The sequence below is a fragment of the Trachinotus anak genome, unplaced genomic scaffold (assembly GCF_046630095.1).
Source record: "Trachinotus anak isolate AG129_WGS33_773 ecotype Australia unplaced genomic scaffold, CSIRO_AGI_Tana_v1 ptg000018l, whole genome shotgun sequence".
NCBI classification, from domain to species: Eukaryota; Metazoa; Chordata; class Actinopteri; order Carangiformes; family Carangidae; genus Trachinotus; species Trachinotus anak.
The window spans coordinates 14,275,227-14,336,174 of record NW_027273869.1 but is presented as its reverse complement, the minus strand read 5'-3'; the positions used below and the strand labels follow the sequence as shown (position 1 = coordinate 14,336,174).

The window sequence follows — 60,948 nt, the reverse complement described above, 5'->3', positions numbered from 1 at the left end:
ATGTGCTTGTTTTAGCCTCTCCAATGCAAGCATTTGCTATTTTTTGTTATTGCAAACTGACCATCTTTGGGTTTTTGACGGTTGATTGCACCAAACAAGACATTTGAAAACACCCAGAGTGAAGAATACATGCACAGAGATGCACAAACATGTCCACTTCCTCTCTGCCGTGTGTCTATTTTTATTTGTTTTTAGCAACAACAGATAAACAAAACAGAGGCCAAAGAGGCCCGTGGGGACATAGCCTCTCAATACTGGCATCTTATAAAGAATTCATGCAGTTTGCCAACAAAAACCACACATACAGTATCAGATGTCTAGTGTAAACACACATCTAATAATATTAGATGGTTGCTTCAGTCATAAGCACCTGCAACAATACAGGACTGAATTAGTCAAATTAAAGTCAGCTGCTGGGGAAAATCAGTGGAGGCACAGCCACAGTAGTGCAACACTCAATCACCGGCCATGTTGGTGACTTTGGTTAAAAATCTGACACATTTATCAGACCTTAAGCACTGTATAATAACTGGCACCGCAAGTCCTGCCAGCCTGTCTACATTAGCTTAGCAGACAAACCAGCAATAAAATGATAAGTGATTAATTAATTAATTACATAAAATTACCTTAAACCAGGTGTTTTCTCTCGGTCTTCCCCTGTGCAGAAGTGTCCAACATGATACGAAATCCCTTAGTTAGTTCATTCTTGAGGTCACTGGTCCCAATTTGGAGAAGCAGCGCTAGCTATGGCGCTAACTGTCACTTTAATTTGGTTAGCTTAGCTAGCTAGCATCAACACGACCTTCAGAGTATCAGCGACTGTACAGCTAACCTTCCTCCACGGCTTTCGAGTTGTCCTAAAAATATAATCCTCCTCCTCAGCACGTTTCTTCATTTGCTTCTTGTATTTTCTCAAGAAATAGGACAATTTCTTTAGCCTGCTTTGGCCAAACTGGGTTCAGTTAGCCCGCCGCTGGAGTTCACCCGGACTGGTGCTATGGTAACCGTGTCCAGGCAGCAGTGCCATCCTGCGGCGTTCACTACAACACCAGCTCTGTGTTCATCTGCGATTCATTTGGTACAAACGTTTCCAAAATTAGAAAACTCCATAATCATAGATTTGGTTTGTCAACTGGAATAAGTTTCTGGTGGGAAATAACTATTTATCTATTGGTTTAAAAGCACTTGAAATGTAAAATACTGAATATATAAAATAAAGAATACTGGAACCAGCCAACAAAATGTCCACCAGTGTTGAATGTAAACTCCCCACAGGTCCTTGAAAGCCACAGTGAAAATACAGAGGCCATGATCTGATTGGTTGCTACAGCCCTGATTAAGACAGATCCTACACTGTGTAGTAACAAATCTTCCAAAAACTGATGAATTAATTAAGCACCAATGAATCACACTAGACTTTTATCAGTCACTGCTTCAGCACATAACTAAACTGAGAACTGGATCTCTACGTTCTTAAAGTAGACACTGAGATTCAATGCTGAGCAGCAGTGAAAACACTGGACGAGGAGGGGGGACTGTTGTTTGTTGTCATTACACAGACAGGCATCATCACAGAAATAAAAATCACTAAACGCTGAGCAGGTAACCAAATCAAGACAGACACAGAACATACCAAAGTCATAGTGTGTGTGATTTAATAATTCATAAATTACACTCACATTGCACCACACTGTAAACAGTATCAATACATCCTGAGCAGATGTCGATATTTCAACAATTATGTTCGAGAGATACCTCCACACAGGAAGGAAATCAGGAAAAAGCACCAATGAGGAAGAGCACAGTGTGAAAATGAAAACAGCATTGTTCAGAAATGTTAAAACGCATCCTTACTTGTGCAATTATTATCCTTGTGTGCTCATTACTTCTACCGGAGTAGAACCGCTGCAATGAATAGGTGTGATAAATTACAGCATGCGGAGGGGACAAACTCACAGTGTCTGTATTGTAAGATCAAAGTAAGAATCCATTTTTAATTTTCTGAACAAAGCCACATTTGCTAAAGCTTCATGAAAGATTGTAACTCCTGCTTCAAAGTGCTCAGAACAGGAAGAAGGCTCAGTAGTCAGACAATGTGCAGATAAAAATGTGTAAAAAGTGGGATATAGGCTTAAAAAGAACCAGTAGAAAAAAAATGAACCTAATTAATAAAGCACAAAATGTGCCTTTTAACTTTAGCAAAGTAGAAATTTGATGATAAATTATAAATCACATACTGTGTGTTCTTTTTTTTTTTTTTTTTTTTTTTAATAGAAAATATTTACCTTTGATCAAAAGTACAAATATTTTGGATCTACAAAAAGAATTGTAGGCTTTCAAAAGATTTTGGACTCAATTTTAAATGCGTACAGATTAAAACTTAATCATACTATCAATTTTTAATGCTTATCAAAGTGCACCAGAAGTTCTATCTGTGCTGGCGGACTGGAATAGCGCAACCCATGCACAGAGAACATCCACACATCCTCCAACAAGTACAGTATTCCCATTCGAACTAAAGGCTGTAATGTCAATAAAAGGCTCAGAACTGTTTGTACTAACACAGACTCAGACCGGATGCTGATGATTTACCCACAAACACAAGTACAAAAAAACCCAAAAAACAAACGTTCAACATCACAGCACAGATGAGTCGGACGCACTTCATGACTTCAAACGGACATGCACGGTTACAATCAGTGGAGCGGGAAGCCCCTCACATCGCATGCAATAGTGTTCAACCCTAATGCATTATGGATTTGCTATTCACATTTGACTTAATGTATCACATGTCTTTAGCCTGTTGACATTTACCTCTTTATTCCGTATGACTGATGCAAAGACCTACTTGAGAAGACCTGATTGATAAGATTGCTGCTTTTTTTTTTTTTTTTTTTTTTTTTTAAAGTAAACATGATGTCTTCTGATGCAAGATTTCTTCTTTTTGGAAGAAAAAAATACATGCATTTGCATCTTTTGTCTTCACACACAGACACATGCACTGTGGCTTTCACGGTGCATCTACACTCCCAACAGCTGATTGTCGCTAAAGTAGTTTTCATTTAAAATCAGAGTCATTTGACCCCAGAGAACTGAAAGTGTTTTTAATGCTCTGCTGTGATGCTGTTGACTAGTGTCAGCCTAAATGTAGAGAGAGTGCAGTGAAAAGTAAACTTTGCATCTCAGAAGAGTGTGTGTGTGTGTGTGTGTGTGTGTGTGAGATTCTGGGATGGTGCAGCTTACAGCTGAACCATCCTCAACGCAACCAAACACATCGGCTTTAATACACAGATTGTGACCCTGTAGTTTTGAAAATGTAGTGTTTGGTTGAGTCGTGGTGTCTCGTTGGTCTTTGGACTGTTGTTGCAGCGATGTCATCACACCACCCTCTGGAGGACGTAGAGGATGCCGATGCTGTCGATGGTGACGAAGGTGGAGAAGTCGGATGACACGTGGATTCTCTTCAAAGCGCTTCCCGTCGGGTAGAAGGTCTGCAGGGCCTCGCCTTTCTCCACATCCCACCACTGCATATGTGACAAATAAAGAGAAACTGTTTTAAGCTCTTAAAGACATTACACTGTGGTGGAGCATCTGTGTCAAACTGGAGGCAAAATTGTGTTCAAACTCGGAGGTTGTCAGTGGAAACGGACAGACACAGAGAAACACTTTGTGACACGTCAGCTCTCCCAAAATTATGAGGTGACACTTTAGGAAATGTGCTCATTTACTTTCTTAGCAAAGTTTAAATGAGGAGAGTGATACCGCTCTCATGTCTGTATGGTAAGTATGTAGCCGGAGCCAGTGGCGGGTTAGCTTAGCTTAGCATAAACAGGGGGAAACAGCTAGCTCGGTTTTGTCCAAAGGTAACAAAGTCCACCTCTAAAGCTCATTAATTAACATTTTATATCTCATTTGATTTCAGAGAAAACCAGGTCACTGTGTGTGTGTGTCCCTGGTTTCCTGTTGCACTCTCATTGGATGCTGGTTGTCCCTGGTTTCAGGTTTGTGGCTGAGATTTTTTGGGGAATGAGAACTCATGATCGAGATGACCCAGCGTTAAAGTCATGAGTGCGAATTTCATGCCGACTTCAAAATGTCTCCGCGACAGGTAAATAATGGCAAAAGTCAAGTGTGGTGTGTCCGAGGCTTTATCTGAATCAGACCTCGAGACAAACAGAAAGAGAGACTGACAGCTTTATATTGGCTGCCACAAAGACCAGGATTAATTCAATACTATAATATTGCCACACTCAAACTCACGCACTCTCATAGGCTCATTCAAACACACACACACACACACACACACACACACACACACTCCTCCCTGCAGTTTTCCTGAGTGATTCCGTTTAATCTCGGTTTAAAGTTGACATTTTCCACTGAAGCCTCATCTCACTGGGATGATTCATCAAAGGCACATCAAGTCAATCATTTATAGTCCGACAAGAGTGTGTGTTTGTGTGTGCGCTTTCAACTTTGACAGTAGAAAATAATCAAATAAAAGATGACATGAGTCAAATTAATAGGTTGAAGCTTTTAGTGGCGTATGTTTTTTTGTTTACTTACTTTTGTGTGTGTGTGTGTGTGTGTGTGTGGGAAAGAAAAGCAGGCCAACTCAGTCTCTCGACAGACAGGCAGACAGACACGCTGTGGCAGAAAGGGTGGTGACAACAGATGTCAAGCTTATAGAACAATCCCAACACACACACACACACACACACACACACACACACACACACACAGAGTTCATTAATCACACAAACCCCTCAACAGCATTAAGGTGAGCTCATTTACATGTTCCTGATATGGCATCAAAACATAATGTACAGCTTCGGTTTCCCTCATTTTTTCCCCCAGATTGTCAAGCTGTACTGTAGATGTACTGCAGTGTGTGTGTCTATATATGTGTGTGTACACTGAAAAATGGCCAACTATATTTCTGTTGCTGCAGGGGGTTGGCCATACTGCCATACTTCTGCTGATTGGACTTCTTCCACTGCAACCAGCGCGCGCGCACACGCGCGCGCACACACACACACACACACACACACACACACACACACACACACACGTTTGCTTGCCTAAAATGCAGTGAGAAGGCGTCACAGTGACTTTCTCATCCTTGTCTCGACACATAATCACTACTCGGAAAAAGGCAGATGACAGAACCATATTAAACATTATTAAATTGTTGGGCTGTGAGAATTTAGCTTGAGAAAGTGTGTAGGATTCTGCTCCAGTGACAGTTTGGACGCAAGGAAAAAACGACGCTCTCCCTAAAAAAAGGGACAGAAACCGATGGATGTTTGAAACAATAATCTTTATTTCATACTTTGCTTTGATATCATTTTAAAACTAGGTTATACACACACAAGCAGATGAGAGGTGGCTCCTGAAACGCAGTGTGAGCAGCTCTGACAGCTAACCTGTGCTTCAGTGCTTCAGTTGTGTTAATCTTACAGCCTGACAGTCCCATTACCTTGTTTTGTTACTTTCTAAAAATAAGCCTTTCATTATTGTCACTCCATTTGCTTCTCCTCTCACTCACTGCTGATCCACAGTAAGCTTACACTGATCCCCCCCCCTCTCCTCAGGTCAGCAGTAACTGACTGCCAGTCTGCTGCTGGTAGCCCAACGGCCAGGTGGACAAGTATGAAACATCAGTTTTGTGGAGGTTTCTACAGGTGAAGGATCAGCTCAACGTGCGACAAAAAAGTTAAACCTGACCTAGTTACGCCCCCTTTTCCTGCTTTGACATCCTGACGCAGGTCAGATTCAACAATACAGCTGGATAAATGTCTTGTTTTAAAAAAGCCCTTTGGACGGAGGCCTGCTAACCTGTAGTTATTAATAATTCACCGTGTAAAGAGAAGTCATCGCTTCTCTCCTCGTACATGTGTCCCCCTCTGGCCCTTCACCCAGGAATCAGAGAGGAAAACATTTTACACAGCGACTGAAAATACTTGAATGAGTCGCTGTGAGAAAGCATTAAATTGAATGCTACTGATATAAAAGATGCTTTACACAATGTCTGTTGGTATAAACACTCTGCTTGTGTGTACAGCACCATGATGAACCTGCTTCATTAATTTGCCGCTGCCCTCAAGGCCAAATGTGACCTGAGCGTGAACATGACATTTAAACAAACTAATTAATTCTGCCTTTCTATACAGTATGTAAATGTGAACATATAGAGGGTGAATAAAAGGCCTAAACATTACACAGACATAAATCACTGTTTGGTATACAACATTATCCCCTGAGGGATTACTGGACTTTATGAGGATTTTGCTTCACACATAATGAGAAACAGATGCAAAACAGCTGCATGGTAAAATTCATGTTCACAAGAGCTGCAGCAGCGGTTTCAGCAGCTCATATTTTGTCTCCGCAAACTGAGGCAGCACACATACGCGCGCACGCACGCACGCACGCGCACACACACACACACACACACACACACACACACACACACACACACACACACACACACACACACACACACACACACACACACACACACAAAAATGTATTTACCATATCAGGATTTCCGCAATTACGATCGAACCCCTCCCCTCCCCCACGCTGAGATCACAGCTATTGATGAAACAAGTTGCTGCTGGAAGTTGGGCAAAACACACAGCAGGTACAACTGGTGATTATGAAACCAACTTCAGCCTGCAGTCCAACAGTGATTTTTCTTCCCCCCCCCTCACACATCAGCCCCTGATTGTGACTGATTGGGCTGTTTGTCTCGACTTTTTACCAACTATTTTTCTGCGACATTGCAACATGCTGTCATCAGTGGATCTCCTGCTGAGCTGAATCACAAAGACCCTGACACATCTTATGTGACGCGACTCAGCTCGACATCCGTTTAGATACAAGGTGACGGTTTAAAACAGGTGCCTCTGTCCTTAAGTATCTGGTATTTGCTGTGTATTATAGCACCACTGCAGCATAAAAGATGTAACAGCTGCTTAGCTGAGGCAATTAGACGGAAAATATGGGACGTGTAAAATAAAGCGTTACCAAATTGAGATTTCATGATCTGAAAAGGAACTATGGGCAGTTTTCATCTCATACCAGAGCAAAGAACATTTCAAGGTCACACAATGGTACCCACCTACCGCTTTGTCCAGGGATGTAAAGAGAGATGTGTGGCTGGAGGAAGGAAGATAGACAAGATAAAAGGTGCGGTCGATAGAGGTGGAGGGATGAAACGAGGATACACACAGAGCAGATATCAGAGGAGAGAATGAGACACTTGGTTAACGTGTAATTGCATCTGGATGGAAGGAAAGATGGCTGCCAAAGCGCTGACATTTCGCACAAAGAAATAGAAGACTCAGTTCCCTGCGCACACACACACACACATTTCCGTATAAATACACAAGTAAAGAGGCAAACAGACAAGGGAGAGCAGAAAGTAGAGTCAAAGAACAACAAGGCTGGATCCCACGACAAACAAGGGCAGCAGACGAATGATGAAAGTCCGTGACGAAACAGAAAATAAAAGGAGGAAAAACACTCCATAATGACAACTGGTTATAAAAAAAAAGGATTAGCAGAGAAATGCAATGTACAGAGAAAAGAGCAGGTGCAAAATAAATATTTAAAAGAGTCCGCTGGAGGAAGTGGGGGTGGGGGGCATGTTTGGACCGAAAGTGTGAAAATGTTGTTAGCTTCAGAGTGAGACTGGATTTTCTATGAAGGGGGGAAAAAAGGGCAGAAAATCACTATGTTGAATCATTTACACCAGAGGACGGTGATGCGACCAGACTGGATGGCATGCATATTTATGGATTTGCATGAGAGGGAGACAGAAATAAAAAGACAGAGAAATGGAGGAAAAAGTGAGAAAAGTGAGATTTCTTTGATTTTTCAAGAAAAAAAAAAAAGAAGGACAAAGACAGAAAACGAAGGTGCTGCATGTGAAGAAGGAGAAGGCGTACAAACGCCGACAGGGGCAGTAGACAAAGTGACACATACAGATAACAGATGCTGTAAATGGTAAAAAAAAAAAACACATTGCACATTTGTCATTACAACAGCTCCACATAAGATGAGTCTGTTTCCACAAGGGTTTGTGTCTTTTATGGGAATACGCAGCAGCGTTTTTAAACGCTAAATAACTATACAGTTTATGTGTACTTCTGAGTTGTTGGTGGGAGGACAATACCCCTGGGCGTGTTTACTGTGTGTATTTGTGGGACCATCTTGGATTTTCTTTGTGCTGGGCAGAAATATTTCCAAACATCCAGCGCAGCATCCTCTCTTCCCTCGGTGCTGAGGCTGCTGAAGTGAACTCGAAGAATGGCTGCTACGATGTTAGCATTACATGAACACTAATGGTAGGAGCGGACACAGGAAATATATTGAGAGAAGAAATGAATGAATTAGCATTAAAACGACACTCTTATATTAAGTGTGTAGGTTACACATTAATTGCTAATGTTATTTATTCTTATTCCTACGACAGCTAAAAGATTTCGCTCATTCAATGGATGCTAATCTCAGACTCTCTGAAGTGGTGAGCCGAAACTGTTTTCCAGTGACAGGTAAAAAGATGTGCAATGACAAGACCAGCAAGACCAACAAGGAATCTCTGAACACAATACAAAGTCAGCAGATGAAAAAACACGAGATAAAATACAACGAAACAGCAGCATAAAGCCCAGTGGTAACATAAGAGCTGATCAGATGTCAGAGACAGTGGCAGCAGACCCACCACAACGGGGAGGAACCAAAGCCAAGACGCAAAAACCACAAAAGTTCAATCACTGTTTCAATTCAACTCAGACTCTGGAGCAATGAAAGACAACAGCAGATGGAAGAATAGATCATTCAGTAGGGATGGGAGCCTTATGGATAAAACGCTATATCATGGCATATGGAATTTTTTTAAACCACAATTTTGATATATTTTAGGTTTTATTGAAAACAACTGTCTCAGGCTCATGAGAAAAGGTTTTGTGATTATGTTCAAGCGTCAGGAGCACAACTCCAGCTAACCATGAGCTCCTCTCAAGGGAGGTGCTGAGGACGGCCTCAGAGAGATTTCTTGATCATTTACTCTGGGATGTAAGTTAATCGTCTGGGAATTAATAGAGAAGTTGGGATAAACAATAATAATAAAATATGGGAAAAACAATCAGACAAAAACGTGGGTAGTGCAAAAGCATTAAATAAGTCCAGTGTTGCCATAACTCCGCCGGCCTTTTAGATATCAGATATCAAAGAGGTAGATAGATAAATACTTTATTAATACCTTGGAGAAATTCAAAAGAGATAAAGATAAAGATAAGAGATAGCTACTATGGTATAAACGAAATAGTCAAATCTTTAAGAGGAACAAATTTATCCATCCATCCATTTTCTATACCGCTTATCCAGGGGGCTGACATTGGGCAAGGTCGCCAGTCTATCGCAGGGAACAAATTTATATTGGCTTCAATTTTATTTTCTGTGTCTTTGCTTATGTTTGCCATGTTGAGATATTTATCAATGTCAAAAAAAATATATATATATATATTGATTTCATCACTAACGTCCAGCCCTGTGAGGGCAGATGACTTCTGAAACAATGAAGATGCTGACTGTTGTTTTTTTAACAATGCTGACGACACCGCGGAGCAGAAAGAGACCAGCGGTAGCAGTAGCAGAGCAGAGGATTCACATATGACGTCTGCTCTGACAGAAACTGGATGACACAAAACAAGGGGCCACTGAACCCTTATCTCTAAAGCCACGCCGTTCTGCGTGTTCAGATAAGCTCCCTGTCAGCATCACTCACACACAAACACACAAAATCACATCCGGGGAAGCCGGGATAGCTGCGGCATGAGTGCGAGTAACCCCAATTCATGTCATCGAACAGCAGAGGAGCACCAAATCTGCTCTGACAGGCCCTCACCATTAGCTGTGGTGAGGCTAAATAGGTCCGCTTATTCAGGCTACCTGATGGAAAGTCAGCACGGCTTACATAAGGGAAATACCTGCCCGTGTGTTCGTGTGAGGGCCAAGGGAGACGCTGAGGCGTGAGTGAGCGCACAGTTGCGTCTTTCAGAAGAGGTGGGAGGGAAGTAATTCATCTTCCTCTTACATAAATAGCTCAGTCCGGGGGGAACAGGAACGGTTTCTACACTGTAGAATCATAAAGACTCTACAGCCAGAGGGACGCGCACAATGGACGGAGGCAGGAGGGGAGGGAGATTAAAGAAAGAGGGGGACACCAGCTGGAGTAGATTCAGGCGATTTTGTAAGGCCACCTCCATTTCAGAGAGAAAAAGCAAGGGATTCAGTGTGTGTGTGTGTGTGTGTGAGACCAGGCCAAGACTCTTGCAGAGAGGGAAACAGTGTGACACTGAGGTTGAATTATTCATCCAAGGTTCCGTCCACTGAAATATTGATGCTCAGACAATCCTCTACACATCTCTGCCTCATTTTCTCTCACCCACATTCCTTTATTTCTATAGGCAACTATTTGTTCATTACAGTTGTGACCAGGGGAAAAAAAACAAAACAGGGAAAAAGAAATGAATCTGGATCGTAGAGAGCAGGAAATAGAGATATCACGTCCCTGGATTTGTTCTTTCTCTCTCTCTCTCTCTCTCTCTCTCTCACTCACACACACACACACACACACACACACACACACAGACATCAAATGAGAAAGTGAGAGGGGAAAAAATGAGTTAAAGGAGAAAAGAGGAGCTGGGGAGTAAGAAGAAGAGGCACAGAAGTATAAAAAGAGAAGAACGATCAGGAGAGTGTGAGAAACAGAGAAGAAAGTGACAAATAGAAGTGAAGTGCAGAGCAGGAGCTTAGTGTGACATTTGGCGAAATTAACTCTTTTGCAGATCAAAAGGAGGAGAACCGCTCTCAGACCAGTGAACCATGTGATCTCGAAGCAGTTTTAGTCAAACTGTAGTGATTCGGTTTCCACTCAGGACACCATCCGGAAAGAGAAACGCATGGCATGACATTATTAGTGGCATAAAAACACGAAAGATAACATTTATCCTAGCAGGATTGTGAGAAAGGGCATACTCATTTAATATTTCACCGTTATACTCTACAAGTTATTACCTTCCCTTCCAAAGTTTATAGTTGTCCACTTCTCCTGAATACCTCAAAATGCAGATTAAATACTCTGATCATTTGGAAAAAAAAGTTTTACCTCATGAAAAATCTGCCTGAATGAGCTAAAATTAGATTTTAGATATTATTTGTTAGAGTAGCTAAACATTTTGGAAATACACTTTTTCACCTTCTTGCTAAGAGTTAGATGAGAAAATCAGTACCACCCTTGTACCTGTGAAGGTAAATATGATCCAGTCATTACTGTATGTGCAACAACTGTTTCTTGGCTGGGATCAGTAACTTAGACTCTCCGCTGGTTGCCTAGCAACTGATCCTAGCCAAAAAAGTCAAACTCTTTTGATTTCTTTTAATGGTTAAATTTAAATTTACCTTTTATATTTAAATCATGGTAGATTAGAATAAGTTAATTCACACATTTTTACACACATTTATTTTTATTTGTGCATCATGTAAAAATGGATTTTGAGATTAATTTCTCAAATGGTTCAAAATAAAAACAAAAGTTGAAAATGAGTAAAACAAAGAGTTTATGACAAAAAGTGTCAAGAGGAAGGAGGCAGGAAAGACAAGAAGAGGAGCTAATGTAAGTACATTGACGTCTGTTGTGTATTTCCATGTATTTTACACCATCAACATCTCCCTCCACCTCCTCCAGCACTGATCTCCCATCACCACTCTCCCTTATTTCATCTGAGTGTGATTCACACACACACACACACACACACACACACACACACACACACACACACAGGCCCTGCTTCTCCAGCCACAGAGACAATTAACCCTGGCTTAATGAGCAACGCAGGGGAAACAACTGCCTCCCAGAGACAGATAAATATTTCACCAGCCTGTGTTTATACCCCAAGCCCGACAACAAGAGCACAGAAACCAGGCCACGTTCGTTCCAAGCTTGACACTTTCAAAAGTTCTGCTTTGTGTCGTGTGAGAAAGAGAGAGCAAACGCCGGAGCAGGGACTCGAGGACGCATGGAAACTATATCTCTGGGTGCATTTTGACCTCGTGAAGAAGAACATTTTAAAAAGAGAATTTTTTTTTTTATAATTGCTGGAAAAGGAAAAAGAGAAAACGGTGAAAAATAGAACAATGGATTATGAAAAAACATAAGATGCACTTTCAGGAGTCTGTTTTGCATCTTATGAGTGTGTGTAGTTATTTTTAGAGGTAGGTCTGCTGATATGCCGGAGCAGCACTGCGGGGTACTTACTTCTGAAACAGCATGAGGGAAGAAAAGCGCTGAATGAAATCAAAAGTGCAAACGCCTCCTGAACCAACGCGGTGGCCTGTTACACGTCCTCTCAGAGGACAGCGGTCATTTCTCACTTCCATCTCTGGACCGTGTTTGAAGAAAGTGGGGGTGCAGGGATGAAAAGTAAAAGCTGGGGGGTGCAGTTAGCCTGTTAACCAACATACAGTTGCAGTAATATCAAAGAGGGTGGTCTTTATAAATGCAGTAGTGCTTGAGGGAGATCAAATGAAACGTTAATGAACCCCGCGAGGAAAATCCGCAAAAAAAAAAAAAAAAAAAGCGTCCAGAAAGTTTTCCTCTAAGCACATTGAAAGAACAACAAAAAGAGAAAACACAAAAGTCAGCTAACGCCGCAGCTGCCACAAAAGTTGCAGCTATTAATGAAGCAGTAGTAAAGCATCCTAAAAATAAAAGACCAACTGGATACCAGACATGCGTCAAAAGCCTCCTACAGACCTTTTCTGTAACATTTAGATCCAAAGGGGTAAAAAAATAAATTAATTAATTAAAAAAAAAAATATATATATATATATGTAAAGCCCAATACTGTAACAAACTTAACTGTGACGTAGTGGTGAAAGATGAACAGAGTGCAAGTCCTACTTAGTCACAAAATTTGACAGTTTCACAGTCGAGCTGCCATGACCACTTGAGTCTGTGATTACAGGCTTTAAGTGTTTATGTACATATGTTGCTGCAGCTTAACTTATTGTGCAAACAGGATTTTAACTGTAAGTAAAAAAAAAAAAAAAAAAAAAAAGATTATTCTGTTTTCTAGGGGGAAAATAAATCAAATCACATGCATTAACTTGGGTAAATGGATATAGCAGCAGGTGTAGCTGTAAAGATGAAATGATTAGTCATTTAACTATTAGTTGATCAGCAACTATTTGAAGATTCTGTATAATTTTAGTCAAAAAAATATTGATGAATTGACTTTTTCCAAACAAAAATACCAAATATTTCATAGTTTCAGCTTCAAATTATAAGGATTCACAGCTTTTCTTTGTCATGTATATAATTTCAATATCCATAGATATTTATCTATAGACTGTTTATAGACTAAATTTGTGTGTTTACTCCCTACAACATCTATTACATCTATTGGTCTGTTTATCCTTCCTCTGTTTTTAGAGGATGTTTTCCATTGTCAAATCGAGGGTCTAAGCACAGAGGCTGCCCCATGCTGTTCATGGCCCAGACTTGTGATCTGAGGCTACATGAGTTACCCGACTTGGCGTTTATTTATCAGGATAAGAGTTGAGCAGCTGATAGTCACTGCTGGCAAAGGGACTGATTTACAGGCCTACTTTGTCACACCATCATCAACATGCTGGGTTTATATTGCTCTGATTAGAATCTGTAAAGAGGGCGGGAGTCCTAAATTTTGGAAGATGCAGCCTATGTGAAAAACCTGATGGCAAAATAACGCTAAGTATTTGAATTTCATCACATGGCATCGTCTGGCAGGTCATTAGCTCAGTTCCTTGTTTCTAATTTCAGCTTTTTCCTCAAACGTAGGCTGTCACGCTTCAAAATAAATCCGTCAATTAAAACAAACTGCATTTCCTGATGTTCCTTCTGTCTTCTTCGCTCTGACGCCGCAACACGAACCAACTCTGTGATACTTGGTTTCTGAAACACAAAATGTTTTTTGCGCACATAATCTGCTTTGTTGTTATTTCCAACCAAAAGAACCTGCAGATGCAAAAAGTTATATTTATGACTTCTGAAACAAACAGACCTCAGGCGGAGGCGCCTACAGAAACCAGAGTGAACACTTGGACTGACTGATGAGAGAAAAGCGCTAAGATCTGCTCTGCCATTCAGGGAAAATGGAGACACATTTACTTATGGCTTAGTCAATCTCATTATACAAGAATCTTGGCTGCTTGTTACCCCGTCCATCCGTCAGAGAGGTGATTGCATTTCCTCTCCCCTCTGCTCCCTGCGAACCAACCGTTTCCTCATGTTTGACAGATTTGCCGTCCATCAGCTGTCTCTCGGGGGAAGGTCAGCGCAACCTTCACTCCTCATTTCATCACGTCACGCTTCACTTTGAGTTCTGCTTAGAGTGATGACTGGCTCTAACAGTTCATTGGCCGCCGAGGCCTTGTTAGGAATTCGCTTAACAATGACGGCTCAGGCTGAGAAAGCAGGAGGGAGGCGGACTGACTGATGGGTGAAAGCAATCTCAAGTGGTCTGAGAGAGCTTCAGTCTGACCTACTGTACGAAGAAAATTAAAGCACACACAGCATCTCATGGACAAACACGGTGCACGAGGTTGCAAGTGTGAAAATCGAAAAAAGGTTTGCGAGTGTCACCTTTCAGCGAGGGAGGAAAGCTTTAAACGCGAGGTCGCCAAAGTGGACAGGTGAAGAAAATGACAGCAGAGAGAGAGAGAGAGAGAGAGAGAAACACAAATGAAGGTGTGAAAACGGAGAGATAACAACGGAGGAAAACTCAGGAAGAGGAGGTCTAGTGGGAGCTGAGAGGCAGAGGAACCCGGGAATGAAAGCGAGGGGAGTGTTAAGAAGGTGAGACAAGGTGAAATTGTGTTCCTCTCTTTCTCTTCCATCACAGGCTCGGCTGTTAAGTGATGTCTGACAACACTGGTGGCAGGGGAGGACTGTCACCTGAACACACTCCCGTCCGTCTGAGATACACTGGTCAGAAGAGTGTGTGTGTGTGTGTACACTACAAATGTCAGTGTTGAAGAACTGGTATCTCTACAGTGTCTTTCTCCTGCTGGGTTTGTGGCCGTCAGCATCTCTGTGGAGGAGCAGCCCCTTGAGCTCTACTAACACATGCATGAAGTCGTGTAAAGATAAAGATAAAGATAAAAAAAATACTTTATTAATCCTGAGGGATTAATAATGCTGCTGTCATGGCAACTGTCCTTCAGGCATCGTGTGTGCGCCCTCTAGTTGATGTTTTCTTGACCCTGGTTTAGTAAAGTGCACCATAAAAAAAGACTTACTCTACTTAAATACTCAGAGAGCTGCAGTTGTATCCAGGTGACTTCTATGTCTTCTGGATGGAGACTCTGTGCGCTCCACTGTTGTGAAGTTGATCAGCTTGTCCTAGCTTGTGAGGTCACGCCGGTCCCAACTGACGATACAAATAAAGCAGAGTGAAAACAGCCAGCGACGCATTCCACACGATGTTTGTGTTTTCGTGCTTTGAAATGAAGAATGACGCTCCCCCTCGGGGTCACACAGGAGCTAAAAGTAGTGATGCAGAAATCAGTATTTCCACAAGACTACATATATGTTTTCTCTACCATGTGACCCTGCGGATGCTCAACGCGGCGGCGTCACACATTTTTGCTGCGGTTGACAAAAATAAACATACCCAAGTGCACAACTCATAATCAAACCGCATTCATTTGGTCACAGTATTCATGTGTGTGTAATAATACTACAGATCTAATTCAACTCAACTCATTACAAGACCGTTCACTACTGAGCAGGGAAGTGGGGGCTCAAGGTTAACTATGGTTTGTATTTAGCAGCTTTTGTTCGTCTTAATTTTCCCCTCACCCTCAATTTTTTAATTTGTGGTAACCCACTGGTAACAACCTTTTTTTTTTAAAAATTCAACAGCAGTAGGGTGAGTCTGATCCCACTGAAAAAGGGAGGATTAACAGATCAGAACAGATCTGCCATCCCTGCAGATGAGATGGCACCTCAGTCTGGCTTTTGACAGCTGGCTTAGTGAAACAGAGCTGGGAGATATTGATTAAGGTTAAATTAAAGGAGTATTCCAGGACTCTGTTTAGTCATTAGATGCTTCCTAATCTGAGAAACTGCTCATGAAGACAGATCTGTGTCAGTATTAATAGAGAGGAATTTCTTTCAGTGCCTTTTTTTTTTTCCCCTGTGACGGCTTGGTGTGAATTATTCTGGGCTGCTGGGCGAGCGTGTGTGTTCTTGCAGTCAGGATGAGCCTTTTCACACCTGCCGCCTCCCTCTTGGATCATGGCGCTGTGACAGATCGACTCGCTGGTGTTTGATGGGTGTGTTTGTGTGTTCTTGTGTGGCGTGTGTGCGTCTGTCAAGGCCAGGTGTGAGACAGGTACAGCGTTTCCTGGCAAGACCCCAGGCAGAGGGAAGGAGGGACTGATGGGAGTCAGTGTAGGATGTAACAGCCTCTTTCAGAGGGCTGGACTCGCACCACTCCATCACACCCTGACGCACACTACACAGAAACGCACACATTTATCTACTCGCAAGCATATACGCTTCCCTAACGCACCAACAGGCACTTATGTTGTGTTTTTATTATGTAAAGTGAAACACTGGCGATAAGACGCGTAAGAAATGTTTAATTAAACACTCTACACAGGTAACTACGCACAACAGGGGATTGGACAAGCACATATACCCCCACACAATAGCCTGCTGCTTTTAATTACACTCACACCATTCACCCAACCATGCAGAGAGGGGGGGAGTGATAAAACAGGGAGAGAAAGAAAGGCAGAAACTAAGAAAAAAAAAAGCAGGCTGAGAGATGATTAAGGCAGAGACGAGTGAAAAAAAAACAAAACACCGGGACAAACAAGAACACATCATTTTACAACAGGAAGCCCAAGAGACAAGTAGAAATAGGTAAACAATAAGGACTCTGCACGCTGCAAGCTTAACGTTGCATCATATCAACCGAACGACTCAGCGAAGAACCATGGGAGACATCACCCCTCTGTCACTCCTCCTGCTCTTATCCAACCAATAACAACATCATCCTGTTTAGCAGCAGCAGCCACACACTGAGTCACTGCTGCGCACGAGGGCCCGTGATGCTCCGAGCGGCGCTCAGAGAGGATCTGATGAGACGAAAAACTCTCCGATGAATCACATCATGGATAAGGAAAAACACGCCTCCTCTGCGCCGCTCTGCTTGTTCTTATTCATATTCCGAGAAATTCTCTCCCAGGAGCTCCGTCACAGCAACGAGAGCCAGGGCACGCTTTACTTATCTGCTATAAAACTGTAGCACCTCTTCTGAGTTGTGCCTATTTGAGAGACAGGGCAGAATTTCAATGGCTCTAGATTATAATCAATGAAATTGTCATCGTAGTAAATACACAGACATTGCCTTAAAGGGGCTGTTTTTTTGTTTACGCATAATCCACATTAATCTCATCTCGCAGTTTTTACAAATAGCCCCTAAAACAGATTTGCGACAGCCTTCAAATTCTGTTTGTTCCCCTGCACATGAGAAAAACAATTTGCTGGAGCGTAGAGCTGTTTATTTGTTCAGTCTAATAAAGCTGGGCACGAATCCTCCATCACACGTTACGAGAAAATATTGAACACGGTAACTCTCGAGCCATTATACACAACGACACGTCGCATGATCTACACTTTTTGAGATGATTTAACATTTTAAAGAGGTATTCTTTTTTTGTTGTTTGTAAATGTGAATTAAATCTTTGCAAACAGGTGCCTGTTCACATCCAGCAGACACAGACGTTAGTGTTCATTTGGGGTTGAGTTTTGGTCGTCACCAACTCCTGAAGGAAATATCAAACTCTTCAGCCACTCACTGCCACGAAGTCTTCAACAACTAACTTTTGTCTCTTTGAGTCAATCCCAGTCGGTTTCAGTGTTTTATAAAAGTTATTTACTGAAGTTATTTAAATTCAGAGAAAATGTTATTTTATATAAGTCCTGGAAGCAGAAGCACAAGAATTTCAGGCCATGTGGTGAAGAAGATGAAGATGATGAAGAGCATTGTTCATATAATGAATCTGCTACATATGGTTAAAGATGTTATGTTTATTTTTTTATCTTCCTTTTCAACATGACCTGTTATTTTACTATCACGTTATGTGTTGGAATTAGATTTTTCTAACCTCCAACTTCTATGCTCCAAAAACAAAACAAAACAAAAAAAAGTTTGTACCACTCTGCAAAGCCATTGTTCAGAGCAGCCAAACTTCAATATCAGTCAGTCTACATCTATGATTCAAAGGCACATTTTACACAATCCCAATGATCCTCCATAATGAAATCTCTCCCTTACACCAGCTGAGGATAAATACAAACCAAATACCCTCATGAGGATGTTCAGATGATTGCCAAGCCTTTTTCCAAGACTGACAGAAAAATAATTACAGCGTTCCACAAATTTATTTTTTTATAGATGCGAGTAAATTATTTGTTTGACCACGCTGCTGTTCTTGGTTCCTATTTATATGGAAATGCCACTTCCTTTTCAGTGTCATATCTAGAACTCAGAAGCATGGGAGTGCTAAGGTATGAGAGACCGTCAACTTACTTCCTAACAGGTCTGTTTAGAGCGCAGTGTCTGAGCACAGTTGCCAAGTTTTATTTTCAAGACATTTGGTAATTGGAAAAGAGGCGAGCAAGGAGACACGCCCTGGCAATAATCATTAAAACTGATAGACAGCTAGATTATTATGGTGCTTCCTCACTCTGCAGGCTCCATTATCTGTCACAAGTGGTACACGCGCTGTCATGGTAATTACCGTGACAGACAGGGTGGCCTCTCGGAGCCGTCCGGCCGACACACAGTACGATTAATCAATCAAAGCTCCTCGACTCGGGGGGTTCATCCTTTAAGACAGCCATAATAATCCATCACTGCTCCCTACATCCACATGCTGATCCATCAAGTCAACATTGCTTTGCTGAGGGAGAGAGTGAGTAAAAAAAAAAAAAAAAAAAAAGTATATGAAATGGAGTAATGGAGTGATCTGGAAGCTGATTGCCACAATAATTATGACTGTCATGGTGGCGTAATGAAAGACGAAGCTGATGAGTGCTTCACTAGAGCAGGCGTGTCTATAACGCTTACTAAAAAACAAATTGAGGGCTCTGTTAGTGGACCTCAAAGGCTGTTAAGAGTTTGGGCAGAGTGGAAACGCTGGAATAAATACAAATCTATTTTAAAAACAAATGAACGCTATGAAAAAATGCACAGAAATGGAAGCAAAACGCAAAGAAAAAACTAAAGATACGTATAATTTTAACCCAGAACCAGCAGTGGAAAGAAATACCTAAACAATCCAGGAGGATCAACTCCCATCTATTTACTGTGGGTCTATCAACATCGCTTAAAACTTAAGGAATTGTTAAGTTAGCTCAAATTTATACTGACAAAATTTTAAATTTCATCAAATGTTCATACAGTTTTTTGTCATTTTTCATGTTTACAATCTTCTATTAGGAAACAACTAATAATAATTTAATATTTTGGGTAATATGCTCATTGGCTTTTTTGTTAGATGTGAAAATTGACGCTACTCTCATGTCTGTACCTTGACTATGAAGTTCAAGCCAGGAGGTGATTAGCTTATCTTAGCATATAGAGAGGAAGTCACTGCACCCAGTCAGGAAATGGATACAGCATGATACTCCCTTAAAACCACTTCTTGATATTTTTACATTTCTGTTTGTGTATGGATTAAACATAAGACACATGTTAATGTTGACATGTTAATTAGGTAAATTCAGACATAGATTTTAAAAAAATAATAATATTACACAGAGCCAGGCAAGAAAACAAATGAATGTATTCCCCAAAATGTAGAGCTTTTTCTTTAAGCTTGAGGAAATCTTTGATCTCAGTAGAAATACTGACATCATTAATATTGCGATATCACCTATTGATTTTGTTTTTTGCCATATCACCCCACCCTGTTAACAGATGATCTATAGTAGAGTTCAGCCAAAAGCTGCCCCTATTATCTACATCCTCAGTAACTGGCTTGTTTGCTTCACACTGACTCCGGCACTCACTCTCTTTTCTTTTGGAAAAGCTGTGAATTCCAGCCTCAAGTCCATATTCTCACATATGATATTTTGCCACTGTGTCCAATGTTCTTTCAAGCGCCTCATCTTTTTTTAATAGCTTTCTATGAGCTTTGACTCTGCTCTTCACACTGCATGTTCTGGGGGGGAAATGATGGGTCTGACAGCTGAGAGTTTTCTGATAATCTTCACATACCATTATAAAATATAAGAAATGGTATTAAGTATAAGAATCACATTTGGGGCTCTCATTACCTTTCAGCTCATTTACAGGCTTTATGATCTTGTCAATAGAAATCTGCCACAGATGAGATTATGATGTGTCTTTGTCCACCTCTCTATAAAAATCCTGAACAATAGCATCCGCTGCCTTCAACAGTAACATCTCTGCCGACCCACACAGGCAGGTATAAACACAGGCGCACATGCGCATATTCACACACACAGAGCACAACCCCACACACAGTATCAGGAGTAATCTGAGATATAAAGCCTCATCGATCAGAACTGCTCTCTCTTGAGGATTACATCATTGCCCAGCAAATAGCCAATCATAGCCCAGCTGAGACTGCCCGCTCTGTGACCCCATCGCCTGTAAAACTAAAGGCAATGAGAGGTGCACGCGCACACACACACACACACACCTCACATGGAGGCATTGATATCATTCTCCGGGGTATTGAGCGTCTTTATGTAAACCTGAACCACTGCGACAGTAACACTGGTGCATGTTGGGGGATTTTTGAATTGTTTCTACTGTGACACAAACATCTCTCAATTAATAACACTCCCTCTCACATACACATGTATATATTGTTTAAAACAGCAAAAGGTATTGAAGGAAAGTGCATTTATGAGTATATGTCATTGAGTTGATGAATGGGCAGGAAGTATCTGCTGCATTGTAATGCATGAAGCAATGCATTAGAAAATAGTTATATGTGAAGAAGTCATTCTTTAAAACTCTACTGCCCTTTGGGGAGCAAATAAATCACTACCTTAACTTCATTATTTAATATATGTGTAGCAGTTTTCCCATTTAATATTAGAACCTGGTAAATAGAAAACAAAATGACTCTTGTTTCTTGGGAAAAAATATTTCAGCGATATATGGACATGAGGATGCTCTGAAATATTTCAGCGCATCCTTATGTCCAAGTCTTAATGCATACCATAAAAACCAAAATGCTTTCCATCAATACTTCTATGTCTCCTATAAAATAAAGGCAAAACTCCCCCTGTTAAATCTTTATTAAAAAAAAGTGACTAAAGGTGAGTTTAATAAGTTATTTTGGAACAATATCATCATTTTCACCTATCAAACTGTGTCTTCTATTCCCTGTAATTCCCCATGACCAACACATTGTGCAACCATATGGTTCATATATGTCATCATACCTTGATATAGCCGCCAGTGGAAACCAGAAGAGAGTTGTCCGGGGAGAAGTGCATGTCAGTCACCCAGCCTCCGTGGAGTGAGTCCATACCGTCTTTACCATCCCGCGAACAAATCTTCAGCAAAGAGCCGTCCTTGACACTCCAGAGCTGTGATGGACAGGCAAACATTATAAACCAGCCATAAAGTAAATGCCACTGAACAATAAAGATGCCAGCTGTGTTGGCATTTAGAGATTCGGCTGCCACGGCTGTCAACGGACAGATAAAGGTTTCGGTAAAATAAATAAATAAATTCCTGTTGGTAAGTAAGATTTTTCAGCCACATCTTGTGGCCTGTATCAGCGGATGGAGTTCGCTCAGTTGCCAGGGAGATGGTTTGGTTGTAATCACATGACATGAAGTGTGGACTTTTGATCATGTGATAACAGCTGGTCATATATGAGGGCAGATTATGACCTCTGGTCTCTGTTCAACAACGGTTTCTTGTATAAAACTGCCACACTTAGGTCACGTGACAATAACTGTCTCCATGGCAACTGAACCAACGGCATCGGTTCATAAGATGTGCTCCAGAAAGACACAGAATAAGTGGACCTTGTGGTAATATTTTTCCATGAAACTTATATCTCTGAAGTCAAGAATGAACCTTGAAGCTCAAATTGAATTTGCAGTAACACAGAGCGTGAATCTGCACAAGAAATTACCCATGATGCACCACATATGTAATGAAACGATGGTCTGTGATCCTGACAACACTGGTGCAGCACATCACGCCAGTTGCAGCTGTTATGCAACTGTTCACATGCCATGCTGCCTTGACAATGACACATCACACACATACAGCTATATTTAACACTTGGCATGCTTTTGTGCTGAATGACTCAGATTTGTTTCCATAGAAACAGGGGTGAGATTTCAGTGTGGTTTATGTAATTGGATGTGATGGATTGGGCCATTTCTGGATAATGGAGCAGGTTCAGCTCAGAGGCCACCAGAGGGCATTAACCCTTTGTTGACTGATGCTGCGCCACCATGTGTCGCTGCAGGGCTGAACGCCACCGAATGACTTTTCCTCATCGTCCTCTTTACCTCTCACACAGTATAACTTTGTTTACTTTGTGTGTGTGTGTGTTTGTGTAGATGAACAGTGCCGATTCCAAAGCCTTGGGGATCCAATTTGGCAGCCCGAGTCCTCTCCTTCACCTCCCACTGTCAGACATCTCCTCCTCTTTCTGCTCCCTTCAGCCCAACTTGTCGCACAACCTGCTCCTCCTCCAGCTCCCGCAGCCCCTCCTGAGAAGGAGCCCTGCCACCTTCCTTTCATCTCACCCCTCCTCTGTACGCTGCAGCAATCATGATGTATTAGTAAGCACTTTATCTAAATGAGTGATACGATGTAATTACGGGGTGATCTCCTGGAATAAATGGTGACTGATGTAACTACGTTTGTGTGTTGCACAACAAATTAGATGGTTTAAGGCATCGTCGCTACTTCTCTCTACTGGTAACATAATATCATTTGGTGTGGTTGATGTGAGTGTCTTGAGGCAAGAGGCTCAGTAAGAAGTTATTCCTCACCTCTCATCTGTCGCCTCTACCCCTTATTTCAAATTAGCTCCATCCACTCTTCTTTTTGCTGCCTCGCTTTCCTCATAATTCCCTAAAGAAACCCTCTCCACTTCACCTTTTTGGATTTCGGCAGCACTTTGCTGAGGGTACTTTCCAACAGTAAAACAAGCCTAATGAGCCTAAATTCCTAGATCAGCAACCAGCAGTAAGAAATAAAAAAGGGTGAAGTTAAACGGCTGAATTGCTTTTAACACATACCCGGATCTCTCCGTTGTCGTCTCCGGTTGCGAGGCGCTGGCCATCCCAGGAGAATCGGCAGCTTCGGACACAGTCTTGGTGGCCGCTCAGTGTGTGGACACACTGCCAGGACTCACACTGCCACAACTGAGGGCAGAAAGTAACGCGTCAGGAAGACTGGAAAGCAGAAATCAGTATATCGGTTGTGTCTTTGTGTGACTTTTAATTCATTTTTACACTACAGTAGAACTGAAGTGAGTGACTGACCCCTGCTTATTCAAGAGTAACCTATTCAGGAGAAGACTAAGCTACCTGTTTCTGTAACACAGGGCAGCGAGATGGGATGGACTCCCCTTGGACAAAGTGTGATTTACTGAAGATGAAATATAATTGTCAACATAGCTGCGTTTACCTGGGAATCACAGGTAATAATAATAATAAAGAAGTTTCATTTGGTCATCACCTGTGCATGGTTGCTATGAGAGCTAATGTTGTTCCAGCGCTGCAGAAGAATTATGCAACTGTTAATAAGTGCTCTCTCACTCTCTGCTGCTGTCTTTCCCTCACAGTTCCCTTTTTCACTTTCCTCTCATCTCTGTCCCTCCTCCATTGTTCTCTCCCTCTCTCTACTCTTTCCTTCCCTTCTTTTCCCATCCTAGTCTTTCCCTCTGTGTCTCTTCCTTACCCCGGTTGCATCCTGTGCTGCACAGAAAATAACAAAGCTCATAATTAGATACTTCATTTGGCAGCCGGCTAACTATGTCTGCACACAAAGTCCCATTCATCCTAAGGTCAGCAGCAAAAGAAAGAAAAAGAGAAATAAAAAAAAAAGAGGGACTGGAAGAGAGAGATAGAGGAAAAGGAACGAGCACAATAGAACATCCTCTCTCTTTCTGTGGTGCTCAACAAAGACACTCACAGCTGAGCCTTTTGGTTTGACCTCTAGATTCAGACCAAGGACTTTGGTGTTTGTGTGTGTTTTGAGCTACCAAAGCCCCTGCTCGGTCTGGAGAGCAAGGACTATGTGACTGGCTGCTAACCAGCCTCACAATTCACACACACACCTCAATTATCATCTTTGCCAAATCCATAAAACACACATTCTCTCTCTCTCTACCATTCGCTGACAGAAGCCATGTTGGCTGGCGACCCGGCGGCTGTTCTCCACAGTAAGAGTCGACCAAATCCGAATTCCCGTGTGAAACTTGGCGGCAGTGGCTCCAGATCGACTGCTTTAACGAATGCCTGAGAGAGCGGCTTTGCATTGTCTCTTATGCTTGACACTCAGAAACACCAGTTGTCACCCGTGGTTGAATATTGGATGGAGAAGTATAAAACTAACACTGAACCCACAATCACTCATGATCCAAGGAAATGAATGACAGGGAAAAGAAGCCAGTGTTAAAGAGCACGCAGTCGCGGCACAGCTCACTTCTCTATGGATGATGAGTAGGAAAAGCGATGATTTAAGAGCAGCTTGTGGAAAACCGCACCCTACACCCCCCTCCCTCCCCCCGCCTCCTGAGTCAGTCAAAGTCAGGCCAAAGTCAAGCGCAGTGGTGTTGGTAAACGGCGGCCTGGCCAAAACTACTTCCAGACAGGGAGGCGGGTCGGTTGCGAGTCAGCCTGCCTGCCAGACTGTTGGTTCAGCAGGTCCATGGGCTGCCATTTAATCAGACTACATTTTCACTGAATGTGGGTGTAGGAGGACAGACTGACCTGCAGCTAGCTCACCAGGCCTGGGGCCAGCTGCTGCACGCTAATCTCTAAGGCCCCCCGCCTCCCTTAAGGGTAAAATTTTAGCCTCAGATATCACCCGCGGTAATGCATCCATGTGGATGTGCTCTAAGTAATAAGTTCGGAAGGAGGTTAGAGGGCACATGCCAATGTGTAATAGGTCAAGTTGTTACTAGCAGCGCAAACAGATATGTCTCATCCCATGAGTGTGGCCGTGTGTGTGTGTGTGTGTGTGTTGAACCTTAGCAGTCTTGTCAGCAGAGGTAGTCACGAAGAAGCATCCGTCTGGTGAGACATGACAGGACAGAATGGCTCCCTGATGCGCCTCGATGTCCTGCAGCTTCTCTCCACTCTCTATGTCCCACACCTTATGGCGAGCAAGGAAATGAAGCGAGAGAGATGATTCAATATTTTATTTCACACCGCTGTCGAATGCGTTTTGAGTGGGAACGTGTCTGGGCTTCACCTTGACAGTTCCGTCGAAGCACCAGGACAGCAGTCTGGTGTCGGCCGGTGAGTTGGAGAGCAGAGAGAAGCATCTGACCTGCTCTTTGTGACCCTGAAGTACTCTACCCTCCCCGGACTGCCACCTCCACACCTACAGGGGGCAGCAGAGAGACACAGAGGGAGGAAGAACCTTTTAGTCACGGATCACTTCAGCCACATAAATATCCACATTTATGGAACTATAACCTCTGAGATGAGCTCCTGATAAGTTCAGATGAGTGAAATCAGAAGGTGCTTGAGGGAATTTTTGAGCCATTTTTGCATGCAGACTTTCTCACACCGGCTTTACAGATATTCTCCTGTCTGGATAACATGTGATGGATGTGCTGTTCTGTTCCTTATACAGCATTTTGAGCCTGTGCATCCACCCTCTTTAACTCACTTGCATATTATGTGAGTGACATCAGCTAAAGACTGCGAGGGTTCGGTGCTTACAGTTTATCAAAGGCTTTTTAAAATCAGCTTTGGAGGGGGAGATAGATGATTAGTTTTGGTCTGTCAGCAGGGATATTGAATGAAAATCCAGATTTTTTTTTTTCAATCTGTGTCTTGTTCTCATTATGGCGTCCACTTTGACTGTGGGTGATGGTACCTTTGCACGTGCAACCTGCATTGTAGAGATTTGTGGTGCACAAATTTCAACCTGGGTTTTGTTTGTGTTTCTCAAATCTCTGCACAATGTGAGGTGGTGAGGTTAGAATGGACATAATTATGATAATAAAACCCAGATTTAAAAATAGCAGAATTTACCAACAAAACAACAGGACATAAAAGCAGCTGCAAACTGCAGTTTCAACAGAAACAAAAACATCATAGAAATAAAAGAATTGAGAACACTGTAGTAGCATCAACTCATCATATGACAGGGAGCAAAGGATGCTGCAGTGCAGACTCATGTATGATGTAATATCTCAGTGAGCTTCTGTGTGAGTGACACTGCTAATGGTGCAGCAGATCACAGTATTACATGTTGCTCTTTTCAGTTTTCTGCTTCTCTGTCATGCGCTGAGTTTCTGCTAATGCACCTGTGAAATTAAACTCTGGACCTGCACATCTGCCTGTGCCTGTTGGTGGGTAAGGCAGGGAAATGAGCGGAGAGAGGAGTTCAGCTGAGCTCAAACAGTGCAGGACAGACAGAGCCATCCAGATCATCTTATCTTGCCCTTGTGCGAAACGCTGCACCTTTTTTGTCTTCTGAATAGAATCTGTCATGGGCCCAAAGGTTAGAATCCATCACCAGCTAACGCCAATGTCATTAGATCACTGTACATTCACCGTGCGCCTGCATTAACATCTAAATACACACTTCCATCTCCCAGCGAGCCCATGTCAAACAGCATGAATTTGAAAAGCTTCTGAATAAGCAGCGGACGGTCCGAGAAAAGTGATGGTGTAGGCAGCTGCAGCATGAATACGGAACGAGATGCTGCGCTGCCGGAGAGGGGAGGAAGTGCTGCAGTGGACAGGGCTGACGGCAAAAGAAAAAGATGAAGAAGGAGGAGGAGGAGGAGATGAAAGGGGAGGAGAGGAAAGGGGGAAATGGGCAACAGAGCATGAACGGTGGGGTTGACGGAGCGTAACGGCCTCAGACACACACACACACACACACGCTCACACACAAACACAGACAGTTGCACACGGTCACGGCAAGAGCAGGAGGGAGATAAAGAGCTATCGAGAGCAGCACAGCTGAAGGCGAAGAGGAGGAAAAGGAAGGAGAGGAGAAGAAAGAGGGGGATGAAGAATGGAGAGGTGACGAGGCAGAAGAAGAAGCTTGTAGAGTGTAACAGGTAGGGGGAAGGTGAAAACACCACAGAGACCCGAAACACTGTGAGGATGAGCGATTTAGCAGAGCAGGCAGTTTTACTCAAGGTGAGGAATGGGGATGGGGGAGAGGAATAATTGATAGCAGGGAAGAAAAATGGGAAGCAGGTTGGGGGAGGAGGTGGGAGAACACGCCATGAATTAGGCAAGAAAAGGAAATGGTGAGGGTTGAGGGAGTGAGTGATGAAGGGGAGGAGCCCAAACAGGAAAACCGAGCAGAAAGAAACAAAAAGCATGAACAGAGGAAGAGGCGGAGCTGCACACCCTGATGGTGGTGTCCTCGGAGGATGTGATGAGTGTTTGGCCGTTCTGGCTGAACTGGCAGTGCAGCACCGTCTTGGTATGTCCCAGCAGAGTGGCCAGAAGCTTCCCAGAGGGCATCTCCAACACCTGGGCAGAGAAAACAAAGAAACATTAGCCCCACAGATAAACAGCAAGAACTATGCGCTTATAAGAGAAGTAAAGTCAGTGCATTGTCAGAAAAAAAAAAAAAGAGCTCCACTGTGAGTCACACAAGGTTCATCCTCCATGTCTAGAATATCTGTACAAGCCTCAAATGATAGCTGAGTTTGCCAAAGATATAATCAGGGAGGAAAAACTGTCCCAGAAGGTTTCCATAAAAAATCCTGAGAAAAAGTCACATTTTGAGGGAGTACAGGAGGAGGAGGGAGGTGAAGTGCCGCTGCTGGTTTGATGGTGATAAGCACATCAAAAAGAAAGTGGAGTTTGGGAGGGGGTGGTGTGTGGGGGGGTGGTGAGCTTTGAGTGTGACCGTTCAGTCCGGTCAAGACCGCAGAGGGCTGCCAGGGGTCTGACCGCCCTGCAGACGTTACCGGGGAGGGGAGTTAGAGAACAAAACAGCTTTGATGCTGAAAAGATCCAGCTCGAAGAAGGAAAAAAAAAAAATGTCTTTATGTGCTCTCACTTGGGATTGCTGCTTCTGCATAAAAACCCTGTTATAATAAGATCTTGAGATGAAACTTTCACAGACTATTTCCTCCCGGTTTGAAGAGAGATGGAAGATTTTGTGACAACATCAAAAAAAGATAACGCTACGACCCAGGGACTTCCAGGGAGGGCTCTAGGAAAATGTCAAAGCTTTCAGCCAGTGGCAGCAGAGAGAGCGATGACAGTCTGTGTGTCGGTCTAACACTTTGGTTCAGACTGAAAAATCTCAACAACTACAATGGAAATTTTGACATTCATGGTCCCCAGAGGACGATACCTAATGACTTGAAGACTTTTCCTCTGGCACCTCGTGGATTTTAGTGAAATGTCTTGACAAACTGTTGAATTTCCATTAATTTTGGTTCCAGACATTTATATCTCCCTCAGGATTAATTGCAATAATGCTGGTTATCCCTCAACTTTTAATCTGGTGCCAAAATTTTATTTTGTGTAATACTTTGGTTTAAGCCCAAATACCTGCCAAACGAATGATATTCCCATCAGTGTGTTTAGTGCTAATTAGTAAATGTTTGCATGCTAACTCACTGAACTCAGCTGGGAAATATAGTAACATGATAATTGCCCATCATCAGCACTTTACCGCTGATATTGTCATTGTGTCATTAGACTGTCTATAGTCATGGTAACAAGTAACATCAATAAAATATCATGTTGGGACAAACAAGTCTACTGATGCCATTCCTTGGCAGAGACTCAGATAAAGGACAGTCCACAGTTTAATATAATCCCCATCTGTTTGTGGCTCTCTGGGAGGCACTGGATTTAAAAAAAACAAACATTTTTGTACAGAGTTGAAGAACGCAAGTTTGTTTTATCACCATTATGAACACATTCTGCTTATCAAAGACCATTACAAAGAGGACTAATTAAAGTATTATGACGTGAAACATGCAGATTACAGCCGCAATTACAAAATCTACTGGGGCTAAATGTCTGTTCTCCATTAACCTTCTGACAGATTTATCCAGTGATTAGGAATAAAACTCCTCAAATTTCGCTTTGCTTCCGTTGGGTCTGCAACTTTACAAACTTCATAAACAATAAATGATTGAAAATCACACAAAAACAAGCACAAATTAAATTCACAACGGGGAGCAAATAAAAGTAAGTAAGTACAGGCACAACAAACTGCAGTTTTGAGAATGTAAAAGACAGGCCTGTGATGCTTGGGATCTTACCAGGCGCTAAAATATTTACATCTCAGAGGACGGGGTTGAAATGTCTGAGCAGAACAAGCCTTGGGGCACGCCAACCATGTTTGCCAAGCTCTAAGCACTGAGACGCAAGTTTTAAAGCCTGCGAGAGAACGCCTTGGCAAGCTTTACACATCCAGCTCAAGGATTTCTGTGATGGTGCGGTGAGAAAAATGCCTGAGGGTATTAGGTAAAAAAAAAAAAAAAACTAATATGAAAGCAGGCTAATGTAAAGAGGAAAGACTTAAACACCACTACCAAAGGAGTGAACGTGCCACTGAAGCATAAGAGTGCTCACATGAAGTTAAAGAAAAGTCTGAGTTGAGGCTGCTCCTGCGTGATGAGCCGTGACTACTGACACACACAGTAATGACAATAATCCGGCTCTTCTGTTATTAGTTTCAAAAAAGCCCTTTGAAAAAGTAACCACACAGACAAAATAACACAAACACATGCACACAGATATTACACTTTCCCTGCCGTACCTGCACGCTGCCTGTGCTTAGCCCTACAGCCACAACCCACCCCCTGTAGGAGGTCAGCAGTCGTCGGATCCTGCGGCCAACCGTCCTCAGAATCTGACTAGCTGTCAGCCCTGCTGCCTGGCACAGGACACAACACATGCACACAAACACACACACACTCACAATTGCATACTTTCACAAATCATAAAGAAAACACACACACAGTGACTTTCTGTTCTCCCCTGCACATCTGTCCTGCACGTTCACATCAGCGGGACAAAGCTGGTATTTCAGACTGACTGACGATAGGAGCTGTGAGTGAGGCCTGCGCTGACGCTGATGAATTACTGGTCATTTCTCCTCCAGTAAACTGGGTGTAAACAAGCCCAGATGAGGGAAGAGTAAACGAAATGCCTCCCACTGCAGCAGTCAGCGGCACCAGGAGCACCTCCAGCTAGCACCAGGGCTCCCTCTGGTGTCAGCCCAGGGGACTAAAGCCACTTAAAATGTGTCTTAATCTGCTGTTTGATGTAACTGATAAAGTATTTTTAAAAAAAACAAAAAAAATAAATAACAAATGTAATGTTCAATGTGAAATCTCATCTAAGGGAATTATCAACTGATCAAGCTACAAATTCAGATATCTCAAAAAGGATGTGAGTAATTGCACAACTGGTTCTGCAAGTTTTGTAATGCAACAAAACAATGTTGGTTTCCTTTCAACAAAATGGTGAAAGACAGCAGCAAAATGGCAGCGGTTAGAGAGACCATTACTGCTGGGAAAAAGTAATCAGAACGAGGATGAACTTGATGAAGCACAGGTGATTCTTTTGTGCTGACAAACAAACTGAAACACTGTATATAGTCAGAAGTGACCTTATCTGATTGTCAGAGGGTCATCCCAACATATCAGCTGTCTCTGCTGCAGTAACAGGAAGTTGTGCAAAGTCAGAGTTTGTTGTTTGAATATAAATATGTTTTGTTTTTTTTCTACAAATCGCCCTTTTCATTCAACAAAAAGAAGCCTACAGATTTCTGGAATTGATCATTTATAGAAACAGTGACTGTTCACCTGATTTGTTGGAGCAGAAAACACGGCTGCAGAGCTTTGGTGCAGCTTTGTCCACTGGCAGCCAGTTACGTGTCATCAATACTATATCTCTTCTAACTTCTCCTCTGAGGCAGCTCACAGGAAAAGGAGTTGCCTCAGTACAAAGGAAAACCTTGCATAAGAAACACCATCTTTCTGCATCTTGTTGGCACAGTAAGTGTAAGTCAACTGCAAACAGCTTCACGTTTTCAGAACTCAGATCACTAAGCATCTGTGTTCCTTTAAGTTCTTGTGTGCAGTGACGCTTCCCTCTCAAGTCTCTGCGTCCAGGAGACAAGAGGAGAGAGATGAGCTGTAATTAAAACCATTAACCCTGTATTCATTAAGACTGCAGGACCTTTTAATTAATTACAGTTGCTCTCTGCTGTAGGGTGCCGGCCTGGCCACGGCACAGATGTGTCAGGGGACTGTGAGTGAGTAAGTGTTTGTTTTTTAATATGGGACAGGAACTTTCAGAGATGTCCTCTACCATTGCTGCACGCGCATAACATGCAACAGACACGCACATTCGCAAACACACACCTGCCACGAAGCAGAGCACGGACATATTCTCTGCCTGCAAACAACAATTTATCACAGAGACGAAGCACAGTGGAGCACGGAGAGCATGGGGGACTGACAGAACAAAAGGAGGAAGAAAGATAGACAAAACAAAAGGGGGAATTAATGAAAAGAGAAGTACGTGGACAGAGATGTGAGGTATAAAAATATAGAACAGGAGAGAAGAGTGTTGAGAATACAAAAAGAGAAGTGTAGAGAGAGAGAGAGAGAGAGAGAGAGAGAGAGAGAGAGAGAGAGAGAGAGAGAGAGAGAGAGAGAGAGAGAGAGAGAGAGAGAGAGAGAGAGAGAGAGAGAGAGAGAGAGAGAGAGAGAGAGAGAGAGAGAGATGAAAGAGGTGTTTGGGGCTGACCTGATGTACAGCTGACAGGACAGATAAAAACAGTGACAGTGCTAATGTCAGATCTCATGACTCCACATGCCCTCCAGCAACATGGACTGGAGACTTACAACATGCACCTGCTGTCACACACGCACACACGCACACACGCACACAAACATCAAAGTGAGACCTTGATTTTAGAAATGTGGTTATTTGCTTAATTAGGAATTACATTTTATAGCTGTATGGTGGTGCAGTGATGGAAATAAGGATATATATATGTATATGCATTGTAGCTTATACTGTATACATAGTAGCTTTTATTTTCTGAAGTTGCAGGAGGTGTTTGGAAATTAGCAGCAAAGATGTGAGTATTCATGGTCATTCAGGAAGAAACCACAACTTGTCAGATTTAGCTTCCTGTTTTTTCTCTCTTTTTGTTCTGATTAAATAACAAGATTTAACATGTTCATTAATATCTTAAGAAGTGTTGGTAAGGAAATTTAATCTCAGGGCTGTTTCATGTTTAATGGACAGATATGAGGGTGGTATCGCTGTTCTCACCTCACTCTCAAAAGAAAGCGATCAGCATTTTTCCCTCAGTGTCAAACTATTCCTAAGTGCAGATAAGTCCCACTGACGACAGGCTGACTTGTATAATTTTCCTAGTTACTGAAGAGAATCTGAGTCTATTTGACTGTGGAATGAATTAGGACTAAATCTTAAGATTGTTTTCATTATCGATTAATCTCTAGCTTTGTTTAGTCGGTCCTAATTGAACTGTCATGATTTTTCAGAGACCAATGTGTCCAAAAACCCAAAGACATTAAAATCAGAGAAGTATTTTTCCCATTCCAGTCATCAAAATAGTTTCTTTTCTCTTGATTAATGGATTAACTGACTAATCCTTTTAGCACTGGAATGAAGTGTTTAAATGATGTGTTTACTGTGAAAAGAGGAAGCAAGTTTAATCTGTACGTCATCATGTGTTTTCTACCTGTACAGTGCCATCCTCCTGGCCCAGAGCCACTGCGGCGGGCTCCCTACACATGCAGGTACACCGAATCCTGGACGACTTCTCTTCTGACTGGAACAGCACTGATCCCGTCCTGCAATCACGCACCTAACACACACACACGGTTTATGTGACAACCTGATATGGGTGTAGTACAGTCACACTTGTCTCCACTTGATCAGACACTCAGAAACACCCCGGCTTCACATTCCTGCTTCAACTAGCCAGCTACCTTTTATTTATTCATTCAAACCCTCTCCTCTATTTCCCAGTGGCTCACCTGCAGTCTGTTGCAGTTGTCTGCAGCTGCTACAATGATTTCTTCATCACTAAAGAGGACGTCAGAGTCTCTCTTCAGACAGACGGCCGAGGAAGTGTGAACCTTGTTAGTTTCCCATAACTACAAAACAAGAAACAAGGCATGTAAAGTTTGAGTAGAATCTATTGTAAACAACAACATCGCTTTTCATTTTTCTCATGTTATTCTTCTTATATGACGTCTTTGTAACCTGAATTTACAAAGGGAGGAGTTGACCTTGGGTGAGAAAACCTTGGATTCGCTAAATTAGTTCACATAATCACTGATGTTCCTTATATCTGCAGAGACAGACTGGGAATAATGTCTGTGGAAATAAATAATCCTACATATCTAGGGCCTAACAGCTCAAATACACTAGAGCGTCTTGGTAATTTCCCTTTTCTCTTGCAAAGCACACAACAGAACAGGTGCCGCTTTTTCTTTTGGTGGATTACTGGTTTATGATTCAACCCACATTTTCTCCAGATATTAAACGTACTCTGCTGGAATGGGTGAGGTTATATAAACATGGCCATTATGCTCACAGATGACTTCTTGCCACCATAACAATATTGAGAATTTGGAAGAAACAGAAAATCTGTCATCATATGAATGTTCTGTTGTAGCTGTGGCTTTTCATTTTCATTTGCATTATTAAGGCCAGTGTGTTTATTACAGTAACTGTAAAAAGGCCATAAAATCCATCTCAATAGTCTGCAGAGGTTTCATATAATTGTTCTGTAATTGTAACTGACCTTGTTTTCAGGCTGTTTATGGTACATGTTGCTTTGTTTAAAGGAGCAATGAGTCAGGAGAAACCAGTTAACAATTCATGTTTATATAACCACAATTGTAGCAAAAAGAGCCTAAAGCAAGTTAAGTCCACTTTCATAACACACCACACAGTAGCTGTTTATCCTTTATCACAGTATATTGTTGGCGCGCCCATGTTTTCATTCGTACAAAATCAAGTTCAGCTAAAATGTTTTTAGCATTCCTGAGCCCAACAGCTGGCAGGGGGAGTATTATTAGTCAACAAAGTGTTAGTACGGCTTTGAATTTGCTGTCACAAGAGGTAATCAGAATGACACTGACAATATGTGTGCAAGCTCACACACTAATGTAGCCACATCACACACACACACACACACACACACACACACACACACACACACACACACACACACACACACACACACACACACACACACACACACACACACTCACACACACACTTAGTCAGTCTTACCCTGACAGTCTGGTCGTCGGAGCAGGAGAGCAGCTGCGAGCCGTCAGGAGAGAACTGAACACGATGGACCCAACTCAGGTGCCCACTGCAATCAGCCATCTTTTTATTGGCCTCCAGGTCCCACAGCTGGAAGACAGACACACACACACACACACACACACACACTCTCATATAAACTATTATACTCCTATGCACAAGTATAAACTATGAAAAGAAGATTACGAACAAAATGTTTTCAGACTTCCTTAGTCTGATTTAGGTCTTTAAAGGGTCAAAGCAACAGGTCCTCACATTTCTACTGATCATTAGTGGCCACAGTTCAATCACAATTCAGACACATGGCAAACAGTGCAAAGACACTGAGTAAGAACAGGAGAATGTGTTCTACCTCCACAGCGTAGTTTGAGAATGCAATGGCCAGCAGATTACTGGTGGGACAGGCGTGACAGAATTGCACCGTGCTCAGACGATTGGTTCTGATCTCCAGCAACATGTCCGACGTCTCCACATCGAACACCTGAGAAAACAGACAGACAGCACATCAGTTGCTGTCTACTCTGCCTTTGCACTTGCTCATAATGTGTTCAAAAAGCTGTAACCAAGATGTGTACTGAACAGAGCCTTTTACAGTTGGAAAAAAAGCAACTTGGAGATAGTGTATCTAAATGACCTCATGCATATCTTTGGCATTTTTGTGAAGCAATTTATATCTTCTGATACAAATATAATAAGATAAGATCATCAGATAATATCTGGCAACACCAATATCTTGGTAGAGTCCGCATATAAATCCACTTAAAGTATTGTGCAGTTTGTATTGGATTGTGAAAAACAAAAGTATCATCTTGTGCCAGGACATTAAAACCCGCATGAAAACAAGCTCAGACATCTCTGCAGTGTTTGCGCCGTTTCCCAGAAAGCAGACAAATGAAGACGTAGAGGACACAGTCAGGCTGATTACAGGACGAGGCTGACTGAGCTCAGGAGAGGAGGGGCTGCTCGCATTTACAACCAGGACACACACTCTTCAGACTCTGCGGAAGACAAACTGACAAACAGCCCGTCATTCCCGTCTCCTTCAATGAAAATGTCACAGCGAGGACGACATGAACCATGTGGTGCCGGATTTTGATCTCTACAGCGGAGACGAGTGCGACGAGACAGATCCACATCTGTCTTCGCCACCCACAGAACAACCCACGCCACAGCAAACAATATCATGCGTCTCTGCTCATTAAAACATGGATATACCCTCTCTAGCAAACGTTCACATTCCTAAACGCTCACCAAAACAGCGTTCCTGGCAGCACATATGATGCGTTTGCCGTCGGCGGTCCAGGTGCTGCACTTGACAAGGACCTCCTCATCGCTCTCTGTGAACATGCTGCTCACGTTGATTGTCTTCCACTCATTGGCAGACGACACCTGAAACAGCTGCACACAACATAACAACACTCAGAGGTTGGAGCAAGGAGCATCTGTGAACACCTAATGTTTAGAAATAGAGAATATTTTACCCAACTTAAGAACTATTATTTTATTGGTTTCTTATTTATCTATTTATTTTTTGCTTTTCGGCTTATACAACTTTGTAATTGTTTCCCCAAGCACTAAAACTGGGGCAGAGTGTGAATTGTGCTATTGTAGCATACCTGTAATTATTTAAGACATGTTTCTTTATTTTTATGATTTTTAATTTTGAGTAGAAAAGAACTTACTTTGTCATGTAAGGACATAAGTTCTCAAACAAACTATACAAAACAAAACTTAGCATCTGATACTAAAGCTGCTGTTAGTGATGACATTTTCAACCCGTTTTTTTAAACTTCTGTGCTGAAAAGTTTCTTCCATAAATGTCACAAATAACAATAAGTACGGTGCAGTGCATCGAACTCTCATCAATCATGTACGGTTTAAAAGCACATTGCCTCAGAAAAGGACAACTTTACAAGTATCTAGTTTAATGACACTCACCTTAACAGTGCCGTCGTTGGAGGAAGTGGACACATATGTGTCATCAGGGGAGAAACAGCAATGGCTGACTGGCTCAAAGTGGCCAAACATGGTGTTCTGGCAGGTTGGCTTGTTGAGGTTCCACACCTACAGAAACAGAGAAACACAATGAGAAAGAGAGAGTATGGTAAAAAATACAGAAAAAGAGGGAGACGGGCAACACGAAGGAGGGAAGGTAATGACGTAACACAGACTCACACACCTTGACGTTCATGACCTTGTCGTTGGAGCAGGTGGCCAGGAGGACTTTTCGTCTCGTGTTTGTGAACTGACAGTGGTTGACCTGCTCTTCGTGCTCCTCCGCGAACACCCGCAGCAGCATGGCTCGCTCCACATTCCACACCTTTGAGACACAGTTTCAAGAATTTAGGATAAAAAAAAAAAGCAGCTTTAGCATTCATATGCATTTTATTTTCCTGCTTGTTGGAGTAGGGTTAGGGTTTGGGTTATCGTGTTGATTATAACGGACAATTGGACATTAATCTGCTCACCTTTACTTTCCTGTCACTAGAACAGGTTGCTAGGAGACGGTCGTCGGGGGAGAAGGCGCAGCAGAGCACCTCATCGTCATGGGCCTGGATCTCTGTGAGCTTCTCTCCTGAGGTGCTTTTTAAAACCTGAGCACACAGGTACGATCGCAGCAGTTACATGACGATAAACGCATGCAGTAAAAGCACTGAATTACTCAGCAGCAACACAACTTTACTTGAGATGATGACTATACAATGATTAGTGTTTTTTGCTATTAATTTTGTATTATTCTGAGTTGTTACCAGAACCAGATAAATGCTTATCTGCCTTTACTTTTGCAAAGAGCATTCTGACAACAATGCTGCACTTTTTAATAAACAGACTTCTGGTGTTAAAAGTGGATAGCTCTTCATATTTTCCAGTATTTTGTCTCCATGGAAACGATTTGCCCTTCGCAACTTTATACACACACACACGCATATTCACAAACACACTCAGAAAGAAACACTTCTGCTTTGATACCTTGAGCGTCTTACTGGCTCCACAGGTGGCGATCTTGGCTCCATCGTGGGAGAAGCAGGCAGAGTAGATGGGGCCCTGGTGGGGGTGGATCACTAGACGCGACAGACTCTCTACACTGCTCTTATTCCTGTATACAAGAACACACACACATACACACACGAAAGAAAAAACTAAATTTCAATGTTTTATCTCAATATGTATATACTGCAGAAATCGTCTACTTAACTGCGCACACAGTTTGCAGCAAACCAGGTGAATTTCAATGCAGCTGATCCACAGATGCACAACGAGGTCAATGCACAATTTGATTTTAACGTCATTATTTGAACAGTCACACATCAAACACCGTATTTAAATTGTCTGCTTGCTTGCATACAGCCAGTCAAAGTAGAGTTTCCCTGTGCTGGCCCGGTCCCGTGCCTGCTGCAGAGCCTGTCTGTAGACCTCGGAGGTTTGTGGCTGAGACAGAGCGAGCTGCACCACGTCGGGGAAAGGACGCTGCTCCAGCTGGTGGCCGTTCAGAGACAGAAACTCCTGGAACTGACTGCGCACGTCACTGTTCTGGGAGGGCAGAAAAAACAAGCATGCTTCACAGTCCACAGCAGGCAAGGACAGAAATTAGTGACTGTTCTTCACTAAAGGCTCTAATGGCAGAACTTTAATCTTAGAATAATTACTTGATCTCACATAATTTTGTGTAATGATAATGTTTATTCCCATTTCCCTTTTTGCCAATTTAACCTTGAGGATTTACCCTAATCCTCGTCTTTGCTTGTCTAACCTTGTTTTCGAGTTGTTTGCAAAGCCTTTTGTAAACTTTGTCTTAGTAAAATATCATGGAGATCATAATGAAAACTCAGAGGTAAATTTAAGTTGCGTTATCTGAGACCATATAAAAGCTGCTTTTACATAAACACAGGAATAAGTCTTTTCAAAAACGCATTCCATTGTAATTGACTGAAAAAGAAAACTCAAATTTTTAATTCATAAATCCAGTTTTTTACTTATGTTGTATGTAGTCTATAATCCAAGTCTGGTGCCCTCTTTTTTTTATTGGAGTGAAGCAGTCTGTAACTCTCGAACGGTGCTGTGTAAATAAACTCCAAATCAGCAGCTAAAACACACAGTAGCCAAATTTGCTGTTTCACTGTTGGTTTACTTGTTTCATACAGAGTAAAGTTTTGTTATCTGCTCACCTCTTTGTCCAGAATTGGTCCATACTCCACATAGTCATTGATAAGGTGAGCTGGACCCATTATCTGGGCCTTGATGCTGACCCAGTCCAGAGAAAACATGAGGGAGTAGAGCTCCTAGACAGAAAGAAGAAGACCAGAGTGACACTCATGGCGAGCAGTGTAATATTACCGTATTAATTAGAATTATTTTCCAATATGTAAATATATGATAAAATGGAAAATCTAGTAAAAGAAACTGAATTAATGTTCAGTAAGAATGACTGTATGTAATGTAATGACTGCTGTGATGCATTACACCACAAACACAAATCTCTACACATACCTGAAAGAATAACTTTTTATAGCTCATTTTATTTGCTGTGAATTATTGCTAGTTATTCATTTAAATGATAGTTTTGTAAAATGATTGTACAAAATGATGATATTGCTTCAATATGATTTCTCTGAAATTCAAAAGGCTAAAATATTGTAAAGATTTCACACTGTGTATGTGTGTGTGTATGTGTGTGTGTGTGTGTGTGTGTTTGTGTATGTTTGTGTTACCTGGGAAAGGTTGGCTTTAGCCATGTGGTACGTCAAAAATCTGATCCAATAAAGACATTCTTCATCCCCTGAGGTGGGAGGACCGTCTCTGTAGTGCTGCTGATACTGACGCACCACTTTAGTGTGAAGGCTCTGAAATTGATGAAGTATTTATTAACGGCTTGTTAACTGTTAATGTTTAAATAATGACCACTTGCTTGCCAACACCTCTTCCTCTTAACACTTCCTCCTTAATTGACAACTGGACACTTAACAAAACAACTGAAATCCAACAGTTTGAGAACTCACCTCGAGCTGGGTGCGGTTCTGCTCCACCAGGAAGTCCAGCTGGAGGTCATGGAGGTAATACAGGTAGGGTTTATTGTGGTTGTCCACAAAAAGTAGAGACTTGTTGACAAACTCCTCGAGAATGTCCTCCACCTCCTCCGGCTCCAGGTCCCACAGAACAGACAGCATCTGGGAGAAGGAATAACATTGTATTCTGTGTAGTCTTTGAAGTGATGGGAGCCCATTGCCTTATTTTTTCTGTAGAAGAGAATTTTGGGATATTGTCCAAATACTGGAACATAGTGGAGTGTTTTTTTTTCAAGTATCTGTGAAAGGTTAAATCCTTTACAAGTAGCAGAATGAAACATGTTTGGTTTTCTAATCCAAAACCACAGAGAGACGCTTCTGTAGGCATTTGTACAGTTGTAATGCCTCTCACAATATAAAAAAAGAGGAACTAACAGAGTCAAGTCAAACACTCTTGTAGCCAAACCTTTGCAGGGATTTTAATGTCCTTCTCTATCACAGTGAGGTCCCTGTAGAGCTCTCGATGTTCATCAGGCAGGACCTCGATGCTCGCAGCCATGGCCTGGTCCAGGGCGTCGTAGTCATAGGACGACGACTTCCGTATACGCTTGAACTGCTTCTGCTGCAGCTGGCAGAGGTAGTAACGCCAACGGTTGGGTTTCTCTTTGAGCAGAGCCCCGATCAAGGACACCACCAGAGGGGAGCCTGGGATAGAAACATGCACATTTTGTGAGCAAAAGCATAGACCCATAAAACATCAGATGTGAACCTGCGAGACGATGACACAACAACTAAGTTTACATTACTAATATTTTATGTTAAAAGGTTCATTTACATCAGGTTTTTATTTTCTTTTATAATCCTATGAGAAAACTGAAAATATCTTAAATCTATATGTCAAATTGTAAATGTAACCATATCTGTGATTGTGAAACACAATTACAGTTTGCATGAACAGTATGTTTTACATTACAGACCTTTACATTCTCTGACAATGCTGCGAGCTTCCTCAGGCAGTCCTTGGGGTTTAGTTTTAGTGTAAAGAGCGAGGATCTCCAGTCCCTTGTTTTCATCCAGACCACTCTCCACTTCCACCTCATATTTGGCACCTACAAAATAAAAGCACAAGTACATTGCACAGAACAGCCTATTCCAGAGTACAGTCAATCACAGAAGGCTTCATTTATTCAAGTTTGTGTATGTATAGTGGTCAGAGTAAACTATCGGGTACATACCACTAACTGAATCAGTAAGGCTTCTATTTCTGGTGGTCAGAAGTATCCGACAGTGGATATCAAACACCTTCAGCACTGTACTGTCCCAGACGTCATCTAAAATAAGCAGAGATCTGAAAACCAGACAGAAAAAACTTGATTACTACAGCACATAGCAAGTGGAATTAGCAGATAAAGGTCAACACTAATATTTAGCTAACTGAGAAGTACTGCAGGATTATCTGAGCATGGCAACCTTGGGTATCTGCGCAGCATGAGGAAGCGCAGACGCTCCTTGGCTTCATCCAGAGAGTTGGGAGGCCGGTGGAGGCACTGGGAATCCAGGCTCTGCTCCAGGCGGAAACACAATGACTGGATCTTCGCCAGCAGGTCTGGTTTGTCCAGCTGGCCGATGGACAACCAGTGGATGCCTCCAGGAAAGCACTCTGCAGATGGAGGTGTGGGGTTGGGGAGGGAAAAGACAGAGCCAGAGGGGCAAGAAGTGAGACGCTACCAAAACCTGACAACTAAGCAGCCATGTTTGAAACAATAATATCAGTGAGAATGAGGTTCAGTCCAGCATTACTTCAGTAATTACATCTGTGATCTGTGACTGTTTCAAAGTAATGCATGCTGATAGTTAGTGTCAGGCAGCGTCCATCAAAGATGATTCACCTTCGATGACCCCATGGTTTCTGACTGCCTCTGCAGCCAGGACAGATTTGCCAGAGCCAGCCATCCCGAAGACGGTGACCCAGCCAGGGTCCTTCTGCAGCCGATAGAGTTTCTCCCTGACGCGGTTCAAAAGCTCCGGTCGGTTGACAAACACCACAGGCCTCTGTGGTACACCACCTTCACTTAGCACCATCTGGACTATAACACAAACAGGAAGGGGACTGATATTAAGGTAATACATGCATAAATTAACACTTATGTATCTACTCATAAGACAATTTAATTGATGTGTTAACCCAGCATGTCTCAACAAAACAACACATTCTGGCAACCAGCAGTTAATCCACACATCACATTTTTTCTCCAACACTCATAGACTCCCACACACTCACAGCACAACCTCTCAAAACCTCCACTCTCTCCACCCACAACTTCCCCCCTTCCTCACCATGAGGCGTGAAGCCATCAGAGCCGTTATGGTGTGCTTTTTGTGAGATCTGCGGCAGGTCGTCATGAAGCAGATTGGCCAAGTCATCATATGCCTCCTTGACCAGGGCGTTGTAGAAGGAGATGTAGGCACAGTTGTCCTTCCTCAGCAGCAGCTCCAGCAGAGCCACAGCCTGTTCCTTCCTGGTGCGCTGGTTAGAGAGAGAGACAGTAGGGAAGAGATGAGGACATTATAATAGGAATTCTACATGCAGGTATTTTGAGAGTTTCTCAACTGAGCTGGTGGATATTTTCTTGATTTGTTATAACTTGGCTGAGGGATGTTTTAAAAGGGATATGTATGCTTTTAAACTGTATGTAGAACAATGTGGAAAATATCTGAAAACCACCATGTCAGAATAAAAGCATGAAATAAACTGAAAAAACTCATTTGAAAATTACTTAAAAGTTTACTGTAAAGAAATTAAGAGGAATTTTAGCACAGAGGTTGGTTATGGCAACAGTTCACCTCCTACAACAGCCAATACGTATTCTGTTAACGTGTTCCTTCACAGGCCACCAACACTAAATCTGCTGACTCATCATTTAGTTACTCTGGTGAAATGAAAGTTAGTTGATTAAAAAAACAATCTGAGAGCAGCAGGCGAGGGGCAGGTTGGTGAGAGCTCTGTCCAGAACTCGATATCCTACACATAAAATGGCCAGTCATGTCAGAAAACAAAGAGATGGCATGAATCAGTAAATGAAGGGAGGAGGAGTGTGACTCAGTACAGCGAGAAAGTCTGAGAGGAGGAAAGGAGGGAAAGACTGCATTAAAATCTATTAGTTAAATGACAGCAGGTGAACAGAAACTTGTTTCATCGACTGAAAAACTGATTCATTCTTAGATATCTTTCTCTTCATGGTGAAAAAATGAAGCCCCCCCCCCACCACCACCACCTTCAGCAGAGTCTCACCTCAGTCCTGACCCTCTCCTCCTCATCCACACTCATCACACCATCACTGATCATGTGATCCATCAGGTAGGAGGGCTTGATGTCCTGTTCCAGTCTGTGGCGAAAACGCAGCAGACAGCTCCGCGCCCCTTCCTCCATCGCCATCTCTGCACAACACACCAACCATGCAGGGTGCTGCTGCACTACAAATTAATAGAGGAAAATGGGTGAAGTGAGGTAAAAGTAGGTGGATCAGACCTGTGGAGGGAGCAGTGGAATAGAAGTATATTGAAACCCAAAGCGTATTTGGATCCAACCATAGACCTTTGTTGCATGTCACCCCTAAAAATATTTAAAGAAATTATGATTTCCATCATTTGGGGCATCCTGGTGGGCTCAGGGTCTAAAACGTTGATCATGTAGATGATAAATCCCAGGTTCAGGTCTAGACCTTCGATGCATTTCTGTCCCACCTCTGCTGTCTAATCATCTAAACATCTAGTAAAGGTAAAAAAAAAAAAAGTGACTTGTAACAAAGGGTCAAAGCTTAACCATGGAAATAAAGCTGACACAATTAGCTGATAATCGATTAATCATTTGACAGTTCAATTGGGTTCAATTCTGAAAAAGTAATTGCCATATTAGTTGCAGCCCTACACGAAAAAGAAAAAAAAATAAAATAAAAAAAAAATAGACAAAAGTATGTGGACATTTCTGTCTGCTGTAGCTATGTGCTGCAAATACAAAAAAGAAAAACAATAACATGACGATTCAAAAAGCGAAAGAACAGCTGCTTATCAGCTGTTCAGAGGCCTGACGGGGGCGAAACTCTACAAGTTGAACAATTTGCTCTGAGTTAATATATCGTCAGAGTTTAGATTAACCAGTTTAACGTAACCAACCTGGTTAACATAACGTTTATGGATTCATTTCTTCTTAAAATCAACTTCTATAATCAACTAAATGGTGTGAGGAGAGCTACTTTTTGACAGATCTACAGTCCCTGTCACTAAATGTGAAAGTGGATATATGACAGCAGGTGAACAGAAACTTGATATAGATACTGAAATACGGGACTAAACTTTAACCTCTCGTCTTATCAGTCACAAACGTTGCTCTGACACACTTTCCTTATTTCAATACTTGTCTCGACAAGTTCGCTCTCTCTGACCCGCTGAAACATCAAACAAAGAAAGAAACCAGATACTTACAGGAAGTCGCTTGTTGAGGTTTGTGTGGTTGAAAGTTGTAGTCACGTTTTTCAAAGTATCCGAAGAGTAAAACTGCAATTTATTTCCCCGTGTTAACGTTATACTACACACCCAATTTTTGAAAGACGGGGGCTTCCTGGTTCACAACAAAAACAACTACCCCGGTGAGAGGCAGCCAATTGGGTGGCGAGATTTAAACCACATGACCAATGAGGTAATTCATTTCACGAATCTGTAACTGGGCAGACTGATGATCCCTTCACTGTCCTCGTCTATGTGCATTTTCACACATTTAAACGCGTTGGTCTTGTGAGAAAAACAAATAAGAGCTCCATTAAAAAAAATTAGTTGAATACATATAAACGTATTTTTCTAATGGCGGCGGTTCTGTTTTAAAACCAAGTGGCACAGGCGCAGTTTGTACTTCTGAGGCGGAAGAGCAGATCCACATCCTTTCATACATATATATTTTTAAACTTCTTCTGATGATTTTTCCGTATAGCGATGCTTTTCATCTGCTAAATATCACATCTTCACAAATGCTGGTATTACAAAGTGTAATACCAATGCCAAGTGTCTGTTTGTGTAGCGTTGGCAACTGGTAATTTAAAGATTTCCGGACTGTATTTAAAGGTAGCAATGTTGCCTGGTGACAGCAAGAGGTGAGCGCATGTTTAGTCCACAGCACAGTGATGCACTGATAATGCGGATATAAGTAGACATAAACAGATTAACCAAATAATATGACCTTGTAGTCGGACAAGTAGTAAGTAAGTAATAAAAAATAATTATGGGTGTCAGAAAATCTAAATCCAACCACTCTATCTCCACTTAGAGAAGATTTTATTTACCTGGAATTCATAATAATAATAATAATAATAATAATAATAATCAATGTTTTTTCAGGTTGCTGGTCATAACCTCTGTCCCTATTACAACACCATAAAAATCATGTTTTCTAAAATTGTAAATGTCTGGCATATTCTTTGTCTTGTAATGAATAAAGAAATGGTGCAATGTGTGCTTCTTTTTTATTTTATTATATTAACTGTGGTACAGAAGAAGAGAACAACAACGTCCCACATTTTGTGTAAACTTTAGTTAAAGTACATAAATTCTTTTCTTTTCTTTGTGCATATTTAGGTCCGCTGGAAATTTTGGACGCAAAAATCAGTTTGAGTTCAGCTCCTCTCATCTCCCAACAGGTTTCTACAGCCAATATAACAATACTGTAACAACAACAGCACCTCAAAATGTAACAAACATAGAAACTAAATCAATATCACAAGTATTCCACTAACAGAATGTAAGTAAAAGTATAGAATAAACAACATATGACAAATACTTCGACAAATTACTCAAATTCAAACTTACAAGACAAAATCCCAGACTCATGCAGACAACTCTTATTTATCTTATTTATTTCTATTTTTTGCTGTAGAATAATATCAGTGGATTAAAAAGAAGAGAGAAAGTATAGTTACCTGGCTGATAAAATAGTAAAAGGGAGAACAACCAAAGGACTAATTCAATGGGAAATGGGCCAGTTTTGCATTAGTATATCCAAAAGTGGTCATAGTTAACTATAGTTAAATCTTACTCTGTTAATTTTCTTAATATCTAGGCTTGATATTTATTGCTCTTTGCTTTATAAAGCTTACTGTATGTATTAGACATACTAAGGGTTTGCCCTTGTTTCCCTAACACCCTCTAAAAACAGGAGTTTGACAATGTAGAGTCAGTATTAGGTTCAGAAATGAATCCCTGTAACACTGGTTTTCTCGTTTGAAGTGGAGAACGTTCATAGGAGAATATGTCTTAGAACATTTATCGCAATGGATGCAGGTCACATTAAATGTTGACTGCATGGTGCCTACTCTGCAGTGCCTTCACTTCTAAATGTAGTCATAAAAACTACATTTATAATACACTGAAGGCGACTCCAACTATTGGAGTACACTGGCCGAGCAAAGCAGTAGTACTGCCTAGCTACTGTAGTACCTCCTTAGCTTCAGCTATACCTAGTGGCAAAGAGACTCCTTAGACTGCAACAGCCCACATTTGGTTTTAATTGGAGGTGACAGAGTCCCGTGCTGTGTTCTGAGGAGGGTTTGCTGCTGGTGGGCTGCTGCCGAACATCAGCTTCTTGATGATATCCGCATAGAAAGGTCCATAGACAAGTCTGTTGTAGTTGACCAGGGTGATGAACTTTGCCCCCATCATTGCTAGTTCAGGCTTGATGGCAGTCAAGCCAGCTGGTACCTGTTCAAGTTTGGCCTGGGGTTTAGGATCACAGATGAGCATCATGAAGTACTGCTGCACGCGGTCCTCTGCACAGAAATTAAGTGAATGACACAAGGTTAGAAAATTCCAGCTGGGTACATTTCTGGCTTCTCCATTTTTGAGTGAAATTACTCTATCTTACCAACTAGAGTTCGGATGGGATTGTCCCTCTGGGTGATGCTGCAGATCTGGCCCGTGAGAGTGGCCTGCAGGGCAGGGGTCAGTGCAGGGTAGCCCCTCTCTGTTAAAGACTTGTTGAGCTCACAGCAGATCTGAGCACTGACACCCTCTAGTGCCTCTTTCAGGTTAAAGTTCCTAAAGGTGAAAGAGATTGGAGTTCTGGTTTGAACTTCTATTTGATGTGAAGCAGACAGTAGACAACTTGTGGTAATCAGCTGTATGTTTGAATACAGATTGGATTTAAGGAAAGAAAGGTGAACTGACGGTCTGTGCATCCCATCCAACAGCACACTGGTCATCCTCTTCAGGCGGTCAGACAGGGAGGGTAGACCCTGGATAGGCCCTCCGATGGTGCTGTAGACAATGAGCAGCACCTCATTCACCGCCTGACACTGCTGAAGCTTCAGCTGAATCTCTCGCAGACGTATCTCATCTGTTATCCAGGTCTAAAGAGGAACCAAAAATAAAAAGAGCCTTGAAAGAATATAGCTTGACTTTTTGTGAAATGCACTTTTTTTGTGATTAGCTTAGCTTAGCATAAAAACTGGAGGCGACAGTCCAAAACCTGCCAGCAGATTCCTGCTGTTGTTGTTCTATTGATGTTGAAATTTTAATTAATTTAATTTAATTCATAAAAGAAGCTGATGAAATGTTACTCTCTCGCTCTTACAAACACATTCAACACAATCTTACCTCAGGCAGTGGGCTCTTATTGTAGTCCCATGTGAGGATACGGAGGAAGGCAGTTTGGAGGATCTGGAAAGGCCCAGGCACAGGCTGCTGTCCCTTCCCCTGAGTCTGTTCTGTGGGGATGGTGGCCGACAGCAGCTCCTCCTGTGCTGACTTAATCCAGGTGGTGGTGTGGTTCAAAGCATCTGAAGAAAGTAACTCATTAGTTATCATCTAGTTGTAGAGTGGAATTTTTCTTATATATGCAATAATGCTATTCCAGTACATTGTCATACAATTTATCATATTCTTAGTCAGATTTGTCAACACCAAATATCGACATAAGTAGTTTTCTGTAGTATGACAGGTTACACATTTTGTAATTATCAGAACAGAAGTGGTAAAACATTAGTGAAAACTTTTTTTCTTGTTCACTTACTGGGTGTTTTTTCCAGGATGCTCTGGAAGTTTGCCCTCTCACATTCAACACTCTGTCTCTGCAGCACAGGCCGCAGATTATCAATTGTAAAGTTGGCCATATCCATCTTCATCAGGTCCAGCACACGGAAGATCTCCCTAGTGTGGAGAAATGAACCAGCCACTGTGATTTGAGTTGTATTTCATAATTTAGCTAAATAATGAAACATTCATGTATTTTCTTGAGGCAGGCAATAATCTGGTCAGCAAGGAAACGTTTTTTAATATTTTAAACCCCAATTATGTGCTTACCTGAACAGTGTTACTATGTTATCTGTGCTTTCCCGCAGCTTCTTAATGTCCTCATCCCTCACTGGTGCACACATCTTGCCCATGGTGGTGATAATAAAAGAGGAAAGTCCCTGGATGTCTACAGCATCGTTGTCAGCCTGCTGACGAATCAGGTCCATGTCCAGCACCTCCATGATCTGGGTCCTCATTCGATTGGCACCAGGATTAAGGAATGACAGTAAGATCTGTCAAAAGAGGAATATAATTCATTATTTATAATATAACTAATCAGCTGTGCTGCTTAATTTATTACAGTTTTTCTATATATACCCGTCACAAAAGATGGGATGGAGACAAAGAGAAGCAGATGAGTGAACACAGGACCTTTAAATTTTTAGTACTTTTTTATGTGTGAAGCAAAAACACTGTAAATAAACATCAGGAAAATGCCTGACAGAGCAGTGAAGCTGTTTCTATAGATCTAGTGACACTTGAAGCAGCAGACTGTGTGTGCTGACCTCTCTGATCTCCTCCAACAGTCTGATGGCTTGGGCGTACTCAGGCGGGTCATCGTTCAGCTCCGACTCCAGGATGTCCCAGAAGGCCTTGTGGAGATTATCTCTAACTACCTTCCATAAACTAAAAAAATAAATGGAGGATTTTGTTCAGTTGAGTATATTATCCCTCAGGAGCAATGGTCAGACAGTGCTGTTATCACTGGTAAGGATGGCGGGCCAGGACCTGAATAAACTGTGACATGTATCACAGATGGAAATAATTTTTACGATAGCTGCCAGTAATCCTATAAATATAAATTACTATGATGCACTGTGTACTGTCCCTCTCTTCAGACTTCCACTAAAGAAATCATGTTCTTCTGTTCCCTGTCTTCCCCTCATCTCTTTTTTCTCTGTCCTCTTCACTCTCTTGTTCAGTTCAAGTTGTGCTAAAGATAAACAGAGACAGACAGATGGTCAGTGAGTACAGGAGTAAAGGCTACTTGTGATATGGTCATCACTTCTCATCTGTCTCTTTACTGTGAGAGAAGACTGATAAATTTCAATCCATAACTAGAGATATGCATTTGATTGAATGTTGTGCCTCTATATAATACCATACCCCCACTTTAAGCATAATTTGTTCTGACAAGCAAGTGATTTATATCTTGTCTTTAATGAAAGAATTCAGCTGAATTTTGTAGAACCTCCTTTAGGAGACTGTAGCAAAAGTTGGTGATGTTATATTGCATGCCAATCATTAGTAATAATAGACGAACACCTATATAATGTATATGCACTGTACATCATATCAATGTGGTGACTTTATTTCATTTTCATTTATTTCATTTAGTCATTTAGCAGACGCTTTTAGCCAAAGCGACTTACAGAAAGGGGAACAATCAAGGTTAACATTGCCCGTTGATGCATTTTGTCTGGGTTTGTTGATAGTTTTTCATGATTTTTAAAGCCAGTCTTCTTGACTAAATCTAAATAATTCAGCATTGTTTTTGACTGATTCACTTACAGCTTGGCCACAAATAATGGTGTCAGTGGATTTCTGCTGTGCCATGGTACTTTGAAATCAGTGTCGATTGACAGACTCCTTTTACAGGTATTGAACAGACAACATAATAAAACATTTGTATTTGCAATAACAGTTCTCTTCCACTAGGCCTAACATTGTCAATATTGTGAAAGAAAGCATAGCCACAATAAGCAACTCTCTGAGATCACTGAATCTAACTTATTCCAAACTGCAGGAAAAATCTCTGAACAGAGCATATAAATGAAAGGGAGTTGATAAATGATAGGAGTTGACATGATGCATAAATATTGCAAAATTCTACACAGTATACTTTGAACGTAAATGAAACTTGTGAACGTAAATGTTTCAAATGCTAATGTAAAAACAATACTAGAGCTATAGAGGACAGGCTAGTGTATTTTATATTTTTGTCAAACCCTTACCCTCCAATTGATGAAAATATATATATTTTTAACTATAAAACATAAAGAAATGGAGACATAAGATCTTAAGGAGCTGGTATACCTGTTCTGAGGTAGTCTTTCTGGCTCTAGACGGAAGTTGTGGTTCACAATGATCTCATGGGTAAGGCTGAGATTGGAGACATCTACGACAGACTCCATGACTTCATCCAGGGTTAAGGTTTTGGGTGGGCTCGCTGCAGGAACCAAATAATGAACTTTGTAAATAAACAAATGAAATCATTCGACTGTTGAAGCTGCATGATGTGAGTTGTTGGGTGGTTATCGCTGGAATGTGATTACAGATAAAATACAGGCTCTGAAACCTAAATACAGGTGTGAACAAAATAGCAATAGCAATATAGATACCATTTTTCAGTCTGCAGAAACCAAACCACCTAGCAAGCCTTTTCTGAGAGAGGAAAACGAACATGGACATCAAAATGAAAACAGAAAGTCAGATGTTGTCCGTTGGGTTCAGAGAACAGAGAAAAGGATGAGGGTTCAAACTCACAGGAGGGAGAGCAATGTTTGCTGGAGCAGTCGCTAGTGAAGCTTTCACGTGAGCAGTCCAGGTCGCTGGTCGACGTCATGCTGTCACAGCGCTCTGACGATGACTCCACATCACTGCCTTGGTCCTCACTGCTGGACGTGGAGGTGGGTCGCTCATCGTTTAGAGGCATCTTGGCTTACAGCTGCACGTGAGAAGTTGGTAACAACCCTTAGCTCGTTGACTACAACTTCAGCAGAAACTCAAACTGCTCAGAAAGTCACATGTCAATGTGTATTTTACTACTTTCACAGGAATGTGTAAAGAACAGGTTTAGATTTTAACTGGAAAGTCAATCATTCCTCCTTTTATTTTAAATCTTTAGACCTTAGTAGTTTCTAACTGGAACCATAAAAACAGTAAAACATATCTGGCCTTTGGCATCTAGTGATATTCCTTATTTTTTCTTGTTTGCAAGAAATCCAATGAAAAGACCACCAATAATGAATTTATCAAATTAACAAATATTGTCTGTGATGCAAAAGCCTGATTGAACTTATTTCTCTGTGCCATAGAGTTCCATTGTTTTTCAAAAGCTATTAAAAACACATAAATGAGTAATAAAGCTGTTCTCACATGTTTTTCTGTTTTTGTTGTCAGGCAACACAACAAGTATGAAATAATGACTGAAACGGGGCCCATTCAGACTACATGTTAGCCCACAGTCACTTCCAAGCATTTTACAAGCTGCTGCTCTGCACTGCTAAAATCCTGATTTCATACCTGTGACGTTATCTGAAAAAAATCACCAAACAAATGAGAACAGCTGTGCTGTGATTTAGAGAGAAAGTGAGAAGCTCATTCATGTCAGTGGTAAGTTGGTAACACTGCTTGTTCGCGCTGAAGTCATTTAGGAAAGAGCAATGACCAACAGGGAAATGCCAACATTTGGCCAGCCAACCTTATATACGGTTACTTTATCACTCGGTCACGCAGTATTCAGCGGCCTGAAGGTGCTGGAAGTCAGTCCAGCCAAAAGAAAAGTAACCTTAGTTTACCCTGGGCTTGTGTTAGAGGGAGAGAGTGACTATCAGTGAGTGAGAGAGCTTAAACTTTTGACTTTAGCAATAGTTGCTGTTGCCAAGGTAGTTAACAGAGTGTAACAAAAACACCAGTCACACTCAATAAAATAGCTGACAGGCCAGTCACTATGGAAACAGAGATAGCTGTCTTGAGTTTCAACATCAACATCTTATTAAACTCAATGTTGGTGCATTAAGTAATTAATTGGAAAAAGACTTTGGTGTGCTCAGTGTGAGTTTACGACCACAGGGGTTGACAACACTTCCTAAAGTCAGGATATAAACAAAGCCAATTTCCACAACTAGGTGTAAACAAAAGCCTGTATTCCTTCAGGATAAAAACAACAGTGCCCAGGCCTACATGAGATGAATTGTCTCCAGGGCAACATGGGACAACAAAGGGCTTCTGAACAGTCAAAACGATCCTGTTACACCAGTCCCTGTGTTGTTGGTCATCCACACAAACAAAAATACATTAGTAGAAGAAAAAGTGTACTATTTGTAAGCAACGTAAAAAAGCATTTACAAACACACGAACAAATCACCATACTTGGCTAAATAAAAAAAAAAACTAAAATGTATCTTGATTACTGTAACATCTACATTTAAGCAGGCCTCTGCTTTTCTAATATTATCAAAGACATACAGTGCTGACAGAGTGACCCTTGGGTGTTCCTGTCTCTGGTCTCAGTTATCTGCTACCTAAAATGAATGCACACTCCCTCGCTGCTCTTTTGGTTTAAAGATAGCTCACGGGGTGAGGAGGACGGGACTGAGTAGTGTGTGACTTCCGTGTACCCCTGCCACACTTGAAGCTCATTCATTACATCATCTGCTAGACTTGACAGCTAGGTCATAGCAACACAGCAGGCCAATTTTTAGAGATTATCTAGAATGATGGGAGGAGCGCAGTCCAGAAAAGTGATTGCAGATTAGGTCGTCTCTGTCATCTGCTGCTTCATTATGTGAAATCCTCTTTAAGTAGTCTGAATGTTGGACAGGATTAAATGTACTATGCTGTTGTAACAGTCACATAAAAACAAACACATAAAGATAAAACTAAAATGTTTGACATATAAGGACATGGTTAGTGGAATTTGGAGTTACTTTTATTTTATATACAGCAATGTAATGTGGTGTGGTGATAATAATGCATTTGCCCAAGTCTTTTGGATGCATGTTATGAGCTAAGACATAGTGTACATGTACTAGACATGTTGTTACAATAACTCCTGCAGAGACAAAGGCAGCCTTCTGGGATCCAGATTTCACTGCAGTATAATGTAAACAAAAGCAGTGGATAGGGGAGGCTGGGCTTAACACACGGGGGGCTGTCGCTATTGGCTGCAGCTCCCTGTCCGTCATCCCTACATGGAAAATCTTTGGTTACATAGCTGTGCACATGGATGAAAAATATCCACACACGGGTAAGAAGTGGGTACACGTGATTCGACCCACAGACCAAAACAAGAGCTGCACACACGTTTAAAATAAATACAATTATTGCTGTGACCTCGGCTGAACCCTGAAACAAAAAGTACGCATCTGTTGTGACTGGCTGTCAAAGTCATCGCTGTTGTTTACAGTATTACAGCCTATTTGTTGATTAACCAAACGCCCTGGCTACAACAGCAGGATATAAATCATGAATTTGGTTAACTCCACCACAGCAGCTGTACTTTGAAACAACAATAACTGACATGCTAGTTGTTATTTGAAATCTTCGACGACCCAAGTTTCCGTTGCACAACAACGCGAGAAATAAAACACAAAAGTTGCCGACAGAGCCAGCCGAGTGATTCATATTTGTCGACAGAGTAAAAATGTGCTGAATAAAAGCGACTTTTACCTCATTCAAGTCTCCGAAAAAAGGGAGACTAACGGCAAAAAAATAGCTCAGCTCCGAGGGAGGAAACCCGCCGTCGCCCTGTGTTCGTCTCCGTTTAAAGGTCCGTCGAGCCCCAGCTGGCTTTGAGGACGAACGGGCGAGACCATTTCACAAATAGGGGTGTTCAGCCTATAAACAAAGGCTGAGCAAGAGGTTCATGACAATAGAGCCGACCGTTTTCTTTAAAAAAAAATGTGTGTTTAATATTTTAAAACGTGAATCTAAATTTATACCGTCCGTCCATGAATTTATGTGAAATATATATGAAATTACTCCAAGCTCTACCACACTTGGTTGAAATGGTACACTCCGCTCCGCTTCACATGGGACGTCTTTGTTTACGGATGTGACCTCAGTGTACCTAACCACAATATGGGGACAAGATTGAGTTCACACTGAGTCACACTCACCCTTAATTTGGTAACACAAAATTGTCCATAAGGTATATTATTACATCTTAGATTGCTTTATGAAAAAAGTAAATAATCATGAAAATGTAGGATATAAGTAAGGATAAATGCCATTAAATTTGATAGATTGAAATTAAGAAAATAAAAGACAGATAAAACCATTTATGAGAAAGTAATCTTAAAAGATATATGGCATATGTTAAGATTACAATTCTACAGTAAACTACAAATGGTTATGTTCAGGCCTGTAAATCTTCCCACAGCAGGCATTTTGAGTTGTAACACAAGAATGTCTCTGTTCTATTTAAGTGAGCCATGAAAGTGTGAGAAGGCATCATTGTTTTATTGGGTATTATGATTTGTTTTTATTATTTGTGCTTTTGGTACTGTGACATGTCAAAGTGGCCACTAGATGGTAGTAAAGTCTCTGCTATGGGATGCACGAGGAGACGCTTCTTTGTAGATAAAAATGTGGTGCTCAAGTACAAGTGTGTATTTGCAAAGTTAATGTATCAGTGATAACTGGGATTAAAAATGACCTGTTTGCATCTTCATTTCAATTCCATCAAAATAGAAACAAGCATTAAGCTTTTTAGCATTAGTTAAGATAAGATAGGATATTAGTCCCACAGTGGAGAAATTCACTTTCAATTAAAATGGTAATTGTATGTGAGAAATTCAATTTTTGGATTAAGAAATTCATATTAAACTTGTTGCATTGCTGATTATTAATACAAACACTTACTGATGAAAGCAAAATATTGTTTATAGTCTGGATTTAATGTTGACATATGAAACAACATATGAATATTATATGAATATTCATATTTGACGTGTGAATGTTCCAAAAAAGATAAAAGGTCATGACACATACACATTTAAGCCATGTGTACATTTTATGTAAAATCAAATAAAATAATGTCATTGCATAGCAAGTTTACTGCAGACCCCCCGCAATTTCTTTGAAATATTACAGTTTATTACAGTGTATTATGACATCTTCACCACATGCCCCAGTAAGTAGAATTCCAGTGTGATAACAATGTCTTTAAATGCCACAACACAATTCTTGTCAGTGTCCAAGAATGAATGTAATTAGACAGATGTTAACAGTCAACCCCAGTACCATTTGTTAAGATCGTTAAAGGCTTGGTATCTTCTGTTATTTTGTATGAAACTACAAGCTCTGCAGGCATGTTCTCTGCCAAAGTCAGACATTTGAACTTCAAACTTGTTTTTCCAGTTGAAGTATTTCATGTATTCAGTATTATTTTGGTCAAGGTGAAGTACCCACTCTGCCAGCTCCTGTGGAGAGGAGAAGTCATCGACATGAATGAAGGAATCAGATGGGATGTGGTCCTCATAATTTTGTCTTGGAGGTCCAAGAGTTATTGGTACAGTTCCTAGTTGCAAAGGACTGTATAACTTCTCTGTAATATAGTCTCTGTAAATAGAGTTTTCAAAGGAGAGGTAGAATTTACAACTAGATATTATCTTTATACGTTCTTCACCAGTTATGCGTTTGTTAAAAGCACTCCCATAACCATTTATCTGGAGATGTTTTTTCAGTTCATCGTAGTACTGAACTCTCTTATAGTTTGGGTTCCAGTTGCTCACAATCCAACAGACCAATTTATCTTTTGCTGGCAGTTCAAAAGTCACATTCTCAGATGGTCGCAGCGTCAAATGCCCATAAGGCACAGGAATACTTGAATCAAGACGGTAATTGCATGTCAAGTTGAATAAGTGATTGAGTTCAGCCATTTGTCCTGAGTTTGCAGGTGACTCCATATTTGACCACACCCATTTCTGAAACCAGGGACGTGGCTCTTTTGGCAAGGATGCTAGATTTATGTCCCTGTGGTGGAAGATGATCCCCTGGACTTTATGGTAGAGCGATTTGTCATCTGTCAACTGGCATCTGATATTGTATATATTGCAGCTGAGGTCAAACTTGTAGCCAAATGGCCACATCCAGACCAAGAGAACAGGGCCGGGCTCAGCGTCCACTGTTGCAGCCTGGATCCCATTGGTGTCACTGTGAGTTGAGTCGCTGTGCTGGTTGGAGGAGTTTGAGTCCTGGGCCTTTGTTTCCTTTGCACACAGAACTGTGGGGAACTTGATGTCTGGCTTGTAGTATACAAAGAAAATGACTACAGAACCCACCACCAACAGGCAGGTGAGGGCCACTTGGTGCAGAGAGGGCCTCTGGCAGCCCGAGGACATGGCTCACCTTTGGAGAGAGAATAGATCCATTTATTGTATACCGTTTGATTTGACAATAAATTGTGTTGTTAGCTGTCCTATGGGCAATCACTGTCATTTTCAATGTAATTTTATTTCATTTTCTGAATCTGCCTGAACAGTCACATGGTGAAGTGAATGTATGAAAGGGGTTTATTGAGTACTGTACTGATGTTTCTGTATATTCTCAGACTTAAATAAACAAAGAGCCACTTGGTGATCTTATTGGATATTTTTGATGGACTTTTTAAAAAAAATTATAGCTTATCACTTCTTCCCACAGAATAAACGACAGGATCCAACACGAAGGAAAGCCATGAGAGGTGTGGCTTGACAGTATATGAGGAAGCAGTAGAATAGAGTCATGCATGTCACTAAATCCCGGTATCACTTATATAGGAACAGCAGAGGCAACAATGGAGTTATAAGATTGGAACAACAAAGGACAGAGATGTATAATCTTTAAATATTAAACACAAATGACAAAGTTATAGTAAGAGAAACTAACCACCCCAGGTGACTATCAACAAATATAATCATGTGACTATAAATTAAGAAAGTATAATGCACTAAATCCCCTACTAATTCCATCTTGGACTTTTATCCAAAGTAAATATATATATATATATATATATGACATTACATGATAATTTAACTCAGTGTAAGAAGAAATATTTAACCCAAAACGTTGAAATAAGCTACATATGTACAGGGTAACCTGTGGTATTGTACAGACAAGCTCTTGACAACAAGTACAAAAGAAAGACAAGGAAAGAAAAAAAGAAAAAACAAAAGAGGCCAACTCCCCACACATGATCTAATGACAATGAAGTGGAAAGAGGCAAATGCTGTTCACAGAACAGGTTGTGCCGGTCAAGCAAGCTCCTCATATGTTTGACGATAAAACAAACCTGTTGAGCACATTCAGAAACAAGCGGAAAAGTCATGGACTAACTACCTTAAAATGCAGCAAGCTCGCATACCGGTTGGGTTTGAGTGAGCAAGAACTCCTGATAACTGGACTGGGTGTGACATAGCAGGTCAGTTATCTTAATTTGAAGCTTAGTGACAGGTTAAAGTGTTACCTATTTGTTTAAGCCATACCTAGATCAGAGTTTAATCTTAACTGAGAATGTTCTAAGAGTTCTTGTTAAATTGATGACACCAGTAGTATTTACCAGTGGAACTGTTTACCCCTTGAGGGTGAATTCACTCGTCTCTATGCTCATTTTACCCCTACTTTGGAGACAAATTGTGCAATGGGTACATATTTATATAGTAATTATTCAAAACCAGTACACCCATATTTTGTGCTAAATTAAAAAAAAACATTGAAAAATCGGCTCATGATGAAGGGACTGCACGATGAAGAATGAAGAAGAAGTGCCATAAGCAAACTGGTTAAATGCCTTGGGTTGTATAAAGTGTCGACATACTGGGAAACTGGAGAAGTCATATTATTTAAACCCTTGTATTCCCAACATGCATTAACCATGCTTCTAAAAAGTAAGAGACGCTTTAAAAGTAAAATCATTTAATCAAATTTGATCTTAAATCCTAAATCTCACCCACCCAAAACCTGAAGTTTTAGTGGTACTATGGTGTATGAGAAATACTAGAGCTAAAAATCCATTCACTTTTATTATTTCATCTTTAGTTGTCATTAATATTTTTGTCAGGTTCCTGCACTTGATTAAAAAATGAGAAAAGAAAAAGATGTGCTACAGTTTAATTCTACCTTTGAACTGTGATATAAATTAATGAGTCTATGTCTGATACCAACCACCCAAAGACAGAAGCAAAAACTATTTTTTATTTCACTAATGCATCGTAAGAGCTTAATGAAATGTGTAACTGATGTCTGGACAGAGTCGCCCACCTTTGTTCAGCGCAGTAGTCAATAGATGTTTAAAGGCGTGGTGCAGACAGCTCTGTACTTTTCAACTAACTTCTGCTAGTCTGATAAAATGACTTAAAACTAAAGTCCACTGAGGCACAGCTAATATTGTAATAAGAAACATAGACCAACATTCTCACCTTGAAGTAGAAAAACACAGGTAAAAAAAATACTGCAGAACTTTTCCTGATAGCGCAGATCCTGTAAATGCCACAAGAGAATTTACCTTCCCCTTTTCCCTTGAGTCTCAATTATCTGTTGTCATTTTACACTCTGGCCCTTTGCTGGAGTGACAGGAAGTGCTGCACTGTCACCTGATAGTATACTGATGTTCTCAGGGCTGTTATCACATTTAAGACCAGATTCTACCTGGTTGCAGAGCAAGAAAGAGGACACTGTTTGTCAAGGCACACCTACTTTTAGGTTTCACTCATCCAATCAAGATTACACACGGGATTCAAAATTCAAAAACAATATGAAGTAAAATGAGAGATGAGATGAGATCAATGTGTTTATTTTATTAAATTATTATTTTATTAATTATTTTGCGTCATTATCAGTCAAATTCATCTTTTGTGTAAGGAGGTGGAGAGAAAGTTTCTATCCATCCATCCAGTGGACAAAAGGAACACTGGAGTGGATAGAGACAAGGCGACCAGATGAAAAAAAGATCCACATCTGCCATCAAGATATTGTCATATGTGCATCCTAACACGATATATTTCATTTTTTAAATAGCACGGTTATCGTCCATACCAATGTATTATGATACACCTAGTGCCTACGGGGTATTGTATAGGAAAGGAGAAAGACATTACATGAATACTGGTTACAAAGTTCAGTTCCTCTTTTTCAGTTATGATGTAGAGATTCTGGAAAAATATACTTAAGTATAGTTCTCAAGTAAATGTACGTTGTTACTGTCCACCCCTGAGTATAATGTATTTTTCAGTCATTTATCAGTTGCAATAGGGTATTCTTACAAGAACTAGATTCACATTCACAATTTCACAATTACTACTTGTTTGTGCTGGATAGCCCAGGGACACAATGTTGTAATGCACCCAAGGTAATGGGAACTTGTAAGCTGACAAAAACAAGAAAAACAAGAATTACCAACTCACGGTTGTAAGCCTCTGCCTATCAGGTTCCAAGAAACATGGTTACACTCTAATGTTGCAGAACAATGTTACAGGGAAGCTGAACTTGAAATCATAGCATATGAATTCTTGAGTGATGGCCTTTTTGTGAGGTCATGAGACATTGGGGGGGGAGGGGGGGGGGGGGGGGGGGGGGGGTCTGTGGTTGAAGATGGGTGTGGTCCAACTTGAAAATTTATTTTATTTGGTAATCACTAGTTGGAACTTTCTTGTTTCCTTTCTAGGACAAGGAAAGCCATGAGAAGTGTGGCTTGACAGTATATGAGGAAGCAGTAGAATAGAGTCATGCATCTCCACCATGTTGATAGCTGCCATTACTGTCATTACATTAAAAGTCTGTTTGTCATGCAAATGTTTACCTTTGACAAATAAATTTGGATGTTAAACAATAATCACCTTGCTGTTGTATACCTCTGCCAACGAGCCCAGCAGGAAATATGGTCACAATCTCCTCTTTCTGAGTTACAGCATTGAATAATAGCTAGAAGCGTTTTTGCAGACCATTATGACGTCACAGTGAAGTTGACTTTTGACCATTTGAATATAAAATATTGTCACTTCATCATTTTATCCTATTTGTGTTAAACTGTGTCATAATTAGCATATGAATTTGAGTTATGTTGTAACAAATATTTTGTGACATCACAGTGACCTTTGACCTTTGATCACCAAATTCTAATCAGTTTATCCTCATGTCCAAGTGAATCTTTGTGCCAGATGTAATGAAATTCGTTTTGGGCGTTCCTGCATTCACAACAATGTGAATTCACCATCACCTTGAACTTTGACCTTTGCCCACTAAAACAGGTCATCTTTGAGTCCAAGGGGACATCTGTGCCATATTTGAAGGGATTCGCTGAGAACCAGACAGACAAACCGGCAGAGGCAGAATGACTTGCAGTCACAGGTGTGTCAAACAGTTCTTACTCTGTTATTGCAAGGTGTCAATAAGCTATGTGCTGTTCTTGCTTTCCTACAGGACCTACGCCCATCTGGTGTTACAATAATGGAACCAAGCCTTATAGTTTGTTTTGGGTACATTAACTGTCACGAACATCATCGTTCTTATATTTAACTCAAAATTGTTAAATTAACTTAAAACTGTATAACTGACTGATCACAGCTACAACCACGCAACATGAACTTTGGATGAACATGTGGATGAGTATGATGATCACAGTGGTGCCCTTTGTCTTTTGTTTTTTTTTTTTTTCTATAAGGAAAAACATTTTATGACATGTTGTATTGTAACTTTACATTTATTACTGTTACTTTTCCCCTAAACAGTTCTACACATGTAACAACAACTCTTTGGATATTTTCAATTGTAACATCAGCAATGACTTGAATAGCTACAGTAGCATGAAAACTGTATTTCCACTCCTTCATGACATATTCTATTTTTGCATATTTGTTGCACTCACTTGTTTCATTCATCAGGATTATATTATATAAATCATAGAAAACCTGACTAAACACAAAATGTTTTTGAAATATTAACTTAACTTAACTTTTTCTTAAAGTATCCAACAACTATAGCCCCCCAATGAGAAAATGTAACTGTCCTCTTAGTTAGTTCATAGGTTGATAATTGGGTTGAATGCAAGCTTCATGAGACATCTCATAGCTTATGTCAATGGTTATTGTGTGACTGGACTTAGACTGTGACTGTGACTGGTGCGTGGACAATGATTACAACAGGTGCTGGTAAAAAGAGATTTAGGGAAGCTGAGCCAGAGTTAATGGTGGAGCAGTTCAGGCAGAGGCAGCAGGACTGTCGGCTGATAGGCACTGAGACTGAGGTCAACAGAGGGTGATTGAAGAG

General features: G+C 41.2%; 3 protein-coding genes across 6 annotated transcripts; all 3 read right to left on the bottom strand.

Annotated features, from left to right (window-relative positions):
* Positions 1–1,633: 1,633 nt before the first annotated feature.
* On the bottom strand, positions 1,634–44,281 carry apaf1 (apoptotic peptidase activating factor 1). Of its 3 annotated transcripts, none has more exons than XM_071502482.1 (28): positions 44,128–44,281; positions 42,938–43,119; positions 41,983–42,172; positions 41,535–41,732; positions 41,116–41,305; positions 40,881–40,993; positions 40,623–40,754; positions 40,112–40,350; positions 39,640–39,807; positions 39,352–39,483; positions 38,809–38,922; positions 37,989–38,173; positions 37,613–37,739; positions 37,111–37,236; positions 36,822–36,962; positions 36,581–36,706; positions 35,894–36,040; positions 34,995–35,123; positions 34,607–34,732; positions 33,340–33,459; positions 33,042–33,167; positions 30,075–30,191; positions 27,692–27,817; positions 25,563–25,694; positions 25,338–25,463; positions 23,381–23,506; positions 21,554–21,700; positions 1,634–3,524 (listed from the first exon to the last, which is right to left on the bottom strand). In XM_071502482.1, exons 2-28 carry the CDS (start codon positions 43,079–43,081, stop codon positions 3,378–3,380), a joined length of 3,894 nt encoding a protein of 1,297 aa, XP_071358583.1. In that variant the 5' UTR covers positions 43,082–43,119; positions 44,128–44,281; the 3' UTR covers positions 1,634–3,377. The 3 variants fall into 3 exon arrangements, with proteins under 3 accessions (XP_071358583.1, XP_071358584.1, XP_071358585.1); XM_071502483.1 differs by having other exon boundaries at positions 42,938–43,114; XM_071502484.1 differs by lacking the exon at positions 30,075–30,191.
* An 865-nt stretch (positions 44,282–45,146) lies between these two features.
* Positions 45,147–53,512, bottom strand: tcp11l2 (t-complex 11, testis-specific-like 2). Of its 2 annotated transcripts, XM_071502412.1 has the most exons (10): positions 53,374–53,512; positions 50,467–50,647; positions 50,017–50,149; positions 48,486–48,606; positions 47,989–48,212; positions 47,699–47,835; positions 47,284–47,465; positions 46,855–47,036; positions 46,553–46,725; positions 45,147–46,457 (listed from the first exon to the last, which is right to left on the bottom strand). In XM_071502412.1, exons 2-10 carry the CDS (start codon positions 50,633–50,635, stop codon positions 46,195–46,197), a joined length of 1,584 nt encoding a protein of 527 aa, XP_071358513.1. In that variant the 5' UTR covers positions 50,636–50,647; positions 53,374–53,512; the 3' UTR covers positions 45,147–46,194. The 2 variants fall into 2 exon arrangements, with proteins under 2 accessions (XP_071358513.1, XP_071358514.1); XM_071502413.1 differs by lacking the exons at positions 50,467–50,647; positions 53,374–53,512 and adding an exon at positions 48,787–48,913.
* A 1,069-nt stretch (positions 53,513–54,581) lies between these two features.
* LOC139635401 (4-galactosyl-N-acetylglucosaminide 3-alpha-L-fucosyltransferase 9-like) lies at positions 54,582–58,324 on the bottom strand. Its single transcript, XM_071502717.1, has 2 exons — positions 58,104–58,324; positions 54,582–56,055 (listed from the first exon to the last, which is right to left on the bottom strand). The coding sequence occupies exon 2, from the start codon at positions 56,046–56,048 to the stop codon at positions 54,936–54,938; it is 1,113 nt and encodes a 370-aa protein (XP_071358818.1). The 5' UTR covers positions 56,049–56,055; positions 58,104–58,324; the 3' UTR covers positions 54,582–54,935.
* Between the last annotated feature and the right edge of the window lie 2,624 nt (positions 58,325–60,948).

What these genes read in the sequence shown, in the direction of transcription:
- apaf1 (XM_071502482.1), bottom strand. Translation starts at nt 43,081, where the DNA reads ATGGCGATGGAGGAAGGGGCGCGGAGCTGTCTGCTGCGTTTTCGCCAC. An exon ending in ACATTAAAATCCCTGCAAAG is followed by an intron (nt 39,808 to 40,111) that starts GTTTGGCTACAA and finishes TCCTTCTCCCAG; the next exon opens with ATGCTGTCTGTTCTGTGGGA. An exon ending in ACGACAACGGAGAGATCCGG is followed by an intron (nt 21,701 to 23,380) that starts GTATGTGTTAAA and finishes TGTCCATCACAG; the next exon opens with CTCTGGAGTGTCAAGGACGG.
- tcp11l2 (XM_071502412.1), bottom strand. Translation starts at nt 50,635, where the DNA reads ATGCCTCTAAACGATGAGCGACCCACCTCCACGTCCAGCAGTGAGGAC. An exon ending in CAAACATTGCTCTCCCTCCT is followed by an intron (nt 50,150 to 50,466) that starts GTGAGTTTGAAC and finishes TGGTTCCTGCAG; the next exon opens with CGAGCCCACCCAAAACCTTA. An exon ending in CATCCTGGAAAAAACACCCA is followed by an intron (nt 47,466 to 47,698) that starts GTAAGTGAACAA and finishes TACTTTCTTCAG; the next exon opens with ATGCTTTGAACCACACCACC.
- LOC139635401 (XM_071502717.1), bottom strand. Translation starts at nt 56,048, where the DNA reads ATGTCCTCGGGCTGCCAGAGGCCCTCTCTGCACCAAGTGGCCCTCACC.